The following is a 72089-nucleotide window of genomic DNA, read 5'->3' as shown; positions in this document are numbered from 1 at the left end:
GTTATAGAGGTAATTTCATAAGGCTTCATCACCTGAAAAATGGGCACCCGATTGAAATAAACTCAAATTAGCAACACAAAAAGCAATCAGGTAAGAATCATCAAAAGTTCCTATACAAATGATTAATGTAAGAATAATATTTAATCACATCCACATATAAAAACATGTAAAGAATTAAAAATCATACAATTCTGCGGGTTGCCACAGAACATAAAGAATGTTCATAGAAATTAAATCTCTATCCAGTGCATTAATCATTTATATATGAGCACATTTGAAGACTCTAACCTGTGGATATCCTGAAAACCTAACTGGCTTGGTTCTGAGGAGTGGTTTCAGAACCCCTGTGCTAAACTAATGTCATAAACCCTAGAAAGCCATAAGCACTGCCTGGACATACAAAATGTATGCAGTGTGTGTGGGAGTGGGGACTCAAAAACTGACAAATCTTTTTAATATCAGCCCTAACATTGACATTCGCACTTCAGTCAGTCCCTTTCACACATTCCTGCTAGTAAATCAAATAACACCATAACACTTTCTTTGGAATAAAATTTGGCTGCAGCTTTATTCACCAAACATCAGTAAATCTCAACCTCACTTAACATTGTCTTTGTAACATATAAATCTTTTTTAACCAGGTTAATTGCCCATAGCGGTTCAATACTGTTAAGCCATTCGGTAACGAAACTGGCTCACTTTCCCCCACATAATCCCTCTTCTCCCCATGTGACTTACGGTGCCATCAAGCCACATCTTACTCATGGCGGTGCCGCCCCCAAGTTCTTTTCATTCCATATATTTCACAATATTCCTTTAACCGCCTCTGGTGCTTTTTAACCCCTCAAACAGGCACCTTTTGTAAAAGCTGCTACCATTTCCGAACTACCCCCAACCCCCTCTAACCTCTCCCCGTTAAACTACCTTGCACCCCTTCCGTACCTCTCCAATGCATACATCGGGCGGGCTGGGAAAGGGCATCAAAAAACCCCTTCTATCCACCCTCACCCTCTCCAACCCTCCCACATAATGTCTTTTGCGCGCCAAACCCTTCTTACCCTATCTAATCCTCTCCCCCTTCCACCAATCCCCTTCCTTCTTCTTTAACCAATCCCTTTCCTTTCCCTCCTGTTGCTAACCTGCCTATCCTCCTCTGCCCTGCCCACCACCCTCACTTTCCCCTTATTTCAACCACCTATGCCCTTCCATACTTGACTGACTTTTGCCTTCAGTCAATGTTATTACCCCCACAGCTTAGGCTGTGAGGGTTCCCTTATAGGGAACTACGGAAAACACCTATTAACTGGTTTTTATACTTGTGTCACTCCTTTGAATATTTCTTCCTTGGAGAAAGTTTTTCTCCTACTCCAGACATCCAGGCAATGTAACTGTTCATCTTGCTTGCCTTTGCATAAGGTGGATCTGGATTTGAATGCCAAAAGCAGCAGGTTCTAAAATACAGATTGATGAAGTTCTGTTGAAAGCACTTATCTCAGATTTCAAAAGCAGGGCTGGTACACATCTGAGATGCTTCTTATCTCAAAAGAAGACAAATGAGATGACTCTTATCTAAAACAGTCTTGCAGAACCTTATTAACATTGATTGTAGGACAGTAAAATGCAGCTGAAATCTGTGAAATGGTTTTTATTTAGGCATTTATACAGTGCTCTGAATCATTTCAAAAAGGTACGAGACCCTTCCCTAAAGGAAATAGAATCTAAGTTCCAATCTGAGGCAATAGAAGATGTGGAGGACAGTTTTCCATGGAACTTGCTCAGGTGATTAACCCCCTCATTCTTTAACTTGACACCTACTGTTAGGCATCAAGGAGGAAATTCTATATATGGCGCCTAAAAAATTGGGGCTGAAAAAAAAACGCTCTTAGCGCTGTTCTATAAAACTCACCTAAAGTTAAGCATGGTTCATAGAATACATGTAGCACCCATTTGATCACATCCATTTACATTAACTAAAGCCTGGTGTAAGAACACGAAACTAATTTAGGTGTGGATCGGACATATTCTATAACACTTCACACAAATTTTAGGAATGCCCATGACCTTCCCATGCCCCTCCCATGGCCCCACCCCCTTTTGAGATCCACAGGGTCCATTTTACATGCATTGCTTTATAGAATATGCTTAGCTAGCAATGCATAAAAATCCTAATTAGCACAGATAATTGCTTGTTAGCATCCAATTATCGGCACTGATTGGCTTTATTACCCAATTAGCAATCTCATCCATCCCCGCCCACCCCCTGTGCTAAAGTAACCTGACTTGTGGTAAAATAACTCAAGTTAGCAGTAGCCCATCTCAGTGCTTATGGGGATTTCAATGCTATCAACCATATCCATTCATTTTTAATTGCCATGGCACAAGGAAAGGATAGGTAGGCTGGCCTGGCACTACACTTCCATGAGAACCCGACAGAACCTGCATCCATCCCGCAGGACCCCCACAGGACTTATGTCCATCCCGGAAGGAGTCCCGTGGACCTGGAGGTGATTCTGCAGGAGTCCCGCGGAAACTGCGGGATTCCCGCTAATCCTGCTCCCGTGCAGCTCTCTGCTTCCAACTTGTACTCAATTGGGGGGGGGGGGGGAAGGTTCTAATTTATAAAAGAGCTACAAGCATCTTCTGGGCCATTTTACAACTCATTTGTAAGCTGAAACAGCAGCTGCAGGGAAGGCAACATGTACCATCTGTGCGGAGCGGGGAGAGGTTGAAAAGACTTAAATCACTGCTAAAGTGAACAAAAGAAGCTTTTAAGCTTTCAGTGCAATTAAAAAAATAAAAAGTTCAATGGTAATGCAAGTCTAGCCGGGCTAAAAAGATACAAATAATGAAAGAGCCAGGAATGGGCTCATCCTGTTGGGCCTGTGAATGGAGATTGAGCACTCCCAGCTCCCAAGAGAGAGCTCAGTTCATCACACAGGGCACCTTTGAATGGAGCACCAAAGGCAGCTATAATCCTTGTCTTCCTTTGTGAGCACTGTGGTTGGAATTTGCAAGCTGGAGGAAGGGGAAGGACTAGCCGCCGACAGGGCAAATTAATTTCTCCCTCTCCAGCTTACACAGTTCCAAGAAGCATTATTTTACTACAGTGCCCGAACAGAGCACTAATGTATATTCTACCACTTCTGTTGAATTCCTTTTGCTGCTGTCTGCCTGGCAATTGTGTAATGCAGCATGATCTGTGCGATTATGTACATGGGGTAATTTGTGTTCTTGTGGGCACATCTAGGTATTACCAGCTGGTGCCTTGAATCAGATCAGCATTCTGGAGCCCTTGTGCTGTGCTGCTGGCAGGGAAAGTGTGCCTGGGTGAAAAAAGAACAGCCTGTCATTTAGTACACTAGTACAGTGCTCTGAACAGTGTTGTAAAACCAGAAAAGCACACAAAAAATCTCTTCAGAAGCAGAGTCTACCGAGCCACCGTACTGCATTAGTTAATGGGGGAGGGGTGCAATTTCCAGTAGTAGAAATACATATTGAGGGACATTTTCGAAAGAAACGTCTAAGTCAGAATTTGGACGTTTTACAAAGACGTCAAAATTCGGAGGCAGGGAGAAGGTCATTTTCGAAAAAAGATGGGTGTCCATCTTTCGTTTAGAAATACCAAGGACGTCCTTAGATTTGGACGTCTTTGAATTTCGGCGATTTTCGAAACCAAAGACGTCCAAGTCAAAAACGTCCAAATGCAAGCCATTTGGACATGGGAGGAGCCATCATTTGTAGTGCACTGGTCCCCCTGACATGCCAGGACAGCAGTTGGGCACCCTAGGGGGCACTGCAGTGGACTTCATAAAATGCTCCAAGGTACATAGCTCTCTTACCTTGTGTGCTGAGCCCCCTCAAATCCCCCCCAAAACCACTACCCACAACTGTACACCACTACCATAGCCCTTACGGGTGAAGGGGGCACCTAGATGTGGGTACAGAGAGTTTCTGATGCGTTTTGGAGGGCTCACTGTTTCCTCCACAAATGTAACAGGTAGGGGGGGTATGGGCCTAGGTCCACCTGTCTGAAATGCACTGCACCCACTAAAATTGCTCCAGGGACCTGCATGCACTGTCATAGACCTGAGTATGACATCTGAGGCTGGCATAGAGGCTGACAAGTAATATTTTTAATAATGTTTCTTGAGGGTGGGAGGGGGTTAGTGACCACTGGGGGAGTAAGGGGATGTCATCCACGATTCCCTTCAGTGGTTATCTGGTCATTCTGGGCACCTTTTTATGCCTTATTCGTAATAAAAACAGGTCTGGGTGAAAAAGAGATCTGGGTGAAAACGTCCAAGTTTTACTCATGGATGTCTCTGCTTTTTTCCATTATGGGTCAAAGACATCCAAGTTTGAGGAACGCCCAAGTCCTGCCTTCACCACGCCTCTGATACGCCCCCTTGAAATTTGGATGTCCTTGCAACGGACTTCAGTTAGAGACATCCAAAATCGGGTTTCGATTATACCGATTTGGATGTCTCTGAGAGATGGATGTCCAAGTACCGATTTATGTCACTTTTTGGACGTCCATCTCTTTCGAAAATGAGCCTGATAACTTAGATAGCCAGCTAAGAACATAAGAATGACCATACAGGGTCAGACTAATGGTCCATCTAGCCTAGTATCCTGCTTCCAGTAGTGGCCAATCCAGGTCACAAGTACCTGGAGGAAACCGAATTAATAGAACCATTCCATGCTACCTATCCCAGGGCGATCAGTGGCTTCCCCCATGTCCATCTCAATAACAGACTATGGACTTTTCCTCCAGGAACTTGTCCAACCCTTTTTTAAACCCAGATACGCTAACCACCGTCACCACATCCTCCAGCAATGAGCTTCAGAGCTTAACTATTCGTTGAGTGCAAAAAATATTTCCTCCTATTTGTTTTAAAAGTATTTCCATGTAATTTCATTGAGTGTCCCCTTGTCTTTGTATTTTTTGGAAGAGTAAAAAATCAATTCACTTTTACCTGTTCTACACCACTCAGGATTTTAAAGACCTCAATCATATTCCCCTTCAGCTGTCTCTTTTCCATGCTGAAGGGCCCTAACCTCTTTAGCCTTTCATCATATGAGAGGAGTTCTATCCGCTTTATCATTTTGGTTGCTCTTTGAACCTTTTCTAATTCCGCTACATCTTTTTTAAGATACAGCGATCAGAACTGAATGCAATGCTCAAGGTGAGGTTGCACCATGGAGTGATAAAGAGGCATTATAATATTCTTGGTCTTGTTTTGCATCTGTTTCCTAATAATTCCTAGCATCCTGTTTGATTTATTGGCTACCGCCATTGCACACTGGGCAGAAGGGTTCAGCATATTGTCAACAATCTTTTTCTTGAGTGCTGACTCCTAAGGTGGACCCTAGCGTTAGTAACTATGATTCAGAAACATGTCCTCAGAATGCTGTTTCTGAGCAGGGGCATCACTAAGTCACAGCATCATTTTTGGTCTCCACATCTCAAAAAAGATATAGTGGAATTAGAAAAGGTACACAGAAGAGTGACAAAAATGATAAAAGGGATGGGAGGACTTCTGTTTAAGGAAAGGCTAAAGAGTCTATGGCTCTTCAGCTTGGAGAAGACATAGCTGAGGGGAGAGATGATAGAGATCTATAAAATATTGAGTGAATCACTTGTTTACTCTTTCCAAAAATGCAAGGACTAGTGGGCATGCAATGAAACTTCTACAAGTAAATATAAAACAAATCATAGAAAATATTCAATGTGTAATTAAACTCTGGTATTCATTGCCTGAGAATGTGGTAAAAAAAAAGTTAGCATAGCAGGGCTTAAAAAAGGTTTGGGACAAATTCTTACAAGAAAATTTCATAAGCTATTATTAAAATGGACTTGGGAAAATCCACTGTTTATTCCTGGGATAAACAGCATAAAATCTGTTTTTACTCTTTTGGGATTTTGACAGGTACTTGTGACCTAGAATGGCCACTGTTGGAAATAGCTTACTGGGCTTGGTGGGCCTTCGGTCTGATCCAATATGGCAATGCATATGTTCTTAAAAGTCCCAGAACTCAGGCCCATAGGCACAGCCTGCCCTAAGTCAAATGAAGTGACTCTATAGGGTAGTTACTTGAGTAGAAAATGCAAGGAATTGTTCCTTCCAAATATATAGGCTTTCTTGACACTATCTGTTCATTGTGATCAAAGGATTCCTATTTCATTTAGGTATCCCTCTCTGATGCAATTCTGAGTGCAGAGTCAACCAAGCCATGGCATCCTGTCAGACAGGTCATAGGGCACTCGGACAGGGCAGGCACCCTTCAAGTCCTGCATGTAAGTCCCCCTTCCTACAAGGTCATTGAAATTCAAAAATTAAATTCCACACTACCCCTGCAGCCAGCTTCACCCCCATCTCCCAGTCAGATAACCACCTTCCAACTCCAAGCTGCTTCCAGTCTCTGTCGGTGTCCCCACCCCTTTTAACTAGTTCCGATTTGTGCTAACTAGCACCACATCTTCAAAACAGCCTAGCAGAGTATTTGAACTACTACTACTACTATTTAGAATTTTTATAGCGCTACAAAGCATACGCAGCGCTGCACAAACATAGAAGAAAGACAGTCCCTGCTCAAAGAGCTTACAATCTAATAGACAAAAATAAAGCAAGCAAATCAATTAATGTGTAGAGGAAAGAGGAGAGGAGGGTAGATGGAGGCGAGTGGTTACAAGTCAAAAGCAATGTTAAAGAGGTGGGCTTTCAGTTCTCCTCCTCTTTATCATTCACGTGTCCAGGTTTGATCCATGTATGCTTCCTGGAATAATACTTTATATTTCCCACTGTACTTGTACACTTGCATTCTCAAAATCTGATCACAACCGTCTGGGAACTCATATGCTTTGGCCATAAAATCCAAGAGAAATAGCATACTGAGGTTGGTGGTCTTTGTTGCATCAGGTGGCTGCATGTCTTGCAGTGTTGGAAGGCAACAGTAGCTCTGGGGATGGCACCAACAGAGACAGAAGAATGAAATTAGGGGTATAAGTCCTATATTCCCTCTCTCATGGTGCCCTTGAGCCAGCTGATAAAGGACTGCACTTGCCAACACATGTATTTTTTGGTAAAGAAGCTAGTTCATTTTGCATAGCTTGGTTATGTTGAAAATCGAGGCTGTCTGTGTCCCTAAGGACTGGAGTTGTGCCGCTCTGCTTTGCAGTGTAATGCTTCAAAAATGCAACTTATGGCCATTCTGTGCCGAGGACCTGACAACCCCTTTCTGACACACAGATTTGCTGAATGCTCCCACGGAACTGAGAGGAGGACGGCAGTGTTATTAAAATTACATTTGGATAAGCGATACACAAAAAATTGAGCAGCCTAAGATCCCAGAAAGAAAGAGAGAGAGAGAGAGGCAGAGGCACATGGAATAGGAAAGACAACTTTCTTTCAAAGTCATTTACATAGGTAAACAGACAGTCTGAAAACTGCCCTCTTTCAAAGCAATGAAATGCACTAGTGGCATTCTGTAGTGTGCATACTTTAAGACATTTGGAGGTAAAATTCCCAGGGGTGTGTTTAGGGCAGGATCAGAAAATAACCAAGGGAGATTGCCTTATATACATTCTGCCTCTACAAAAATCTGAAATAGAATTAGCAAGTGGGTAAAAGAGGGAGAATAGAAGGCTAGGGAGGTGATGAGAGTGGGAGTTGGAAAACTGATAGGTATAGGAAAGTGAGAGGACTGGGGGATGAGAAAGACAGGTGAAATCTAGCTAGGAAGAGGACAGAAATGGAGAGAAAAAAAGGAAAAGGTCATTGTCGGTCAAATATGGCAGAGGAAGTGAAGACAAGAGAAGAAAATGGAAAAGAGACCCTGGAAAAAGAGTTATGAGAAGACCAAAAGAGAAAAGTGGAAAAGAGACCAGGACCAATATCATAAGAAAAATAAAATTCCAAAAGAATTGACAAAAAAAAGCATTTTATTTTCAGCTTCCTGATGACATCGGGAAGATGCTGTGCTTCTCTTATGTCCTTGTAGTCTGTGTGAAGCAGGAGAATGTGTATTCTGCTTTTCTCAATGTTGCACTGCACACAGAGTCTAACATAGTAACATAGTAAATGACGACAGATAAAGACCTGAACGGTCCATCCAGTCTGCCCAACAAGATAAACTCATTTTACATGGCATGTGCTACTTTAAATGTAAACCCGAGTTTAATTTGTCCCTGCCTTTCTCAGGGCACAGACTGTAAAAGTCTGCCCAGCACTGTTCCTGTACTAAAAGTTCTGAAGCTAACATCAAAACCCCTTAAAAGTTACACTCCAGCTCATCCATAACTATTCAGCCCCGATCAGGGTGCAGACCGTAGAAGTCTGCCCAGCATTGGTTTTACTCTCCAATTACGGGAGTCACCACCCAATCTCTGCTAAAATTCCGTATATCCATTCCTTCTAAACAGGATTCCTTTGTATTTATCCCACACATGTTTGAATTCCATTACCGTTTTCATCTCCTCCACCTCCCGCGGGAGGGCATTCCACATATCTACTATCCTTTCCGTGAAAAAATACTTCCTGACATTACTCCTGAATCTGCCCCCCCCCCCCCTTCAACCTCAATTCATGTCCTCTAGTTCTACCACCTTCACAAGGTTTCCATTTCAATTTGTCTTCACAGATCTATTTCCAGTTTGCAACACTTTATTCTGTATTTGACTAGGATCTGTGGTCTGTGATCAAAGTATTACATTTTGCCAAGCATGGGGATCTGTAGCAGACTGGCATGTTCTGGCTTCTCCAGAGCAAATCTGTCCCCGTACTTTATATTAGTGTAGAAATATGGAGAAGGGAAATATTACAGGGGGGAAGAGGGGAATTGAAAAAAAAAAACGTAGAAGTGAGGAGGGGGGATGAAAGAAAAGATCATGCTGCTGGGGGAGGAAGAAGAGTATTGAGCACAATTTGGATAAGTTTGCATGAGGATCAAGTAGTGCGGACAAGAAAGCAGAGAAGCACTGATTCAGTCTTAGGCCCAGATGCACAAAACCTAACGAGCCCACAACTTGCGTTTTAAACTGGTTCCAGCCAGTTTAAAACACAAGTAGTTCACCCCGGGCATGCACTAAGGGCATTTTCCCTGCCACGGTAGCAGGCAACGAAAACGGAATGCAAATGTTTGAAAAGCTATTATAATGAGCTGCAGTACCGTTGCAGCCCATTATAATCAGATGCACTACCGTTTTTCCGATTCCCTTACCATAGGAACCGTAACGAGATATCTGACCTCTTGTTAGGGCTCCTGTGAGGGAATCGGAAAGGAAAAGGGCCCCCAAAAAAGGTAAAAAAGAAAAAAGCAGGGAGTGCATGTGAGGGGCGTCCTTTAAGGACGTACTCTCCCTGCGCTTCTGAGAGACGTTGTTTTTTTTTTTTTTTTTCAGTTTTTTGTTCTGCCGGCGCTCGTGTTTTTTTCCCCCTTCTTGAGAGTCTTCGCCGCGCCACTTACCCCTCCACAGCGAAATTTTTCTATTTTCCTGGTTGCCGGAGAATCGGGACGTCCCTTTAGATTAGGCTCCTCTTCCTGGTCTCTTCAGCCAATCAGAGCGCGTTTCGCTGACAACAGCCAGCTAAGCCCAGGTACCGAAGGACTAGAGAATGCAAGTAGCTCATTTGCATTCCCTATCGTTGATGCATTCCCGTTCCCTACCGATTCGCTATGGAATCGGTAGGGAACGGGAATTACCAATGTCTTTCATGCATCTGGGCCTTAGTTCACTGCCTACCTCTATATGAAACTGGTGTAACTCTGGCTTCTGATCTAGAAGGATCGTGGAGAATGCATGCAATCATCAGCTTCCTGGAGTTTCTGAATGTCAGGTGTGGGCTGCAATGGGGATAGTTTAAATGGAGTACTCAGGAGAGGGAGAATAGAGAGACAAAGGTAATTAAGCTGACAAATCAAGTTAAATCAAATTAGCTTGCCACAGCCTCTTTGGCTGCATGGCCCATTTACAAAGAAAGCAAAAGGTTATTCTTGAGTGTGGATGCCAGGCTTTGTCAGTTTACTTTAACTGTGTTTTTTTTCCTAGTACTGAGCTGGATGGAAACTGGATCTTCTCAACAGCTTTGTTTTCATGCTTTTTGTCTTAGCTTTGCTTAGTCTTCTGTGAAATTGTTTTCTCTGCAGTGGACGAGTTTCTCCATCTCCAATAATCTGACAGTGAAGGAGTCAGTGGACCAGAGTAGAGAAAGTGCCAGGGCCCCTAGCCAACCTCAGAGCATATTATCTTTCCACCAGGAAGTACTGTTTCTTGCAAAGACACAAAAAAAAGGGGGAGGGGGGGAGAGGATAGTGGGCGGTAACAAGGGTCACTGGTATGTATATAAGATGCAGGAAGGAGAGAAGACTGGGAACAGGCATGCTTACTTCAGGTCTCCCATTACTGCACTCACCTGGGGGTTGTAAGTAGTTGGTTCCTTCCCCCTCCTTATCTGTCTCATTAAGTACTTATAAGCCCACTGCTAAGAAACAAAAACACACAGTGTCCTGGTAAAAATAATAGCAGTCCTGTCCCTGGTTTGTGTAGACATCATAAGAAATGTCCAGCTTTCCCTGGGCAATTCACTGCCTTTTAGACACTATTGGGCTCATTTTCAAAGCAGAAAAATGTCTAAAAACGGGGATAAAGCAGCATTTGGATGTTTTTCTCACAAAAACGTCCAAATCAGTATTTTCGAAACCTATTTTTAGATGTATTTCCATCAGAAGTGCGTCCAAATCTCAAGGGGGCGTATCAGGGGCGTGTTCAGGGTGGGCCTTGGGCGTTCCTGAGTCTTAGACGTTTTTCAGCCATAATGGAAGAAAACAAAACCGTCCAAGACTAAAACTACGACGTTTTGAGCTAGACCTCTTTTTATAATAAATAAGGCACAAAAAGGTGCCCTAAAAAAAACAGATGACCACTGGCAGGAATCAGGGATGACCGCCCCTTATTCCCCCCGTGGTCACTAACCTCCTCCCACCCCCCAAAAAATGTGATGAAAAACATTACTTGCCAGCCTCAGATGTTATACTCAGGTCCATTAGAACAGCAATGCAGGTCCCTGGAGTAGTCTAGTGGTGGGTGCAGTACATTGCAGACAGGTGGACCCAGGCTTCTACCTCCTTGTGGAGGAAACTGTGAGCCCTCCAAAACTCACCAGAAACCCACTGTACCCCATATAGTTGCCCCTTCACCCATAAGGGCTATGGTAGTGGTACACAGTTGAGGGTAGTAGGTTCTGGGGGGCTCAGCAGACAAGGTAAGGGAGCAATGGTGAGATGTGTACCTGGGAGCATTTTATGAAGTCCAATGCTCCCTAGGGTGCCCTATTGCTTTCCTGGGATTTCAGGGGGACCAGTGTACTAAAAATGCTGGCTCCTCCTACATCCCAATGGCTTGATTTTGTACATTTTGCACTTGGATGTTTTTGGGGGGGTTTTTTCAAAAATGGACCAAAAAAATAAAACATTCAAATCACAAAACCTTCTATTTTTGAAAAACAAAAGATAGACGTTTTTCTTTTTTTGAAAATGACCTTCTTTGCTATTCAGATTTTGGACGTTTTTTGCAAAACATCCAAAGTCGGATTTAGACATCATATCAAAAATGCCCCTCCACATCACAGAGATTGAGAAGAGTTGTTGTTTTTTTAATTGAGAGTTGTACTCTGTCGTTTATTCACTGATTCAGCAGATTTCTTGCGCATGCCCTAGTTCTCTCTACACTAGGCTATTGCAATGCTCTCTTGTGTGGTGTGACCCACTGGCAGTTGCACCACTTGCATTTAATGCAGCTGTGCATTTACTTACAGGAACTGGACATACTGAGCATAGTACTCCCTCCTTATGAGATGAGACTTGGCTCCCTGTCTCATACCGAAGTTGTTACTGTTAATATCTAAGGCTTTCTCTTACAGAACTCCAATTTACTTGACTTCTTTTTTGCTGCCCTATCCTCCCCCATGGATGCTTCACTCCTCTCAGGACCAGCTGCTTCATATACCCCCCGCTTTCCTAAGACTAATAAACAAAATAAATAAATAAACTTAAAACTCACTTGTTTCGTCAAGGATTTGGGATCTAGGTGTTGGGTTGTTGTCTGATGGGGGGGGGGGGAGGATGGTCTGATGTGCAGCAGAACTGATTTCTGGCTTTTCTTTTTTCCTGTTTTAATTATTGTAGTTCTTTTCTTTGCTTTATTGATATTTGGAATTATAAACTGCTCTGATGGTTTCTCCCTTGAGCGGTATATTAAGAGAGTAATAAACTTGAAACTTGAGGTGATGAAGGCATGGTCAGGGACCACCTCTCTTCAGAGATGCTGCTGGTATAGTGAGGTACACTCATCTGTACTTGGAGGTGATGCAGATACAGCGAGGCATACCAGTTCCTCCACTACAATATTTCAGGTATGGTGACTATTAACACCCAACACAATATAGAAAGGATGCAGGTATAGTAAGGAACACCAGAAGAAATGCAGGATAATTGTCTCTCTCTTGGGGGGTGTTGCAGACACAGTAAGGAACACCCAGCGATCCTCTCAGGTGATGCAGGTACAGTGAAAAACATAAGTCTCTCCCCAGAGATAATGCAGGTGTTGTTAGGGATACCTGTCCTTTCCTGGATAGGTAAGGTGAGGGACCTCCATCCTTCACCAGAAGGAATGCAGGTATGGTGAGGGACACCCATCCCTCCCTAGTTGTGATGCAGTTATGATGAGATTCCCTCCTTCCTCAAAGGTTGTAGAGTCACAACAGATGATAGAGCACCATGGTTAATGTGGGAAAGAGCGGGGTACAAATGTAATAAATAAATAAACATATCAGGACACATGCTGATATGTCCTGGGTAAAGAACCTTAAGCATACAGCTGTGTATGCAGTGCTTCTCTCCTGAGTTTGGTGGTAGAGGTTTGCTAGGGGGGGGGGTTATTTCCAAATAATCTTTACAAATGTTTTCAAAGTTACATATAAGAAAACTCACAGGCACAAAAACACAAATATTTAGATTTAGATTAGATTTTATTATTTATAATCCGCCCTTATCCAGAGCGAAGTACAAAATACACTCATAAAACCCACATAAAAGAAATATATGAATTCCATTGTTGGTTAGAGGAACGAGGTAGCAACTTACATTAACAATGGCAGCATCAATCCCACTCCCATTTATTTATTTACTTATTTATGACAATTATATCCCACATTTTTCCGCACAATTTCGAGTTCAACGTGGCTAACAAACTAAAAAGGAGTCATTACAAAATATGAAATAAAATTCATGAACTCACACTTATCAATAAGGAAAGAACCACAAATACATAAAATTCAATAATAAAGCATACTGGAGAGAATGGAAGGGGAGGGGGAGACTAGGCACCAAGATCAATCGACAGAAAGTTTTTGAAAAGGAAAGATTTCAAAAACTTATGAGAAACCAAATAATCATGTTGGGATCTTATATTTTTTGGCAAAGAATTCCACCACTTAGTACCTTAGTAGGAAAAAGTAGCCGAATAGCTAGACTATAACTACTTTCTTGCAGGTAGAAAAATGAAGACGCAGGTAGTCTCTTACACCAAAGGTTGAATTGCGAGAAGGCAAAGTAACAAGGGGCAATACCATCTCCCCTCCCTCCTAACATAAGCAACACAGTGGCAATGAGTAACACAAATAGACATGTAAACTTCAGGGTTATTGCAAAATCACATGGACATGGAATTAGTGGGCGAGAGCTTGCATTGGCAAACTGTTGCAGGGGTTTCCAAATATGTAGAAGCCAAGCTTTGCTTCCCTTTCTTTCTATTATATTTGGCTCATATCTGGAGATTAGGCATAGAAAATTCCACCAAAATGAATATTAAGAGGGACAAGTTCTTCCATGCTGCAAAATTGCTTGCAAAGTGGTGGTGAAATTCTTGTTTAGGTGGTGCCCTGCCCTGAGGCAAAGCAGTGCAGTAGGAGCAATAGAACTCCTGGATCCTGTGAGATGAGGAATCATCACCCAGAGAGGACACTTTTATCCTTTATGTTGTTAGTTTATAGCTATTAGTCTGCATGGAGAGCCACAAGGTACAGCCTCTTGTCTCCTTCACAGTTGAAAAGGCAAATTGTTAATAATGCAACTGGAAACAGAAACAGCTGGATGGAGAGCTGCAGTAAGAGATGCTAGATCACAGGAGTACTAAATTATTACCTATCCATGATATTTCAGTGATTTCATAGCCAACAGCATTTTATATCAGGAGGCATTGTGTGTGTGACTTTAGGCCAATCTTTTGTCGTAACTTTAATAGTAGTGCTTTAAGCAGCATTCTGCGTTCTGCTTTCTTTCAAAGTGCTTCATTTTCCATGCTTCCTAGAAATGGAAGTTGTAAAATAAACAGTCCTGGTTCCAAAATCACACATGAGCCCTGAACAGGGTATCTGAAGGTCAGGAAGCTCCTTTTCCATGGAAAAGAAAAAAATTCATTCCTAAATGAGGGTAAGCAGTCCCTTTGGAAGCCAAACCACTCAGGTTTTCAGGATATCTCTAAGTATACATGAGGGATTTCTGTGCAAATCTGTTTCAATTGTATGGAAATCTATCTCATGCATACTTATTAAGGAAACTCTGAGTAGAGTGCTGATCAAGGGGACTGGTTCTAAATTTACTACTCTGTCCACTACTGCTCCTACACATTACCCTTCTCCCTCTACTCTCGTGTCTTTGATTCATACACTCAGAAGATGAAACCAGACAACCCCTCCAGGCTCCAGCCTGTTTGATCTGAATCTTTCTAGAGATACACAGAGTTCTGCATCAAAAAAGTAAACTGCGTGGCTAGTCTAATGTCCACCAGCCACATTGAAGTGCAGGAGATCTGGGTTCAATTCCAGACCTATCTTCTGCCCCCTGGGGTTAATGGGACTTGATATGTCTTGGAGACAATGCTTAGGCCCCCAAGGAGGGAGGAGATCCTTTCTGTGATATTTTATAAGTATCAACATCCTGAAGTCATTTTGGAGCCTGCTTGTACTGGGCTGTGAAAGCACCATAGTCCATGCTTCATGACTATGGACAATTCTCGGGACAGCTAGGCTAGGCAGGAAAGAGAAAAATGGGATGGGGAAGAGACCTGATACCAAGGATGACTCGGGCCCAACTTGAAATCTTAGTAGCAATAGGGGTAAAGTTTGAAAAATATGAAAATAAAATTTACCCAGTAAACCTTGGAATTTCTTTAAAGCACATTTCACTGCTGTTCAGCACCATATTCTGGACAGCTCCTACAACAGACAGGGGGCGGATTTTTATTTTATTTATTTATTTATTTGTTGCATTTGTATCCCACATTTTCCCACCTATTTGCAGGCTCAATGTGGCTTACATAGTACCGTGATGGCGATCGCCAATTCCGGTAAGAGAAATACATTGTGGTATTGCGTTAGAGTTCATGAGTGACAGAGTAGATAGGTAATCAAGGAGGAAGAGTTAAGTTTTGTCCATTTCTGGTATAAATTTTGTTGTGTTGCAGTGTTCAGGTGTTTATTAGGTCATGCATTGTTTTCGTGACTTTTGGTAGTGCATTCCATAGTTGTGTGCTTATGTAGGAGAAGCTGGATGCATAGGTTGATTTATATTTTAGACCTTTGCAGCTTGGGAAGTGAAGGTTTAGGTACGTGCATGTTGACCTTTTTGTGTTTCTGATTGGTAAGTCTATGAGGTCTGCCATGTATACCGGGGCCTCACCATGAATAATTTTATGAACCAGGGTACAGATTTGAACGCAATTCGTTCTTTGATTGGGATTCAATGTAGTTTTTCCTCATAAGTGTTTGGCACTTTTGAATTTCGTTTTCCATATATGAGTCTGGCTACGGTATTTTCGGCCGTTTGGAGTTTCCTTATGATTTGTTCTCTGCATCCGGCATAGATTGAACTTGGCCATTTCAGTATAGTTGAAATATTTTAGAAATATCCCACCACCACCACTATTTAAAATTCAGAGCTGGCACTGAAATTCCAGGTATAGAGAGATTCCCACTGTCCATTATCAGGGTATTGGTGATCATCAGCCCCAATACCCAGTTTTAATTATATGGTTAAGTTAGGACAGCCTTTTTCAAGTTCTAAGTTAATTGGATAGCTGTCCAGGTACTGGTGCTGATTATCGCTAATACTCAGATAAAATCCAGCTCTGTCCAGGTTCCATCCCTGAACCGACCTGGCACTAAGGGGTAGTTCTCAAAAGGTCACCTTCAAGCACTGGGATAATGTATTATAGAATTCTAGCATAAGTACTAAACTATGTGCCTTACTTTGGAAGTGACCATCTATTGTAGCTCAAAGGCCGGTGTAAATGTCTGGGCATAACTGCTGGAAGGTCCATGGCCCCTTGCAGTTGCACACTATAGATTTTGCACATAGAATCTCTACTAAGAGCGTTATGTATGTAACTGCAAATTAGTGCCTATTAACACCAAGCATAGCCAATAATTTGTTGTTAATACCGAATAGCAGCTAATTATTAAATTAAACTACACATGTAACTGGCACTTCTATAATTTGCACACACAACCTTGCATGCTAAGTATAGAATTTTGCAGGGCTGTCGAGTTACCCAGTTCCAGGAGAGAGATTTGTCCACATTAAATTTCATCTGCCATTTGGATGCCCAGTCTTCCAATTTCCTAAGGTCTTTCTGCAATATTTCATAGTCCACACGTGTTTTAACAACCTTAAATAGTTTTGTATCATCTGTAGATTTGATCACCTCACTTGTCATTCTGATTTCCATATCATTTATAAATATGTTAAATAGTACCGGTCCCCACTAGTGTAATCAGGTATATATGTGCTAGTAGGTGATGTCAAACCTTCATTTAGATAATTTAGGAGATGCAAGAACAAAAAGTCTTGGTGGCTTCCTCACTTCTTGGCAATTTATCAGGTTCTCTGCTCCTTTGTCACACTCAAGGGTCCTTCTTCTGGACCTCTTATCATAGTAACATAGTAGATGACGGCAGAAAAAGACCTGCATGGTCCATCTAGTCTGCCCAAGATAAACTTATATCTTGAATTTGTACCTGTCTTTTTCAGGGCACAGACCGTATAAGTCTGCCCAGCAGTATTTCCCGCCTCCCAACCACCAGTCCCTTCTCCCATCACCGGCTCTGGTACAGACCGTATAAGTCTGCCCTCCCCTATCCTCACCTCCCAACCACCACCCCCTCTTCCCCCCAACTGCTCCGCCACCCAATTTCAGCTAAGCTTCTGAGGATCCATTCCTGCTGCACAGGATTCCTTTATGCATATCCCACGCATGTTTGAATTCCGTTACTGTTTTCATCTCCACCACCTCCCACGGGAGGGCATTCCAAGCATCCACCACCCTCTCCGTGAAAAAATACTTTCTGACATCTTTTTTGAGTCTGCCCCCCTTCAATCTCATTTCATGTCCTCTCGTTCTACCGCCTTCCCATCTCCGGAAAAGATTTTTTTGCGGATTAATACCTTTCAAGTATTTGAACGTCTGTATCATATCACCCCTGTTCCTCCTTTCCTCCAGGGTATACATGTTCAGGTCAGCAAGTCTTTGGTCATACGTCTTGGAACGCAAATCGCATACCATTCTCGTAGCTTTTCTTTGCACCGCTTCCATTTTTTTAACATCCTTCGCAAGGTACGGCCTCCAAAACTGAACACAATACTCCAGGTGGGGCCTCACCAACGACTTGTACAGGGGCATCAACACTTCCTTTCTTCTGCTGATCACACCTCTCTCTATACAGCCTAGCAGCCTTCTCGCTACGGCCACCGCCTTGTCACACTACTAGCCTTCCGGTTCTCCAATTCAGGAACTTTTCTGTTAATAATGCACTCTGGGTCCCTATCCCTTGGGTCCCTGCTAGACCTGTACAGCGTTGTGAAGACCTTTGAGCCCTATTATACCAGGGATAAGATTGACATTGTGACGTCCTGGTCAGCTGTTTTGGATAGACATCAGCTCTCCCTGGCTGATTTGAAGGATTTCATATCCAAGTGAGATGATCTAAGCAGGTCTATCCTTGATGAGACAGCCCCATTAAAGATCAAATTTAGACCAACACGCAGGTTGTCACCTTCATTTAATCAAGATACTCTTCAATTGAAGCAGAAGTGCAGGAGACTTGAAGGGAAATGGTCTAAAGTTTGCTCAGATGAGAATAGCTTACTGTGGAGAAGAGCACTCAGGGACTATAAAAATGCTATAAAGGATGCTAAAACTAACTACTATAGCAAATTCATTGTTCTGTATTTTTTTTTTACTTTCTCTTTCTATTGTAATGTACTATCCACCTTATAATTGAAAGAGAAAAAAGCCTAGATTTCGACCCAAATCGGGAGATAGACGTTTATCTCACAAAAACGAATAAATCGGTATAATGGAAAGCCGATTTTGGACGTTTCAACTGCACTCCATCGCGGAAGCGTACAAAGTTGATGGGGGCGTGTCGGAGGCGTGGCGAAGGTGGAACTGGGGCGTGGTTATCGGCCGAGGAGAGGTGGGCGCCTTTCGCCAATAATGGAAAAAAAGTATGCGTTTGTAGCTAGAATTTAGGGCACTTTTCCTGGACCCTGTTTTTTCACAAATAAGGCCCCAAAAAGTGCCCTAAATGACCAGATTACCACCAGAGGGAATCGGGGATGACCTCCCCTGACTCCCCCAGTGGTCACTAACCCCCTCCCACCACAAAAAATGATGTTTCACAACTTTTTATTTTCACCCTCAAATGTCATACCCACCTCCTTGGCAGCAGTATGCAGGTCCCTAGAGCAGTTGTTAGGGGGTGCAGTGGACTTCAGGCAGGTGGACCCAGGCCCATCCCCCCCATCTGTTATAATTGTGCTGCTTAATGCTTAGTCGTCCAACCCCCCCAAACCCACTGTACCCACATGTAGGTGCCCCCCTTCACCCCTTAGGGCTATAGTAATGGTGTAGACTTGTGGGCAGTGGGTTTGGGGGGGATTTGGGGGGCTCAACACACAAGGGAAGGGTGCTATGCACCTGGGAGCTCTTTTACCTTTTTTTTTTTGTTTTTGTAAAAGTGCCCCCTAGGGTGCCCGGTTGGTGTCCTGGCATGTGAGGGGGACCAGTGCACTACGACTCCTGGCCCCTCCCACAAACAAATGCCTTGGATTTATTCGTTTTTGAGCTGGGCGCTTTCATTTTCCATTATCACTGAAAAACAAAAACGCCCAGCTCACAAATTGTCGAATAAAACATGGACATCTATTTTTTTCGAAAATACGGTTCGGTCCGCCCCTTCACGGACCCGTTCTCGGAGATAAACGCCCATGGAGATAGACGTTTTCGTTCAATTATGCCCCTCTATGTGTTATAGTCTAGTAGTATGTTCACTCTATGATCTATATGATATGATTTCACTGTGCAGTTAGGCATCAGTATTAGGTCAGTCATCATAGAGCTGGTTTAAATGCTCATGGTTAAATTCTGGAGATATTTGCATAACTTACAACATTATGTAAGTTATGCATATAAGTGTGAGTCACCCATATGTATGCCCTACAGTCAAATATACGCTCTGTAAGATATGCACATATTTAGAACAGTATGTGAATGGATTTTCAGCATTTGTGTGTGTTACACCCTTCCCCTGGAAAGTGGATATCTCTGAGGGCACGCTTCTTTAAAAAAACACATTTTGTAGCATTTATCCTGGGTTGTTTTTTTTTTTTAGAGCAGTATTTGAATAATAACCAGTGATTTGGGGATTTTTTTTTGCTTTTGTTATTTAACTACAGAGGCATTTTTCTTTCTGTTCCTGGTCCTGTGAAGTAGCAGGCCTCAGGATTCAATTAAATAAACACTTGTTTTCATTTACATCCCTTTGACTGGCTGTGTTATTTCACTGATCCACCTTAACCCTAGCTCAGGGTGTCACAAATGTGTAATCACCAGGTAAATGTTATCATCTTTTTTTTATAGATTTGCACTCTTGGTGCCTTAGGGAGCTACTACCTCTGGTGTTGATGCCAGTCTGCAAGTTTCATAAATTCCTGGGTGGAAACCCCAGTATTAGAATCAAAAAATAGAAAGAATTGTTTTCCCCATAGATTTCAGTGGAAACAAACTAATTGGCCAAACAAAAGAGTAGCATTCAGTTCAGGAGCGCTCCTGCAAACAGCAGAGAAAGAGGAAATTGTGAATCTGTGTATGTTATTAGGTTTACTTATTCTATTATTCAGCTCTCTGAACATGCAGAATGCACACACACCAGCACAGCAAGCATCTGCCATATAGGTAGGTGCATAGCTCTGGAATAAGGCTTCCCAAACCTGATCATGGTGACCCCTATAGTCAGGTTCTGAGGCTACCCACCATGAATATGCATGAAATAAATTTGCATACATTGGTGACCCAGAATATGCACATTTATCTCATGCATATTCGTTGTGGATAATTTGAACACCTGACTAGCTGTGGGATCACCAGAACAGATGTGGGAAGCTTGTCCCTAGGGCAATGATTTTAAAACCTATTCTGGAGGTACACCAAACAGAACTGGTTTTTAATATGCCCGTAATTAATGTGCCTAAGAAATATTGGCTTGCATCGAGGGCCCAGTATATGGAAAGCTACTACATACATATTTACTGTGGTCAATCTGAATACATTACCTATAAGGCACTGTTCTCTCTAAGCTGAGCAGGTGTCTTACATAAATACATAAGCATCGCCATGCCAGGACAGACCAAGAGTCCATTGAGCCCAGCACCCTGTCTCCAACAGCGACCAAAAGAACAAACAATTTGTCCCGCCCATCCCAGAAATAGTGGATTATTCCCACGTCCATTCAATAACATTCTATGGCCTTTTCCTCCAGAAAGCCGTTCAAACCTTTTTTAAAGTCCGCTAAGTCAACCGCCTTAACCACTTTTTCCGGCAATGAATTCCAGAGTCTAACTGCGCGTTGAGTGACGAAACATTTCCTCTGATTCATTTTAAATTTACTACACTGCAGCTTCATCGAATGCCCCCTTGTCCTAGTATTTTTGGAAAGCGTAAACAGACACTTCACATCGACCCGTTCCATTCCACTCATTATTTTATAGATCTCTATCATATCTCCCCTCAGTCGCCTTTTCTCCAAGCTGAAGAGCCCCAGCCTCTTCAGCCTTTCCTCATAGGGAAGTTGTCCCAACCCCTGTATCACTTTTGTCGCCCTTCTCTGCAACCTTTCTAATTCCACTATATCTTTTTTGAGGTGTGGCGACCAGAATTGAACACAATACTCAAGGTGCAATCGCACTATGGAGCGATACAACGGCAGAATAATATCCTCATTTTTGTTTTCCATGCCTTTCCTAATAATACCCAACATTCTATTTGTTTTCCTAGCCACAGCAGCACGTTGAGCAGAAGGTTTCAACATATCATCAATGATGACACCTACATCCCTTTCTTGGACCGTGACTCCTAACGCTGAACCCTGCATGACGTAGTTATAGTTTGGGTTCCTCTTTCCCACATGCATCACTTTGCACTTGTTCACATTAAATGTCATCTGCCATTTAGACGCCCAGTGTGTGTGTGGGGGGGGGGGGGGTGCTTCAATATTGTGTTTTCAATCTCTAGGGACAGGCAAGTTCCCTGAAGTCCTGCAGAACTTGCCTATCCCTCACTGTTGAAAATGTGAAAGTAAAACAGCACCCTCTACTGGCAGGACTGTAGATGGAGGACTCCCGCTCAGCTTAGAGGGAACAGTGCTATAAGGTGTACCTCAAGGACTGGGTTGAGAACCATTGCCCTAGCCTAGGGTGGCCTACTAAATTCACTTTTCCCCAGTCCAGTCCTGGTTTCCCCCCACCGCAGACATGGAGTTGTTGCCCTGCTTTTCTATCTGAACTACAAGTCCACAGGTGCATTGTGTAACACTAGGACTGCTTCATCATGTTGGGATGGGAGAAAGTAAGTCGGATGGTAATCCTAACATTGAGTGCAGAAGGGCATCCTCTGGTCCAATGAGATTATATCAGCCTCACTGTATGTGTGGTGCTCTGTGCCAGGGGCATAGCTACAGGGGGCCATGGGGGCCTGGGCCCCCGCAAATTTTGTCCAGGCCCCTGGTTTGGCTGGCAGAGGTCCCCAACCCCCATCAGCTGAAGCCTTCTTCAGCGTCAGTCTCCGGCGTAGCAGCATTCACTGCCCTGCTCTTCTTGCTCCTCCTGTGCACGCTGACGCTCCTTTACATGAAACTGAGGAGTGTCAGCGTGTACAGGAGGAGCAAGAAGAAAGAAGATCAGGGCAGCGAACGCTGCTGCGCCAGAGAAAGGCACTGAAGAAGGCTTCGGCTGGTGGGGGTTGGGGACCCCCGCCAGCAAAGGAATTTGTTTTTGCGGGGGAAGGACAAGGAGGTGAGGGAAAGCAGCAAGGAGGTGAGGTGTGGTGGTAGGGGGGCAGCACTCAAAATGTGCCCCCAACCTCAGGCTCTGGCCCCCTCCCACTGTGAGGTGTGGCTATGCCCCTGCTGTGCATCTGGTCCCTGTTGATCTCCTGGTACAAGGTGCCATTAAGCTCTCTCTCCTTGCGGTGTTTGAATGGTGGTTTGCCTTGTGTGGGGCTGGGAGAAGGTTCCTAATCTCCTGCCATCTTTATATACTATCTCTGAATAAAACATCACTCACAGATAAAATGAGCAGCTTTAAGTGAACAACAATTTACATCTGTTTTAAATTTTCATGGGCTCTTCTCCTGGGAGCATGCACATAGTTAATGACTGAAGGGGGTGAGCAACAGGGAAATACAGATGTTAAACTGCTTTGTATTTTATTAAAATCCTTTGGCACCTGGGTCATTTATTTTTAAGAACCGATTGAAAATAGGTGAAACATTAGCAATAATATAGTTGTGTGAATTCTGCTTAGTGGATGTTACCAGGGCCAGAGCCATGGATTAATAAAATAAGCTGGGATGGGGCCTCAGAGGGAGGGTTTGGGGTGGGGTGGGGAAGGTGGGAAGTGGAAGGGAAGATCAGGACAGGGAAGGATTGCGAAGGTCCGGGAGGTTGGAGGGTTCCATCCCTGAACCGACCTGGCACTAAGGGGTAGTTCTCAAAAGGTCACCTTCAAGCACTGGGATAATGTATTATAGAATTCTAGCATAAGTACTAAACTATGTGCCTTACTTTGGAAGTGACCATCTATTGTAGCTCAAAGGCCGGTGTAAATGTCTGGGCATAACTGCTGGAAGGTCCATGGCCCCTTGCAGTTGCACACTATAGATTTTGCACATAGAATCTCTACTAAGAGCGTTATGTATGTAACTGCAAATTAGTGCCTATTAACACCAAGCATAGCCAATAATTTGTTGTTAATACCGAATAGCAGCTAATTATTAAATTAAACTACACATGTAACTGGCACTTCTATAATTTGCACACACAACCTTGCATGCTAAGTATAGAATTTTGCAGGGCTGTCGAGTTACCCAGTTCCAGGAGAGAGATTTGTCCACATTAAATTTCATCTGCCATTTGGATGCCCAGTCTTCCAATTTCCTAAGGTCTTTCTGCAATATTTCATAGTCCACACGTGTTTTAACAACCTTAAATAGTTTTGTATCATCTGTAGATTTGATCACCTCACTTGTCATTCTGATTTCCATATCATTTATAAATATGTTAAATAGTACCGGTCCCCACTAGTGTAATCAGGTATATATGTGCTAGTAGGTGATGTCAAACCTTCATTTAGATAATTTAGGAGATGCAAGAACAAAAAGTCTTGGTGGCTTCCTCACTTCAAGGCATTTGGCCGTGGGAGGAGCCAGCATTTTTAGTGCACTGGCCCCCCTGACATGCCAGGACACCAACCAGCCACCCTAGGGGTCACTGCGCTGGACTTCAGAAAAGCTCCCACATGCACAGCTCCCTTACTTTGGGAGCTGAGCCCCCCAACTCCCCACAAACCCACTACCCACAAATGTACTGCACCCACTAAAATTGTTCCAGGGACCTGCATACAGCCTCTAGGACTTATTGCTGCTGTATAACTTTGGCATACCAGTTCACACCTGAAGACTAATCTCTCTGAAAAAGTCCTTTCTTGAAATAGGCACGTTTACTCACAGTTAACTGCAGATCAGAGGTTGTGCCCCACTGGCAAAGAGTCCCCTGGTACTAAGATTAGCAGTAGGTCAGAGCTGGCACAATGGTGTACAATGCCCTCTTTCAGCACCTTGCAAGGTAAGAACTACGTTCTCTAACGTGGGTAACACAGGAAAGGGAACTAAAACTGGCTTACAAAAATGGCCACTACCGCATGGACTACAACAGGAAACAAAACAGGGCACACTCTGATCCAGTTAGCAGGGGGGAAAGCACCAGGGGAATAAAGCCCAGTACCCTACACCCACCACAATGCATTGCTAATGTGACTCTGCAGGGCACCTAACAGAAAAGGTGTCACACTCACCCAAGAGCCACATCACAACCAGGGAAAGGCTGTCGGAAGATACAACACATTCTGCTGTCATGGAGGTGGGTATGCATTTGAGGCTGGCATACAGACTGGCAAAAAAGGTTTTTAGTTTTATTTTTTTTAGTTTGGAAGGGGATTGGTGACCACTGGGGGAGTATGGGGAGGTCATCCCCCATTCTCTCCAGTGGTCATCTGGTCAGTTGGGGCACCTTTTTGAGGCTTGGTCGTGAAAATAAAAGGACCAAGTAAAGCCGGCGAAATACTGCTTAACGCCACTTTTTTTTTTCCATTATCGGCAAAAGCCGGCCATCTGGTAGCCACGCCCATGCCCGCCCATGTCCCACCTTCACTTATCTACCGATACGCCCCCTTGAACTTTCACCGGCGAAGCGACGGGAAAGCGGCGATGCAGTCAAAAATGCCACTTTCGATTATACCGATTTCACCGCTTTTAAAAAATCGCCAGCCATCTCCCAATTTGTGTCAGAAGATGGCCGGCGATCACTTTCGATTATAAGCTGGATAGTAACATAGTAGATGACGACAGAAAAAGACCCGCACAGGATCTTTTCAATAATTTGCATGTTCATTGATTACTGCATTGCCATAGTATATTTTTTGTTTCATTTTGTGGTATACACCATACACTCAGCCAGGGGCATGTGACTTTCTGCATTGGCTCCAGAATCCATTTGGTTATTATGGGCTGCTTTAATGTTTATTTGGAATTCAATCATAAACTTGTCAGGCATCTTTTTTTTCCTTTCTTCTTTGAATAAATTGTTTAAACTCTGCCAGGTAATGAAAGGAATGATTTCAGGCTGCAGAAAAAAAAATCAATGGAGTGGTGTTTGGCTTGTGTTGGGGGGAAGCAGAGGTGTGGGGAGAAGGAAGAGATGGATTGGATTAACCAGCACAGCTTGGGCTTGGGTCGAGAGTCATTCAAGTGAATGATTTCATGCAACAAGCTGTTAAATCCTGCTGTGAAAGGAGCTTTAAACAGCTCAATATTAAAGTCTTACTCCTCTAGAGGAAAAAAAACTGAACTCTTCATTTTTATAAAGATGAGCATCCCTAAGCTCCTTTCCCATCATGCACCTGGGCAATTTACTTGGTTCTCTAGAAAGCAGGCAAGACAAACATTTTTCACAGCAGACTTTGACTGGAGCTCTGTGTATGACAAATTAGTGGTGATCCAGGGGTAAGGAGACGAATGGCACCTTGTTAAAGGGTCCGTCTACAAAGCTGCAGTAAGAATTGGCCTTAACGCGCCTTTACGCTAAGGCCATTTTTACCATGGCCATAAAACCCCCTTATTGTCCATTAATTTCATTTAAGGCTGTGTGCTAACGTTACCAAAATGACAAGAGTAAAGAAGAAAATTTAACTCTATGAAAATCCATAAAAGGAATATTTTGTTCTGAGCATTGAAAGAAAAGACTGCCCTCTGAGTGTCAATTTTAAACAAATGAAATCTCAACTGCCATAGAAGATCTACCTAGATGACCTTTCACAATGGTTCTAATCGCTGGTTTCTGATTAAAGAATCAAAAAACCAACAGTGAAAACAACTCCCTAAGCGGAGAAAAAAAACACTGCTGCAAAAAAAAAAAAAAGATGCTATTCAATTCTCAAAATATTGCAGTCATTTCACTATCAATGTTCATTTATAGCTGAAAAATATAAATCTATAGAACCCCACTGTGCACAGCAAAAAAAAAAAAAAAAAGAAAGAATCACTTAGCTTAGAGTGAAGTACTTCGCATAAACATCCCAGAAATGTGGCTCAATCAGTCCCATTCTGTTCAATATCCCAACGCTGCAACACAGGGTCTATAATACTACTACTACTTACCATTTCTAAAGCGCTCTACCAGGGTTACGCAGCACTGTACAATTTTAACACAGAAGGACAATCCCTGCTCAAAGAGCTTACAATCTAATGGACAAGTGTAGAGTCAGTCAAGTAGGGGTAGTCAATTTGGGGCATTCTCGATTACATGAAAGGTATAAAGGTTAGGTGCCGAAAGCAATATTGAAGAGGTGGGCTTTGAGCAATGATTTGAAGATGGGTAAGGAGGGGGCTTGGCGTAGGGGTTCAGGAAGTTTATTCCATGCGTAGGGTGATGCGAGGCAGAATGGGCGGAGCCTGGAATTGGCGGTGGTGGTGAAGGGTGTTGAGAGGAGGGATTTGTCCTGTGAGTGGAGGTTTCGGGCGGGAACATAAGGGGAGATGAGGGTAGAGAGGTAATGAGGTGCTGCAGACTGAGTGCATTTGTAGGTAAGAAGGAGAAGCTTGAACTGTATGCGGTATCTGATCGGAAGCCAGTGAAGTGACTTGAGGAGAGGGGTGATATGAGTATATCGGTTCAAGCGGAATATAAGGCGTGCAGCGGAGTTCTGAACTGATTGAAGCGGGGATAGATGGTTAAGTGGGAGGCCAGTGAGGAGTAGGTTGCAGTAGTCAAGGCGAGAGGTGATGAGAGTGTGGATGAGAGTTCGGGTGGTGTGCTCAGAGAGGAAAGGGCGAATCTTGCTGATGTTAAAGAGGAAGAAGCGACAGGTCTTTACCTCTATAATCAATGCTGTTCTGTTGTTTTTCCCTTTTACCATTATATCCAGCTTTTTATCAGTCAGAATGGGGATGTCCCAGTGATCTTAACCTCTGCTCTACACGGTGTTTGGTATTGCATCAGGAATAGAACTTTGCAGTTTATAGATCATCTCTGCCATAGCGTTATTGATTTGCATTAAGGGCTTGTATATTGCCTGTGGTTATAATTAAGTGTTCTTTGCCAAGATTGGGAATGCCGCTCTTCCACAGCAGCAGTGTTCTCATCCCTACCCCCACTCCACTGTCCTCTCACTCAGGAATCCACTGCTTTACTCCTAATAAAAAATTGACCTCCTCATCCACTCTGACTGCTCCTCAGGAGAGCTTTCCCCTTGTTTTATTGCTTTCTTCTCCGAGCACTAACCAGGTTTATTTCTCAAGTTCATCTTAACAACTACTCAGGGAGCCATGTCAAGCAGCTGAGCCCAGGATTGCATGCAAGTTCATTTCTGCATGAGTGCAAGGCTACATAGTTTGTCTCAGACTTGGATGTATGTTAAGTTGCATTTTTATTGAATGTGTACTTGAAATAATATTAATTGGACTTAATACTGTTCTTCTAAACTTTATATATTTCAGTAGTGCACAACCAGCCTCTTTGGGGGGTCAGTAGTCTAGGAGAAGGGGGATACCACCTTTCTGTGGTTACATTCAAAGTGGTTTACATATTAAATACAAGAACTTATTTTGTACTTGGGGCAACGGAGGGTTAAGTGACTTGTGCAGTCACAAGGTGCTGCAGTGGGAATTGAACCCGGTTCCAAAGGTTTTTAGACCACTGTTACTAAACACTAGACTACTTCTCCACTCCTAATCTAGTTGCTTCTTTCCAGTATCTGCCTCATGCATGAAAATGTGATGTCAGAGGAGTGGGGGGAAGACCAGGAGCTAAAATTATTTTCCTGAACTCAGATACAAAGTGAATGGCAGAAAGGGAAATTGAACTTGGATTGTAGGCCATGCTAATTTTTAAAGTAATTTAAGTGAAGCAGACACCTAGGTATAAATAACAAAGCCACACATATTTTTTGAATGCCCTTTATTGGTCATTAGAAACAGTGACAATCAAAAACAACAATAATAATAACAGATACAAAAACAAATGACAGAAAGTAGGTCACAGGTATACAACCTGACCCAATCGTTTTAAGTACCACATAAATCAACAGAGAAGATACTATTTACTGTACCCCCTAAGGATCAACCACATAGTGACAATTGTATGTATTTTTTTTGTCTTCCTTGGGATTGGGATGGTAGGGTAAAGTAAGTGAGTTAGGACCTGATGATGTAATAGATACAGCACCTATTTTTATAAAGGCAAGAAACATTGATGTGCCTTTAAGAAATAGGCATGACTCCCAAAACCAGCCTCAACAGTGTCAAAACTTTTTCCTCATGCATGTACTCTATGCATCTACATGCAGGGGTCATAGAAACATAGAATCATGACAGCAGATAAGGGCCAAATGGCCCATCCAGTCTGCCCTTCCTTAGTAACCACTAACTCCTCCTTTTCTTAAGGGATGCCATGTGCCTGTCCCACGCTTTCTTAAATTCCGACACAGTCCTCACTCCACGACCTCTACCAGAAGGCTGTTCCATTCATCTACCACTCTTTCTGTGAATAGTATTTTCTTAGATTCTTCCTAAACCTATTTCCTCTTAACTTCATCCTATTCCCTCTCATCCCAGAGGTTTCCTTCATTCGGAAAGGTTTCACCTCTTGTGCATTAACGCCACTGAGGTATTTAAACATCTCTATCATATCTCCTCTCTCCCACCTCTCTTCCAGCGTATACATATTGAGGTCCATGACTCTGTCCCCATATGTTTTATGACAGAGACCATTTACCAATTTGGTAGCTGCCCTCTGGACCAACTCCATCCTGTTAATATCTTTCCATAGGTGCAGTCTCCAGAATTGCACACAGTACTCCAAATGGGGCCTCACCAGAGACTTATACAAGGGCACTATCACCTCTTTTTTCCTGTCAGTCATCTCTCTCCTTATGCACCCGAGCATCCTTCTGGCTTTGACCATCGCCTTTTCTACCAGCTTGGCCACCTTAAGGTCTTCGGACACAATCACCTCCAAGTCCCGCTCTTCTTCCATACACAGAAGCATTTCACCCCCTATACTGTACCGTTCCCTTGGATTATTGTAACCCAAGTGCATGACCCTACATTTCTTAGCATTAAAACTTAGTTGCCAGAAATGTTTAAAGTTTCTGTACCACAGATTGGCGCATAAAAGAAACTGGCAGATACTTATTTTTGTATGGAAACAGCTTAAGTAACTGTGGGGGGAAAAGTATTCGTACGCTACCCGTAAGTAGTTAACGGGTACAGGTGCACAGTGCACAAGTAATGATGGTTCGCACAGAGGAAGAGTGTATAGGCAGGGGGCTATCAGACACAAGGCCCTTTTGCCCTTTGCGATGTATTCTCTTGACTGTATTGGATATGGTGTCACAGGTCTTATTATGTAATAGCCATTTCCTTTTGTGTACAATGTTATATAAACCTCAATAAACAAATTTGAACATAAAAACTTAGTTGCCAATTATTGATATTCCTTGGGGCTTATTCAACGAGAAATGGCTCCTACCGGCTAAGTCGTGGACTTCCGGCAGCATGATTTGGATAGTGTCACTGAACATCTGGTCAGACTGCCTCAGCACTCTCCAGGTAGTGCCATGGTGGTCAAGGGATTGAGCAAAGGAGCAGCCAGAAGTTACCCAGTATCAGTGATAAATCTGTTTTAACTTTATCCAAGTATTGGTTTGAAAAATCACTGGCACCCAGAAAAGTCCCAGCGGTAGCTTTATTCCCAGTTATTCAATGCAAGTATCCAGGCATGAATATGTGGGTATAAAAAGCCCCAAAATAAATCTTAGTCTAGGTTTGTACTATATGTTATACAACTTATTAAACTCTAACTAAATACACTTTGTGCAAATAAAATATAATATTAAAGACTGATATGTGCTCAGAACCAGGTGCCCTGTTTAAAAAGGGCATCCACTCCACCCATCATTGCACATATGAGTCTTTGAAAATCCGATGATGAAGCTGCCGGCTGCAAGCCTCAAAGACTACAGTCCATAACATATATGTCTCTTCTTAACATATCACTACTTAATATTATATTCTATTTTCATGTGAAAAGTGTATTTAGAGTTTAATAATTTATATAGCATATAGCATAGACCTAGACTATGATGTATTTTGGGGTTAGCTAATAGTGAGTCGGGTGCCCTATTATGTAATTGTTTTTGAGGTATAAAAATCCTGCAACAGCCAGCATTGAAAAGACATTAACCACCAGGTGTGGAGGAGTAGCCTAATGGTTAGTGCTGTGGCCTGAGAACCAAGGAAACTGATTTTTAAAGATCTTCATGACGATGCTCTGTTGTGTATTTCTGTCACCCTCAAGATTTATATAGCAACATGGCCATTAAGATCCACAGACAAACGCCTGCTTGCTGTTCCATCATTTAAGCACATTTGAGTAGAAGAATCTCTTTTTTATGGTTGTGGGCTTTAAGTTGTGGAATTCGTTGCCTCAGAGTGTTTGTCTGTGTCACTTATTGCTCACTTTTCAAAAGCAGTTAAAAGCAGGGTTTTTCCCCAGCAAGCCTTTTCTTGAAGATGAATATTCGGATAATTTTGTTATTTGGTTAACACGGCTATGATGTTGTTTTATGTTTTATGATATTTTAATTGTGTGTATTATTCTAATTATGTATATTTTATGTATGCCACCTAGATTAGGAGAGAGTGCGAAATAAAAGATTTTTTAAACAAATAAAGGTAACAATAGAAATAAAAGAAAAATATATATATATTTTATTGGACTATCTTAAAACATTTTAAAAATAAATAGATGCTATTCAGCGACACTATCTGGTTAAGTACCGCTGAATAGCAAAGAGGGAGTCGGTCAAAGGGAGTTAACCAGGAAAGAGTAACACCTTCCCCAATTAACTCTCACTGAGGGGGTCCTTTTACCAAGCTGCAGGAAAAAGGGTCCTGCACTAACAGCGGGGGCCATTTTTCCCCACGAGTCAGGGCCTTTTTTTTACTGCAGTGGGTAAAAAGACCCCAGACACACATGGCCATGCAGCGGGGAGCCCATACCGCCACCCATTGAAGTGGCGATAAGGGCTCTCGCGCTAACCCAGTGGTAACCAGGCAATTACTGCCAGGTTACTGCCACGCAAGCCATTTCTAGGGGGGTTTCTTTTTCACCCAGAAATGGCATGTGCAGGGATGGAACTACTGTTGGCGGCCACGTTGGGCCAGCAGTAGTCCCGGTAGAGCGAGCAGTAAGCCCATGTTGGGCTTACCACCGTTCTGTAAAAGGGCCCCTGAATATCAACCCATGTGTACGTAAGTGGATCAATCTGTGTCCATTACAATGAGGGCCACTCCTGATTTCATCTGCTGACTCCTCTCCTGGCATCAGGTATTCTGATCAATGCACCAGATTTTCTTCCAGGACACCTGCAGCATCTTTGGCTTCTTTTTCCGTCTTCTCACACTGTGACTGTTTCCTACCCTACTGGCCAGTCTGTGACCACTACAATCAAGTAGACATGTTAAGTGCCCCTGGATCAAAATACTCCAATTGCTTTGCTATCTGGAACCTAGCCATGCCTCTTTCCTCTACCCAGGTGGCTGGTTATCTCGCCTAGATATAGACTTTAGCTTGAAAGAAAACTAGACTGTCAAAGATCATACTAGGAATTGATTTATATGCACTTCATTTATGCCACCTCAGCAAACCTTCCTTGTATATTTACCCATCCTAAAGATGCGTCAGGAATCTTAATCTCGCTGACTCAGTCTGATGAGTTAATGACTCTACACAGTTGACTGCTCAGAAAGATTCTACCTTTGTTGAAAACAAATAAATTGAAGATTTTCTTTTCCTTTCCCTCTCTCTTCATGGTTTCCTTTTCTTCTTTCCCCCATTTTTTTCTTCTTGTGGTCCTACATTCTCCTCCTGCCCTTTTTGGATTCCAATTCCAGTTGTAACTAGCCTCTTTTGGGTTATGGTATTATGAGCTGTCATTTGCAACCATTCAGAGAGGTTTTCCCCCTTCTACCTAATTTCAACTGCTCATTGCAGTGACATCCCCTGTTTCATGAATGGATAACTCTTCTGTATCTTGTGATCATGGGCCCTGAATCCAGCCACATGGTATCACCATTGTGCAATGATGGAGGTTCCTGCTTTCCAGGGGCTGTGATTACCACCTCTGCAGGATCCCTAGCCTCAGCCAGTCTGGGAAAAAAAAGACCAGATCTGAAAATTGAACCCCTGTCTTCTGCATGGCAATGCATGAGAGCCACCAGGCTGCACCTCTTTCTCTTTCCTGGTCTCTTATTTTGTTACTACCCCAACTTTAATCTTAGCATTGTCTCCTGTAAATTCTTCTTTATATTCCACCAATATATATACATATACATCCAGAAATGTTTAATAATGCCTTCTGTTATATTACTATCATGTATTCCATTACCATGCAACCCAAAATCCTTGTGTAATACCAAATGTCTATTCTCTTCTTATTTCCACTATCCATGATGTATTGTAAGTCACATTGAGCCTGCAAAGAGGTGGGGAAATGAGGGATACAAATGCAATAAAATAAAAAATAAAAATTTGCTATATTGTGCCATATTCTCCAAAGGGAGATTACTACTACTACCACTACTTATCATTTCTATAGCGCTACAAGGCATACGCAGCGCTGTACACCATATACAAAAGACAGTCTTTCCAAAGCTCAGGTTCTAACTTCTTTCTGTCCTTGAACCCTTCTCTTTTTATTTGGCAGTACTGTATTCATTCTCTCTCTCTCTCTCTCTCTCTCTCTCTCTCTCTCTCTCTTTCTCTCTCTCCTATTGCTTTCTTTCTATAATCTATTCTGGTTTTTTTTTTTTTTGTTTGTTTGTTTCTCTGCTCCTCTCACACACTATCCCTCACTCTTGAGTCATAAAGAACTCTTCCTGTCATGATATCCATAGCTGATCTTTGATCTGAACACAAGATGTATTTTAATAACTGCTATGTTGATTTGTTTGCAGGACTTATTTATAAGTGAGTTCACCACCAGCTGTATCGCTGTCAAATGCAGCGCATATTGTAGTCAAAACACAATTAAGAAATTGATCAGTACTGGACTAGGAGCAGCTTCACCAATATAGATTCTGCACAGACTATTAATACAGTATGTTATGCAGATAGGGAGACATCATAACAAGTCCTTTGTTTTCAGGTTTTGAACAAAGAGGATCTGGGTAGAATTTCAGCTCTGCTCATGGCCATGTGGTCTCTAAACCTACGTCATCCTATAATAAAAAAGTGTGATGGGTGGGAAGCTGCGGGTACATGTGAGCAATTTTAAAAGCAGAGGTACGGTATATTAGACCTGAATAGAACTGTCTTCCTTAGAGGAGAGATGGGGGAATGTAAACACATTCTGATATTGAAAGGCATAAATAATTCACAAGACTCAAACTTGTTTCTCTGGAATTGAAGTTCTAATCATGTTTTGAGACTCAGAGAGACTGGTCCCAGGGAGTATGGTTTAGAAAATATTTTTTCACAGAAACGTTGGTGGATGCATGGAGCTTCCTCCAAGGGGATATGCAGTGGCTGAAATGGTCACAGAATTCAATAAAATCTGGGATAAGCATGAATAATCCTTATCTGCAAATGAGAAAGGGGATAGAAGAAATGAAGGCGAAAATTCTATAACTTGGTGCTCACATTTCAGCGTCACTTTCGCATACGAATGTACAGCTCAGCTGCATACTCATGGGTAAGTGTCAGCAAAACAGTGTAAGCACTATTCTGTGAGGGCACACGTGAGCGGCTTACCCCCTGATTCCTTAAAAGTCACCAAAAACCGTGTGTGCGAATTTAGGCATGTTCACAATTTACGCAAGCAATTTAATAGAATAATGAGAATAACTGGCTTTGTAACAAGCGATTGACACTAATTAGGTTTAATTGGGAGTAACGTGGGTAAAGTTAGGCACAGGATCTGCACCTAAAATTCACACACAGTCCAAAATGGGCATTTCAGGGTAGAACAGGGCATGGTTTTCAGTTACGTGCATAATTACAGAATAATGGCGCTCTGTGCATAAATTTAGGTGTGGACTCTTGCACCTCGTTTTCATTGGTACAAATGGTGGTGCCTACATTTATGTGCAACCAGCATTTATTTTGAACTTTAGGCATGGCTTATAGAATGCCACTTAAGCGGTTATTTTTTGGCACCAATTTTTTAGGCACCATATATAGAATCTCACCTATAGCATAAATACAAAGGAGGCATTCACATCAGTGGAGCATGGGAGCTGCTACCACTTATGTGCATCACTTACAAAATACAGTAAGTTATGCCCGCCCTTGCCTCATATGGGTACCGACAGTTATGCCAGGTTTGTGACTGGTATAACTGCAGGTACCTAGATTTTAGGTGCCCCAATACTAGACTATGTAACACTATTGAGGCATGCAGGTGCCAATATATGATAGGCTCTCACCACATAGCATTAGGGCACCTAAAAGAAAGTGCCCACTTATAGAACTGCATCCCAAATGTGGTTCATGGTATTTGTAAAAGAATGGGGTTTAAGTCCTTATCTGCCATCGTAGTCTCTTTCCCTTTACTTATTACTTTTCTCTATTAAACACAGCAGCCAGGCTGATATTTGGTAAAACACGATTCAAAAGTGCCAAACCCCTCCGGGAAAAACTGCATTGGCTCCCAATCAAAGAACGTATTACCTTCAAAATCTGCACCCTGGTCCACAAAATTATCTACGGTGAAGTCCCAGGCTTTTTTTTTAGATTGTAAGCTCTATTGAGCAGGGACTGTCTCTCTATGTCAGGTGTTCAGCGCTGCGTGCGTCTGGTAGTGCTATACAAATGCTAATAATAATAATACATGACAGACCGCATAGATCTACCAACCAGAAACACAACCAGATCATCACGAACATACCTAAACCTCCACTACCCAAACTACAAAGGACTCAAATACAAAGCAACCTACGCATCCAGCTTCTCCTATACAAGCACACAACTATGGAACTCACTGCCAAACTTCAGGAAATCACTAAAAGCCAACCTGTTCAAAAAGGCATACCCTATCGACCCAACATAAATGCCTATACTCTGCAACACAGCAAAACCAAAGCTCGTAATGGACACTATATAACCTCTCCTCTCTTCAATCCCCATTGTGCCTGAACCTTAATTGACCACAACATCACCATGTATTTGTTTCTCTACCGGACTTGTCGAACGCCTTTATGGTACTATCACGCTTATTTTCGAAAGAGAAGGACACCCATCTTTTGACACAAATTGGGAGATGGGCGTCCTTCTCGCAAGGTCGTCCAAATCAGCATAATCAAAAGCCGATTTTTTTTACACCCTCGACTGCTTTCCATCATGGGGACAACCAAATTTCATGGGGGGGTGTCGGCAGGGTAGTGAAGGCGGGACTGGGGCGTGATTAGGAGATGGTCATCCTTGGCCAATAATAGAAAAAAGAAGGGCGTCCCTGACGAGCACTTGGCCGACTTTACTTGGTCCATTTTTTTTCACGACCAAGCCTCAAAAAGGTGCCCCAACTGACCAGATGACCACCAGAGAGAATCGGGGATGACCTCCCCTTACTCCCCCAGTGGTCACTAACCTTCTCCCACCATAAAAAACAAGTTTAAAAATACTTTTTTGCCAGCCTGTATGCCAGCCTCAAATGCCATACTCAGGTCCATCGCAGCAGTATACATGTCCCTTGAGCAGTTGTAGTGGGTGCAGTGTACTTCAGGCAGGTGAACCTGGGGGGGGGGGGTTGGGGGGCTCAGCACACAAGGTAAGGTAGCTATGCACCTGGGAGCAATTTCTGAAGTCCACTGCAGTGCCCCCTAGGGTGCCCGGTTGGTGTCCTGGCATGTCAGGGAGACCACTGCACTACAAATGCTGGCTCCTCCCACGACCAAAGGGCTTGGATTTGGACGTTTTTGAGATAGACATCTTTGGTTTTCATTATCGCCGAAAACCGAGGACGACCATCTCTAAGGTCGACCTAAATGTCAAGATTTGGGCGTCCCCGACTGTATTATCGAAACGAAAGATGGACGTCCATCTTGTTTCGATAATACACATTGCCCCGCCCCTTCGTGGCACCATCCTTAGAGTTGGGCGCCCTTAGAGATGGTCGTCCCTGTTCGAAAATGCTCCTCTATGTAAGCCACATTGAGCCTGCAAATGGGTGGGAAAATGTGGGATACAAATGTAACAAATAAATAAAATATTAACAAAGAAATACTAGAACCAGGCTAGATCTATCAAACTAGGGTTTAAAGGTGTTAGACATCAATATTTACTATTTAAATGTATAAGGGGCAATTTCAAAACTATACTTTCAAGTGTAAAATATGTAGTACTTTTACCCATGGGATTTGTATCAGTTTTGAAAGGGAAAGCATGAATGCACTTTCTCCTTGAATTGTGTACTTTTGGGTCTCTTTAGAGTGAGCAAATTTTCTCAAGCCTTAATTCCTTGGCAAATCCATATATACCCATGTAGGTGACTTTTGAAAATGGTCCTCCCTTTGTCCAATTATATGTTTTTACAGGATTATTCTGAGAAGGGTCATCATTCATGAGATAGATTCGCATACCAAGGAGGCAGTGCATGCAAATCAATCTCCTGAATATTCATTATGGATATCTTGAAAACCTGATTAGTTAAGGAAATCCTCAAAGTCTGATTGATTCCCCAAGGACAGGTTTGGGAATCACTGACCTGGTGTTTCTTGCTATGACCTTCTATTCTAGAGAGGGGTGGGCAACCTCAGTCCCAGAGCGCCTCAACCCAGTCAGGTTTGCAGGATTTCCCCAATGAATATGTATGAGGTCTATTTGCATACTGGCCATAATGGACAATACTCTGCCAGAAAAAAATAGTGGGCTCAATCATGGCAATGACCACTGCTACCATCTCTACATCTACTAACTGAAAATTATTTGGTTCAAAAGTGCATCCTGATTTTGCCAAGCATCCTCTGATTTGGTTTGAACTGTACCATCCAGTGAATATATTTAGATCTTATCAGAAAACAATCTAGCCAAAGTGTCACTGTCAAATTCCATCTAACTCAGTTTCTGATGTTTGAAAAGAGCTTATTTATTTATTTTTGTTACATTTGTACCCCGCGCTTTCCCACTCATGGCAGGCTCAATGCGGCTTACATGGGGCAATGGAGGGTTAAGTGACTTGCCCAGAGTCACAAGGAGCTGCCTGTGCCTGAAGTGGGAATTGAACTCAGTTCCTCAGTTCCCCAGGACCAAAGCCCACCACCCTAACCACTAGGCCACTCCTCCACTCCACCAGAGTGGAACTTACACCAGCAAACTGCATTACAAGAATTAAAACAGTTGGGCATAAGTACAGCTTCGATATTTTCTCAATCATATCTCCATAGGGGGCAGAAAAGATGGCAGATAAGATCTTGAGATGTCTGCCTTCAGCCATGTGGGGTGAAGGATAGCATCTGACATTTCCAAATGCCATAAACTTCTGGAAAATAAACTAGCTTCATTAATTCTAGTAAAGGGCAACATACTTATCTAGCCATGTTTTCTATTTTTTTAACTCATTCTTTCTTCTCCTTTATTGTCTAAGGACCTCATTATCATTAATGACTTCACAAATTGCATTTGCAAGTAAAACACTGAAATATTTAATGAATAGTTAGATGGGAAATGTTCTCTGTATAAATGAGTGTATTTTTGTCTCACTTACACTCTACCATCATCTTCTCTTCCATTTTTCTCATTACCATTCTCTTTCACCAACTCTCTTTGCTCTTTTCCTTTCTCTTTTTTATGTACCACCTGGAAATTATTTGTCATGACAATTTGTACATGTTTTGCTACAGTATAAATGGGTAAATGCTGAAAAGCTTAGTCAAGACCTAGATATGCTAATAGGGAGTTATTATCCCCCGGATTCTATGTATAGAGCTTTGAGTTGTGCAAGCAAATTTGGATGTATGTCCAATTTGTGCGTGCAACTTAATTGAGTAACGAGTCAATCAGCATTGATAATTTTGCAATAACAAGCAGTTATTGGGACTAATTGGCAATAATTAGAATTTGTGTGGGCATCTTTTTAGGTGTATTCTATAAAGACGTGTGTGCCAATTCTAGTGCGCACATCCAAAAAGGGTGCATAGCCATGGGAGGGGCATGTCCAGGTCCTAAAATGTATGCACGTTGTTATGTAATTAGCTGGATCCATGCCTAATTTACATATGGGAATTTACACTTCCCTCTCTGGTCTACTAGAAACTCTGTCTGAGATTTGTATCTTTTTGTCACGGGTTCATCTTTTTTTGATATTCTCATTGTTGATGCTTTTAAATATGACAATGTTTGTTTTTTATATTGCAGCCTTATTGCTTGACTTGTGAGCATGACATATAAAGCTATTTGATTCCTGTATTAGTATTCTGCTCTACTGTTCATTTCTTTGTTATGCTTCTAAAAACAATTTTAAAAAATTATTTAAAATTTAAGATTTTATATAAAAACTATTAACATTTAAATTAAAATTAAAAGTGTTTTCATATGTGTCTACCCGTGGAGGAAGGAAGTTTATCTACCAATGAGGTAAATAACCTTTCTAATCTTTGAACTAGGAAAATTAAAGCTCCTGACAGGGTTCTGAGACTTTTCCTCCTCCTTTTTTGATGGTAGGACACATGGTGTAAATGTGGAGTTAATGCTCTACAGTGTTTGGAAATACATTTGACATTCACTGTTTAGAATCTTAAATTTGTCCTCAGAAGTAGAGTCTGGAACTTATTTTAGACTGCCCTTACCATAGAGAATCACACTGAGGCACGTAGAAAGAATATTCCCCCCCCCCCCCCCCCCCACCTCCACGATATTTAAACACCACAGTCAGTGTAGACTTCAAACCCTGACTGCAGCATTTAAATTTATAACCAGATGTTCAGTGCTGGGCAATATCTGAATGCCAGCAAAGAATATCCCAGGATAAGGTTGCTGGCACTGAATACCTAGGAACAATTCAGCTAGGGTGGCCAATGTTTAAAAAAAAAAAAAAAAGAGTCACCAGCTGAATATTTCTCCCTTCATATTTAGGGCAATGCGGCTGCTAGAGTGCTTACAAAACAATAATGGAGAACAAGAGCCACTTGTGGAAACAAAGGGACTTTATTACCAGCGTCAACAGCATATACACAGCTACCCCGACATGGCCGTGTTTCAGCACAAATGTTGCCTGTATCAGGGTTCTACACATTCAGCTTGAAGCACAATTAAGCACAGGCTGTTTCCTTTACACCTTCAGCAGTATACATACCAGTTTCTGCTTTACCACTGCTCACACAGTTCCAGCATGAAGTACAACCAAGCTGTGTATATGCTGTTGATGCTGGCAATATGGTCATGGGGATTTTTTCCTTTTTTGGTATTTCTGCAGAGTGCTTACTGGTAGCAGGAGATTAGAGAAAGACAGCCTGTTTGATAACAAACCTCACCGAATTTAGTGCATGCAAAATTGATTTAGCATTCTTAGACCTATGAAGTAATGCATGATGTACCATCCAACTTTATGCAGATTAAAATGTTCTAACATGTTAAGAAGTTGCTATTAAAATGATTAGGTGAAACGACCCAAACCACCCTGAAAATCAAGAAAAAAATACAATAAAGCAAAAAGGTGCAATTCTATAAATTGGTACCCAATTTGGGTGCTAAAATGCAGTACGGTTTGCATCAATTCTGTAATGATATTTGCCCAGATTCTATTATGGAATAGTAGCACAAACTGGCATTGGAATGCCAAAATGTGTGCATACTCACTTATGGCGGGACAATGGCTGACATAAATGGGTGCATACAAATGAAGCAAGCTACCCCAATGGCGGCCCTACGATTAGGCCAACTGAGATGGGGGCCTCAGGTGACACTCTTCATGGAGTGGCATCTTGCCACCTCTGCCAGCCTAAGTGCTTGCATCTCTCCTTCCTCCTGGGCTGACATCACTCCTTTCTACCCCCTACCCCCACACTGGCCATGGTCTGGCTTCTCCCCCCTTCCTTCTTCTACTCCTTCCCTGAGTCTACCTTCTTTTTTTGTTTTCCAAATGTTGGGAGCAGCAGCAATTCCCATACACTGCCCTGCTGCCATGACATAACTTTGTGTTTCCTCAGAGGCAGGCCGCAGTACAGAGAAGCCGGTGCCGGCAGTAGGATAGCATATGAGAATCACTGCCGACGATGACTTTTGGAAAACAAAAAAGGAAGTTAGACTCAGGGAGGGGAGTTGAAGAAGGAAGGAGGAGATTTCAGACCGTAACCATGGGGGAGGGCGTTGGGAAAAAGATACAGAGTGAAGGGAGATGTTGGACTTGGGGGGGCGGGATGCCGGGGATCCCTCACCTCAGGCAGCAGACTGCCTTGGGCTGCCCCTGAGCTACTCACACATTTTATAGTATTCTGTAAGGTGTGTGAGTCAGTGGGAGACACGCCCATGTCCCACCCAGTCTCCAACCACGTCTACTTCCCCCTTGTACATGTGCCCGATGTCACTTAAACATGCCCTTATATTTATTTATTTATTTATTTATTTATTGCATTTGTACCCCACATTATCCCACCTTTTTGCAGGCTCAATGTGGCTTACAGAGTGAGGTTATGTTAAAATCAATACATGTTTTAAATACAGTTGATCATAAGCTGATGTAAAAGGTTATGATAAAATCAATACATGATTTAAAAACAGTTGATAGATTAGCGCTCAGGGTAAGTGCACCATAAAAGGAAATTAAGGTGCCAATTATGCGCTCATGTGGCACCTAACCACTAATTCACAGTTATAGAATTACCCTTAAAATGTTTGGGGCCCTGTTTACTAAGGTGCACTAGCGTTTTTAGCTCACGCTAAAATTTAGCATGTGCTAACGCTTGAGACACCCATATAAATGTCTCTAGCATTAGTGCATGCTAATTTTTGGTGCACGCTAAAAATGATAGCACGCCTACAGCACAGCTTAGTAAACAGGGTCTTTGGTTTGTGCACATCCAGTATCTCTTTGTCCTGACTGCCAATAGCTTTGCTTGTTAAGTTGAGCGGTAAAGGATTAGTCCCAAGGTATCTTACTATCAGCCACCAAGCCTGGTGCCAAGACAAGAGTTTGTTGGTACCATCTGATAAAGCCATTAGCAGATCAAAAACCAGACAGAGAACTTTCACTGGCTTTCTTAGGGAGTTCATTGCCATCAAAGACCAGGGAATTAATCAATTGCTTACTATTTCATCAATGCCTGAAAACCTATTTGCATTCAAGAACACCTAATAAAGATATAGGGTTAAGGAAATATCTTAGATTGAAAATTAGTTATCCCTGCTTATTTTAACAACATATGTTGTGATTCTTCTGTTAGGTAGAGCAGACACTTGAATGTGTGTTTATAAGTCAGAGTGAGGTGGGAATTTAGAAATTCAGGAATGACATTTATTCTGGGTATTTGGCTTGAACTGAATGATGGCTTAATGGAATTCAGTGCTACTGGGCAGGGGAGATAGTCGGCTTTTGTCTGAGGATAAATTGTAATTTTTGTGCTTTATCAACATGCTGTTTAAATGTAATGAATTGGGCGAGTTAAGTCAGGTGAGGAAAATAGCAGGTATACACGGAAGCAAATGCACATACTTTAAATTGTCTGTGTGTGAATGCCAGAAGTCTCAAAAATGATTAACTGTAACTTACCTTGAGCTACTACTGAAAAGGCATGAGATAAGCCAAATAAATCGTTGAAGAGACAGAATGTATGGCACTAAATGAAGATGTAGATATTAGGTATCTCATAGATCTGCTGGGAGAGGATCCACAAATGGGACACTGATGCAAGGGTTATAAATAATATCAAAATGATATGGAGGATCAAATTGATGAAGTGGCATTATATGAAAAGGTGGCAGAGAGTCCCACCCAGGGCTGCCGAGAGGGGGGGGGCAGGGGGGACAAAATTCCCCGGGCCCGGGCCTCTAAGGGGGGCCCCCCGTCGAGGTCAGGCCGCCGGTGCTGCAATTTCCGGTCTCACCTGCCTGCCTCCTCGGCTCCAGGCCCCCTGCATTCGAAGCGGCGGTCACAGATTGCCTCTCTTCTACTACTACTATTTACTACTATTTAACATTTCTAAAGCGCTACCAGGGTTGTACAGTGCTGTACAATTAACAAAGAAGGGCAGTCCCTGCTCAAAGGAGCTTACAATCTAAAGGACAAAAAGTGCAGTCAATCAAGATTGAGGCAGTCTAGATTTCCTGGATAGAGGTACAATGGTTAGGTGCCGAAAGCAACATCGAAGAGGTGGGCTTTGAGCAAGGATTTGAAGATGGGTAGGGAGGGGGCTTGGCGTATGGGCTCAGGGAGTTTATTCCAAGCATAGGGTGAGGCGAGGCAGAAAGGGCGGAGTCTGGAGTTGGCGGTGGTGGAGAAGGGTACCGAAAGGAGGGATTTGTCCTGTGAGCGGAGGTTATGGGTAGGATCATAAGGGGAGATGAGGGTAGAGAGGTAGTGAGGGGCTGCAGATTGAGTGCATTTGTAGGTTAGTAGGAGAAGCTTGAACTGTATGCGGTACCTGATCGGAAGCCAGTGAAGTGACTTGAGGAGAGGGGTGATATGAGCATATCGGTCTAGGCGGAAGATAAGACATGCAGCAGAGTTCTGAACGGATTGAAGGGGATATAGATGGTATAGTGGGAGGCCAGTGAGGAGTAGGTTGCAGTAGTCAAGGCGAGAGGTAATGAGAGAGTGGATGAGAGTTTGGGTGGTGTGCTCAGAGAGGAAAGGGCGAATTTTGCTGATGTTATAGAGAAAGAAGTAACAGGTCTTGGCTGTCTGCTGGATATGGGCAGAGAAGGAGAGGGAGGAGTCGAAGATGACTCCGAGGTTGCGGGCAGATGAGACGGGGAGGATAAGGGTGTTATCGACTGAAATAGAGAGTGGAGGGAGAGGAGAAGTGGGTTTGGGTGGAAAGACAATGAGCTCGGTCTTGGCCATGTTCAGTTTCAGGTGGCGGTTGGACATCCAGGCAGCAATGTATGCGGTACCTGATCGGAAGCCAGTGAAGTGACTTGAGGAGAGGGGTGATATGAGCATATCGGTCTAGGCGAAAGATAAGACGCGTAGCAGAGTTCTGAACGGATTGAAGGGGGGATAGATGGTTAAGTGGAAGGCCAGTGAGAAGTAGGTTGCAGTAGTCAAGACGAGAGGTAATGAGAGAGTGGATGAGAGTTCGGGTGGTGTGCTCAGAGAGGAAAGGGCGAATTTTGCTGATGTTATAGAGAAAGAAGCGACAGGTCTTGGCTGTCTGCTGGATATGGGCAGAGAAGGAGAGGGAGGAGTCGAAGATGACTCCGAGGTTGCGGGCAGATGAGACAGGGAGGATAAGGGTGTTATTGACTGAAATAGAGAGTGGAGGGAGAGGAGAAGTGGGTTTGGGTGGAAAGACAATGGGCTTGGTCTTGGCCATGTTCAGTTTCAGGTGGCAGTTGGACATCCAGGCAGCAATGTCGGATAAGCAGGCCGATACTTTGGCCTGGGTTTCCGCAGTGATGTCTGGTGTGGAGAGATAAAGTGTCGTCAGCATAAAGATGATATTGGAAACCATGAGATGAGATCAGCGAGCCCAGGGAAGAGGTGTAGATTGAAAAAAGAAGGGGTCCAAGGGCAGATCCCTGAGGAACTCCAACAGAGAGCGGGGTGGGGGTGGAGGAAGATCCATGAGAATGTACTCTGAAGGTACGGTGGGGGAGATAAGAGGAGAACCAGGAGAGGACAGAGCCCTGGAACACAAATGAGGATAGTGTAGCAAGAAGTAAATTATGATTGACAGTGTAAAAAGCGGCGGATAGGTCGAGGAGGATGAATGTCTCCTCGCATTTTGCAGTTCGCCTCTCTTCTGGCTTTCCCTCCCTGTGTTCCGCCCTCGTGGAAACCGAAAGTTACATCAGACGAAGGCGGGATACAGGGAGGGAAGGCCAGAAGAGAGGCGAACTGCAACTGCTGCCTTGAATGCAGGGGGCCCGGAGCCATGGAGGCAGGCAGATGAGACCACGGACTGTAGCGGCGGGGGGAGCGATGGGGGCAGCAGCGGCGGGGGGACGGAGGCGGGGTGGCCTTGCCCTGGGCCCGGCCTAGTCTCTCGGTGACCCTGGTCCCACCATTTAAAATTTCCACAGGAAACAAAGGGGTCCTTTTACTAAGGTGTGCCAAAAAATGGCCTGCGCTGTTGTAGGCACATGTGTTGGATGCATGCAGGTCCATTTTTCAGCACACACAAAAAAAGGCCTTTTTTTTGGCTGAAAATGGACATGCAGCGAAATAAAAATTGGCGCCTGTCCATTTTGGACCTGAGACTTTACTGCCACCCATTGCTTTAGCAGTAAGGTCTCAAGCGTTAACCAGGTGGTAGTGGTCAGCACGCGTACACTGCCAATTACTGCCCGGTTAATGCCAAGTGGTAGAAAATAAAAAAATATTTTCTGCTGCCCGTATTGGACACACATAAAATATGGAATCACCGCACGAGGCCCATGGTAGCCAGGTGGTAGTTCCAAATTGATGTGCATTGGATGCGTGTAGGCGCCTTAGTAAAAGGGCCCCAAAAGGCAATGTGGCATCTGCATGGAGAAAAATTCCATATATGATGGGGAACAGTATAGTGGACAGAATAAAGAGTGAAATGTTAACTGAAATTAGGGAGGGTATAAAATTTGTTAACACATTAATAGTGGATGTGGACATCAGTACACGATAGGTAGCTAAAGGTTAGAAAGGGTATAAATGAGTACTTCATGGACCGGCTGGTCCTTGAGCCAAGTACTTAGTGGAACACAAGACTCGGAGGAGGTTGTAAAAGTGTTGAGTCTGCTTGGCAATAGTGACCACAAAGTGATCAAATTTGTCATAATCTATTACAGTAGTAAATAGAAATAAAACAAAGCAAAGAAACAAAATAAGATACATATAGTAACATAGTAGATGATGGCAGAAAAAGACCTGCAAGGTCCATCCAGTCTGCCCAACAAGACAACTCATATGTGCTACTTTTTGTGTATACCCTACTTTGATTTGTACCTGTGCTCTTCAGGGCATAGACCATATAAGTCTGCCCAGCACTATCCCCACCTCCCACCACCAGCTCTGGCACAGACCGTGTAAGTCTGCCCAGCAACACCTTCTTCAGACCAGAAATCTATGGGTCTATGGAAGGAGGACACTAAAAAAAACAAATATGTGCGACATGAGGGGAAAAGCAATCACAGGACGGGCAATGCATCAGAGAACAGCGCTGGAGTAAGGCTTCTTCTGGTGGGGCTTGGGGACCCCTGCCAGCCAAACCAGAGGCCCCAAAGTCCTGAGTCTGCTCCTCCCCAGCCTCTAAAGAGGCCTGACGCCAGAGTTTTCTCTCCTGCTCCTGTCAGGAAGCGATCACCCGGGTCCCATCAAGAATATGAGAGACAGACCCCGGTGCCGGACCCCCCTTGGAGGCCACACCCAGGGGAATCTTGTCCCCTGCCCCCTCTCTCGGCAGCCCTGCAGCACTTGGCCAGTTAATGACGATTTTCAGCACTTAACCAGCTAAGGTAACTGCATGGTGAACCGCATAAAGATAAATGCTGAATATTACACTTAACCAGCTATGTTTTCGCCAGCTTTGTAAACCCAGAAATTCAGTGCTAGAACCTGGACGTTGTCTGGCCTTGAATTTCCAGGCATAATGCTGGTGACAATCAGAAAAAAAGTGAGCGCTACTAGCCGAATATCGACCCCATTGCAGAAATCAAAGGATAACAACAATGGTAAGCAAAGGACATCATGTTATGTAGAAATGCTAAAACCCATTAGGGCTCTTCAGCTTGGAGAACTTATGGCTGAAATAGGGAATCTGAGAGAGATTTATAAAATTATGAGCCGTGTAGAACAAGATACATGCCATAAAACCAGTAGTAAATTTAAGACAAATTTGAGAAAGTTCTTTTTTAGTCCAGTCACCGTCAACCATTAAAGTGTGGAATTTATTGTAGGAGAAAGTGGTCCATGTAAGCAGGGCAGCTGTGTCTTGAAAAAGGTTGGACAAATTCATGGATCCACTAACCAAGTAAACCTGGAGTTCGCTACATCTTACTTTTGGGACTTAGCAACAGGAAAAGACGCTCCCCTTTGGGATCTGCCTGGTATTTCTAGTGGCCCGAATTGGTCAGAGACAGGATGCTGGACTGAATGGACCATTGGTCTGACTCACATGGCATTTCTCATGTCCTAGTAACTTAGTAACTGTACAACCATTGGGCTTTTTTCTGCTTTGCTAGCAAATCACTATGGAGACTGCTAATGTCAGAATGTGCCCGGTCCTCCTTCTGGCTTGGCATTAATCCTTCACAGTGTACCATAAAGTCAGCTTTAGCTCAGAGAAGTGATTAGCAAACGTGCAAGGTGCCCTCCCCCTCTGAGAGTAGTTATTTGCCAGGCCAGCACAAAGAATAGCTATAATATTCCATGTAACTGCTGGCTTTTATTACCTCTTTTTATAGGGTTTTTCCCCTATGTAATTTATGAATGCATTGCTATTTCAACCTTGATCTGGAGGCTGTTATCCCAATATCACTAGTTCCATTAAAGTTTCTGTTGCATTAGTTTAAAAGGATAAATTCAGTATACCTCTCTACCTCATTTCCCCAACCATCAAGATTTGGCTGTATTGTGTGCCTCATGAATCAATATCCTCTCTCTCTCTCTCTCTCTCTCTCACCTCATATCTTATTCTGCTGTCCACTTGACTATCAGTTCTTCGGATGCCCTCTTTTTCTGTTCTGCATTACCTTTCCTTCTCCTTATTTCCTTCTTCCTTAGCCTCACATCTTTTTTCTCATTTTCCCCATCTGCTTCTCTCTCTCATTCTTTTCACTTTACCTGTTATAATCTCTTTCCCCTCCCTCCCTCTGCTCATCGTTTCCCCCCCCCCCCCCCCCCCATACATTCTAACTCCAGCTTAGGGTTACCTCTTGCATTAGTCTATCATTTGGACAATTCTGTATGGGCCAGCTTCATGGTTCAGTGAAAGAAATGTACACTGCCATAGGGTTATATCCCAGTTCAGCTCTCAAGTTGGATCTTAAGCTTCCCAGGTCAGCTGGGGCTGAGGATGCTGGGGGTGGGGGAGAAGGAGAGGAAATCAATGTCATCATTAAGGATGACACATGAAGAGCAATTCTACAACACAGTGCCTGGTAGAAGACTACTTTATAAAGCACCATAGGAACCACTGTTCCCTCAAAGTTGAGCAGAAATCCTCCACCTACAGTCCTGCCAGTGGGGGGTGCTGTTTCACCATCCCATTTTCAAAAGTGAGGGATTGGCAAGTTCTGGAGGACTCCAGAGAACGTGCCTGTCCCTTGCTATTGAAAACACAATATTGAAGCACCATCCCACACTGGTAGCAGTGCAGTTGGAGGACTCCTGCTCAACTTAGAGGGAACAGCGATAGGCATCTGCTTTCCTTTATAGAATACTAGCCTAACAGATTAGATACTCACCTATAATTTAGGTGTGAGCACTTACATCAGCTATAGTAACATAGTAGGTGACGGCAGAAAAAGACCTGTACGGTCCATCCAGTCTGCCCAACAAGATATGCGCTACTTTATATGTAGTATGCCTGACCTTGATTTGTATCTACCATTTTCAGGGCACAGACCGTAGAAGTCTGCCCAGTACTAGCCCCGCCTCCCAACCACCGGTGCTGCCACCCATTCTCCGCTAAGCTTACATAAGTACATAAGTACATAAGTAATGCCATACTGGGAAAAGACCAAGGGTCCATCGAGCCCAGCATCTTGTCCACGACAGCGGCCAATCCAGGCCAAGGGCACCTGGCAAGCTTCCCAAACGTACAAACATTCTATACATGTTATTCCTGGGATTTTGGATTTTTCCAAGTCCGTTTAGTAGCGGTTTATGGACTTGTCCTTTAGGAAACCGTCCAACCCCTTTTTAAACTCTGCTAAGCTAATCGCCTTCACCACATTTTCCGGCAATGAATTCCAGAGTTTAATTACACGTTGGGTGAAGAAAAATTTTCTCCGATTTGTTTTAAATTTACTACACTGTAGTTTAATCGCATGCCCCCTAGTCCTAGTATTTTTGGAAAGCATGAACAGACGCTTCACATCCACCTGTTCCACTCCACTCATTATTTTATATACCTCTATCATGTCTCCCCTCAGCCGTCTCTTCTCCAAGCTGAATAGCCCTAGCCTCCTTAGTCTTTCTTCATAGGGAAGTCGTCCCATCCCCGCTATCATTTTAGTCGCCCTTCGCTGCACCTTTTCCAATTGTACTATATCTTTCTTGAGGTGCGGCGACCAGAATTGAACACAATACTCAAGGTGCGGTCGCACCATGGAGCAATACAACTGCATTATAACATCCTCAAACCTGTTTTCCATACCTTTCCTAATAATACCCAACATTCTATTCGCTTTCCTAGCCGCAGCAGCACACTGAGCAGAAGGTTTCAGTGTGTTATCGACGACAACACCCAGATCCCTTTCTTGGTCCGTAACTCCTAACATGGAACCTTGCATGACGTAGCTATAATTCTGAGGATCCATTCCTTCTGAACAGGATTCCTTTATGTTTATCCCACGCATTTTTGAATTCCGTTACCGTTTTCATCTCCACCACCTCAGGAGGGCATTCCAAGTATTCACCACTCTCTCTCTGTGAAAAAATACTTCCTGACATTTTTCTGGAGTCTGCCCCCTTTCAACCTCATTTCATGTCCTCTAGTTCTACCGCCTTCCCGTCTCCAGAACAGGTTCATTTGCGGATTAATACCTATAGAACTGGTATAAGTATTGGTACCTAAATGTCAGAGATATGCATATAATTTACAGTATTCTATGTTATACATCTAAGTGGGAGTTCCGTCCAGGTTACACCCATGCATGCACCCCCTTGCAAATACATGCTATGTCATATTTTCAAACTAGCGCCTAGGCTGAATTTTAGTATTTAATGCATGTATGTGCACACATATAGATGAAAATGTCATGATTCTAAAAATGTATAAGTGTAGTAGGTGTAATAATTTGCCTCCATAGAGGCCAGAGTGGGACCCCATGATGGCAGGGTTCTGGAGTTGGCCCTGCTGCACAGCTCCAGCCCGTAGCCATTATTATAATGACCAGATTGGGAGCATTGATGGGTGCCCATCATGCAAGCTCTCAAATGATAATTATTAATAATGAAGTGCCATTTCTTGTCCTGCGGCTGGTAACACATTAATCCTGTATATTTATGTGGCAGAAGTTTGCATTATCTCATGTGCAGCACATGGCTTACTCTCCAAATGGAGAGCTCAACCCTCCGGCACAACATTTCTGGAAGGGGTGAAAAGGGAGGACGCTGAACCTATGAGCAATCACTTCAAAATACACACTGCTAGTTATACTGTATACTAAAAAAGAAACATACACGCAGCGCACACACACACACACACACATACACATTTTAATAGGATGAGCGGCTGAAAAACGTTTGTTTCATGTCATTTATGGGAGTTTTCATTTAATTTTGGTTTCCTTGGCCATTTCTCATTTTGGGAGCAATGTTGTTAAGAGTGTACCCTCTTTGCAAATAGTGTGTGCTATTATGTGTTTTTTCTGCTCATTTTTATTTGTTAATGGCATGCAATGACAGCCCACCCCTACATTTTAATTACTGCAGGGAGGCTCTGTCATAAGGAGCAGCGTAATCCCATCCTGATTTTACTCCAGTGCATGCATAGATTTCTCATTGTTATTTTTTTTCAGCCATTTCCTCCTGCTCTTTTACGCATCCATCTCAACCAGAACCAGCCTCTGTTGGGCTATGTGACAAACCTTCATTCCCTACTATGTGAAAATGTTTTCTTTATTTTTAGTCTAGTATTTTCACTTCCAGTCCTCAAGGGTTGCCAATGGATCAGGTTGTCAGAATATCCCTAATGAATAAGGATGGGAGAGATTTATATGCCTGCTACGTCCATTGTAGGCAAATTTCTCTCATGCGTATTTATGACAGGATACCCTGGAAACTTGCACGTTGATAGCCCTTGAGGACTTGGAGTGAATACCATTGTTATAGCTCCTCCCAACTCATTTATCCCAATCACTGAAGCAACAGTCCTCAACTGGGGACCATAAACCAAGGCTCTATCCAAGACCATGCAATAATGAGTCCTAAATCTACTACTACTACTTCTACTACTACTATTTAGCATTTCTATAGCACTACAAGGCGTACGCAGCGCTGCACAAACATAGAAGAAAGACAGTCCCTGCTCAAAGAGCTTACAATCTAATAGACAAAAAATAAATAAAGTAAGCAAATCAAATCAATTAATGTGAACGGGAAGGAAGAGAGGAGGGTAGGTGGAGGCGAGTGGTTACAAGTGGTTACGAGTCAAAAGCAATGTTAAAGAGGTGGGCTTTCAGTCTAGATTTAAAGGTGGCCAAGGATGGGGCAAGACGTAGGGGCTTCCTGCTAATGATCCTTCCAACTCTTATATTTCCAAGTTACTCGCTTTAACGTCCTCCTTTAATCTCCAACTATGCTCCACCTCCCCCACTCATCAAAATGGTCACTGTCTTGATCTCATCTTCTCCTCCAAGTGTTCACCCTCTAGTTTCCTTGCCTCTGATCTTCCCTCCTCTGATCACCATCTTATAACTTTCACACTTAAATCTCCTCCCTCCCAGTCCCGTCCTATCTTATCTAATTTATCTAGGAATCTTCACGATATTGACCCTTCATCTCTATCCTCCCATGTTTCAACCCTCCTCTCTACTGTGGCACCATCCACGTCTGTCAACGAAGCTGTTTCTTCTTACAACAATACTCTATCCTCTGCCTTAGACACTCTTGCACCTTTGATGACCCACCCTGTAAGGCGTACAAAACCCCAACCTTGGCTGACTTCTAATATCCACTACCTACGTTCCTGTACCCGCTCCGCCGAACGCCTCTGGCGGAAATCTCGGGCCTTTGCTGATTTCTTACACTTTAAGTTCATGCTGACCTCCTTCCAATCTGCTCTTTTATGTGCCAAACAGGATTATTATATCCAACTGACCCCCAGTAGGGGTCGATTTTTTTAAAAAAAGATATCCAGGTAGGCAAAGCTTGTCCTTCTGCTTACTGGTCCAACCTGGATATTCATTGGCACTTAACCAAGTAGTACCACTGAATAATCAGGCAGACCTCTGTGGCATTATTCAGTTAGTGCTGGGGCAGTTCAGAGGCCACGTCTGGACAGAGCTGGGAGTTATCTGGGCACCACAGATATTCAGCAGTTGTACCTGGATAGTTACTCGATTAAATTAGGACAGCATAAAGACCATGTCTATGGTTGGCGTAAATGGTGACACCTAAATGCGGCAGCTGGGCGTAAATACAACTATTTTATAAAGTGGATGCAAGAATAGTCGGAATGCCCCTGACATGTCTATGACCCTCTCATTTTAATGGGGTAGGCGTACTGTTTATAGAATAGGGGAATGTCTGTTTCGCACGTGACTGCAAATTAGTGCCAATTATTGGTAATCACCAATTATTTGACAAATTAATGTCAATTAGTTAATTATGTCATGTATGTAATTGGCCCTATTCTATACCCCTAATTGCACACCTATGTTTGGAGGCCGTTTATAGAATTTGGGGGTATAAGGGTACTGCCACTAAATATCAGTGGTTCCCAGGCAACTCCCAGCAGCCACCCCTAGACCTGGATATTCAGTGCCAGTACCCAAGTAGGCTCCAGTTCTGACTATCTGAGTCTAAATCAGCAGCCAGTGTTTAAAAGCACGCTGACCGCCATGGCTTAATATTGACTACTAGAAGCTTCTGTTAAGAAATGACTGATATTTCCTCTCTGCAGGGCAATACTTGCGGTTGCTGCAGTATTCCCAGTCAAGAACAGAAGATACAACCCAGGAATGGAACCCATGTCCCAGTGGCGTAGCTAAGGGTGGGCCTGGGTGGGCACATGCCCACCCATTCTTGCCTCAGGCCCACCCAGTCAGCAGCCCATGAGGCCCCCAAAACTCTTCATTGGCAGCACCTCACTACTCTCTCTCCCTCTTCATTTGTGGCCTGGCATCTGCCCTTCTCTCTACCCCCCTCCCAGTCTACTCTGGGCCCACTCAAAATGGCAGGTCTGCCTACGCTCCTGCCATGTCCTCTGCATGGGCTGGCTTCATGGATGTGCACTTCTGATTTTCTTAAGGAACACCAAATTCAGAACTATAAGTCCAGGCATAAAATAAGGTAAACACCAGTATTGACGTTAATTGGCCCCAATCAAGATTTTCATACATATCTGGCTGTGCATATTTCTATTCCAAAAAAGTGCCGCAGCGTTATAGAATTCCGGAGATGCATGTTCAGCTTGCATGCCAGGATTTACACCAGGTTTCAGTTGGCATAGGTTCTCATGCCTAAAGTTGGTCACGGGAATTGGCACTACGTACTATTCCAAAAGGATTACAGAATTCCCCGGGCCTTTTCCTTCACAGGGCCCAAGACATAATGTGGATAAACCTCTGTGGTTTAGGAAACACAGTTATTAAGCATTTGTGACTCCTAGGGTTGCCATGCCACAAACACAGCCTATAGTTCTTGTTTTTCCTCAGAGGTCCAGGTCTGGCTCCAGTCAAACCTCAACAAAACTTATGAAGTTTACTTTAGCAAATCAAATGGCTTACCTCATCCAGGTAGTGAATATGGAACAGTATCTTCCATGTCATATGCTGAGGATTCAAATCCTCTCTCCCTGGGCCACCTCATCCTCAGTCTAGCTCTGTCTCATGCTCCCCGGTATGGGCCCCGCCCCTCCCAGCTCTGCTCCTCCCGGGGTGGGTCTCGTGCTCTTAAATGTGGTCCAGGCTATTGGAGGGATTGTTCTTAAAGGAGAGGGGCAGTGTTCTGTAGACTCCCTTACAAGCACCTAGCACTTAGGCATGCAAATGCTAATTATGGGCACATCTAAGGTGCATTCTGTAAACTACATGCACATCAAGTTACAGAATGAGGGGGTAGGTCTTTTTCCCAGCATTACTCTTTTTAAGTGCAATTTTCTAGCAATGCCATTTATGTTTTAGATCTGTCTGGGTGATAGATTAAAAATCTGCAGTGTACTAACTCAGTAGATAGATATGCATTTTTTTAATTTGCTTCATAGGCATGACAGATTACTAAAATCCTGTTCTGAATTTGCTTGATGGACGTTCTTTAACCTTCCAGAAACCCCCCCAAAATAATAGTCTGAACCTGCACAAAACCCCATTTAACTCCAAGAGGAAAATCTCAGCAAAACATTAACCAATACAGAGTGCTTGTTTTCATGCAGTCCCAGGTATGGTTGTTGGGAGTTTACAAGTTACCTAGCATGGGCAAGGTTACAGCTGGGTCAAGCACTAAGAGAAACAGCAGGGGCTTTGGGCCCAGGTCATTCATTTTCACTTATAACAGCTCTGTTTCCTTTCGTATTGAGCCCCTTTAGTACTCAGAGGCTACCAGAACTTGAGCCTAAGGTGTCCCCTGCAGAGGCAGTGTAGAAGGGCCCAGTTGCCAGATGTAAGAAGGTAGGAGATGGGCCAGGGCATAGGAACACTATGATCAGACCCAACGAGACAGTCTTGCTAAAAAGGAGCAGTCCCAAACCAACAAGGTCAAGAAGCAGGCTAAAGTCAGGGCTGGCAGAGCAGGTTCATATGCAGAAGGCAAGAAAAATTTGGGTACCAAGGATCAGTAAAAGGATAGCATTCAGGAACTCACAAGTGAGAGCTATTGAAAAACAAGGTAGAATGGGTGCTCAGGGGTTTATATAGGTGTAAGGAGCTAATCAGAGAGAATGAATTTCTAAGAACCAATCAAGCCAGAGTACATTCTCAGTGGGCCAATCAGGGTGACCCACATCATATGGCTGTTACCATGCACGGTATAAAAGACAGGAAGAGCCTGCATTTCACTTCCTATGCAAGGGGAGCATCCTTGGAGGTATGGGGCAAATACATGGCAATCAGCAAACAGTTTGGCTACACTCCCAAGCTTGCAGTAAAAGGTATAAGGATGGCAGGGAGATTTCCTTTACCATGGTTTGTAGATAAATGCACTCTTTTTCTAGCAAAATGAAAATATAAAACAAAAACATGTGAATGGTAAAAATTAATAAAAACAAATCCTGAGGGAAGGAGTATACCCTCATCTGCAGCCCTCTGAGCATACGGATTTTCAAAGTGCAGGCTATAATCCTGCTAAGGCACAGCTCCAGCCCACCTGGATCCCATCTTTAATCACTCCACGAGCTTTTTCTCTGCTCAAATGGATGGTTCCAGCCCTTGAATACAACCTGTTGTATTATTAGACTGCCAGCAGCTCTCAGACAGGATAGAGAGTTTGCCTCCTTTATATCTGTAGAATAAGATTGCGCACAGCTAAAGCAAATGTTCCAGGCCATCTGTCAGCGTGCAGGCTCTTTCCCTGCTCTCCATCACCACAGGAGGCTTTCTTCTCCCTCGCCACCTGGATGTGCTTCGTATTATGCTTGGCCTCCCCAAGTTGAAGTCCCAGCTGACAGACAAAGCATCCCACATCTTAAATCATCTCATGACATTTGCTGTATTGTCAAAGCTGACAGAAATTTTCAAAAAAAAAAATTGCTGGGATAAACAGACTTTTTATTTATCATATAAGACATTAACAAGTGCAAAGCAACATGTCCTTTATCAAGATGGCTACCAACCTAGAAATACTAGGGATGTGCTTTCATTTGAAATTAAATGGGGATTTTAAGAAAATGACTTGTTGTATTTCACGTTAGAAATTTTGGGGTCCTTTTACTAAGGCACGCTAACAAATACCATGCACTAAATAAGACATCAATTGGAATATAATGGATGTCTTATCTGTTAGCACGCTTTAGTAAAATGACCCCTTAGGCTGATCCCTCACACAAGCAATCCTCCCCAAGGCTGTCCTACCCTATTTATGGCTCTTAACTGGGACTGCTTCCAGAGGACTGCATCTGCCCCATGGTTAAGAAGGTATGAGAGGGGGATGGGGAGGTTAGGGGAAGGATTTTTCTTTTTTCTTTTTTTGGTTTAGGGGACCAAGGGAGTAAACTTTGTTTTAGTTTTTTTCTTTTTATCCAAATTTTATTTTTTATTTGTTGCTTTAAGGGTCCCTTTTACAAAGCGGAGGTAAGCCCAATGCGGGTTTACCACTCGCTAAAAGGGAAGTGCCACTGGGCTACTGCAGCAGCCCAGTGGTAGTTCCCACCCCAGTGTGCGTCATATCAGGCGCTAGAAAAATATTTTTATTTTTGCAGCGCCGGTGTGTACCCGGCAGTAATAGTGTGGGAGCCCTTACCACCACATCAGTGGGTGGAGGTATGTGCTCCCCCATGAAATGGCCATGCGTCAAGTGCTTCACTTGCAGCATGGACATTTCTGGAAAAAGAAAGACCTGCCTTTTACTCACTGCGGTAAAAGGAGGCCTCGGCATGCATCGAAAACGCTAGTCGATGCCAGCACAGGCCCCTTTTTGCTGCAGCTTCGTAAAAGGGGCCCTGAATGATCAAAGCAAATCAAAAATCAAAAGAAATGGAGAAAAATAGACACATACTACCTATGAAATACTGCATTCATAAATGGCCTCATAAAAGCAAAGAGGGTACGAAGACAAACCCATGAATCAGCTGTTTGTGATGCCAAAACATTGGCCATTGTCAGGCTTCATATATTTTTTTCTATTTTTTGTTCTACAAGTGATTGGAAGCCATTTATTTTCTTAATTTTTTTTTTACTGCTGTAGTTGTCTATTGCTTATGTTTTAGTTTCAAAAAGGTGTTAAATAAATCCTAATAAATAAATTTATGTGGGAAAGTTGCAGTTTCTGCATGTAAATTGTTGTTTGAAAACCATGTCCTTCAGTCTGGCTAAAAGTACATACGAGGTTTCACATGTGTAACCTGAACCACATTTTGAAGTGCTCTTGGGAATATGTTTTGCATAGGATTGAAAAATATCACACATACATTGAGTTTTCATCTCTATAAGCATTCTCTGTAGAATATCTACCCATACAAAAAGTGGGCAAGTTTCAAAATTAAAGTGCACGTACATTCTCACTGAAAATTGGTGCAATGTGCCCACAACGTTTGTCATCCAGAGTACTGTGGATGAGGTAGGCCACGGTGCATGGCAGCTGGAGATAACAGGGTGCCATGCCACCTTGCTTTGCCCTCCACACTCGCGCTGTTCCCATATATCGCAGGAGCTGTAAGGATCACCAATACGTCATCACTGAACACCAGGAGCGAGAGGAACGACAGGAGCTGGCTGCAGCCTTTACAACCAGTCAGGTGAGGAACAGAACCCTTTTTCAACATGCATTTAGCGTGCGCAGCAGCTTCCCCCTTTCCTCCTTTCAGCCAAACCGCAGAGCTGGGAAAGAGAAGAATGCCGCAAACGCCAGCAGCCCGAAACTCCCAGGAAAACAGCAGAAGGTGGATCCTGATCACCTCTCAGGACCCAGGGCTGGTAAGGGTGTCCATTACAGTGCATGTTCCAGCAATTAGTCGGTGATTAAAATTGAAAAAAGAGGGAGTCTGAGCTGTGCAGGGACATAGTATTGTGTATTAGTTGACTGCCCTGCAACTTTCCCTAGTTCACCTTTTGTCTAGCTGGAATATTCTGCCTTAAAGGTGTCCATCTTCCCTGAGACCAAGTCTTCAGCCTCTCCAGGCCAACATGACCCACAGCACCACCCACCCGAAGCAGGCAAGCCAGCATGGAATATGAACCTCTGAGAACAGCCAAGAAAATATGAGTAGGTGGCCCTGTTATAATTGTCTGTGCCCACAACAGGAAAGACCTACCAATTGGTGACTGTCATCTGTGTGATGTGTGACTGTTGCCATTTTGTGCCTGGAAGCCTGCTGCTCAGCCTTGAAGTTGAGTGAACCCACCTCAGATGATTCCAACAGAATTTTGGGGGCTACTGACTAACGGACATGGCCAGCTCTGGAGACAGTGACCATCCAGCCCAGCCACTAACCCAGCAGACCCAACCACCGGGACCCATGGAAGAGAGTGAAGTGGCACTTGTACTGCAGAATTAGAGCAAATCAGCAGAACCACAGAAAGCAGATCGAGGCAACAGGGGCTACTCAAAGCCAACAGGAGGACAGCAGTAGCCACAAACAGATCTCTTTACAAGGAAAGAAGAAGCCAAACATGAAGCCTACGACCAACCCCAAGAAAGCAAAAGGCATGCAAGCAAGGCTAACAAAAAGAATCAGAGTGCAGGCAAACCTGTGACAGTATTGGACACAGTGAAGCCATGCCCAGGTTGTGAATGCCGGGTCAGAGACCAATGTAGAAAAGGGCCAGCAACAGGAGACCCCCTTCAGACAAGCAGCTCGTTCATCCATCAGGAAGAACCTCCAGCAGCCAGCTCAGGTTGGCAGGAGACAGCAATCGGATGAGGTAGATACGCAGGCCAGTCTGATTATTCTGGACCCCGCTGAGAGAAACTCCACAGGGCAACACAGCCTTCGGCACTCCGGGACAGCGACAGGGGTTTCTCAAGGCAGCAAGGATCCTATCTGTCCACAGCGTGGAACTACAATACACACCACTCACCTCGTCCTGCAGACGTGCCAAGACTCCTGGTTTAGAAGGTCATCTCCTACACTCCCACCCAGGAGTCAAGGATCTTCCACTGAGCAGCCCCCCTTCTAGCTGTAGCACGAGAGACCTTCCTAAAACGTTATCTCTTGATGCCACAGGACCAGCAGCAGCAGGAAATGATATTTTGCATAGGCCTCACCTGCTGCCGCTGGAAGGGGAGGATACCGCTGGTGCTGCTGTGGGCGGGGCAGGGCAGAGTTGTGGGCAGGCAGGGCTGAGTTATGGACAGACAGGGTTGAGTTATGAGTAGTTCCTGGAGGCGGAGCCAGTGGAGCAATGGCTACCAAGACACACGGACAGTGTAATAAGGCAGAAGTGCAGATGCAAAAAAGTACAACTGCTAAAGTGTACAGCACAGGTGACAGCAGATGGCAGTAATGCACAAGAGTCTGACAAGGCAGCGGCAGCAAAGAGGGAATAAAAGAAGTGCAGTTCGTGAAAAAGAAAGCGCAGGGCTCATCTAGCTCTAGCAGTAGTAGATATAGTTCATCTAGCACGCCCTCCTCAGACTCATCCACTGACAACGAAGCTCATTCTACAGCAAAGGGGATACTGGGTGGAGACACTCACCTCCTTATCGAGCTTATGGAAAATGGTGCCAAGGAAGCTGAGAAAGAAAATGTATAGACATTTTCTAGCTCTTAGAGGGGAAACAGCAAAAAAAGGGGAGGCTCAGGATTTGTATAAGAAAGCCCCAAGAACCATACTAAATTGGATGATGGCCTTCCTAAGAATGACTGATGTTATTAGGCCATCCAGTGCTAATCAAGTCGGCCCACGTTAGCCTATATGCACAATATCTTTGGTAGCTTACAGGGATTTTGAAAGCACCGCGTGCCTCAAATATGACATGGCTTTAAGAAGGCCATGGAGAAGGACAAATTCATATCCTGGGGCACCACACATGCCAGTTTATGACTACAGCATATGGCCAACAAGATGCACATGATTGCAGGGTAGTACAGACCCTTTCGACAGTACTGCACATCCATCGGACCGGACCGGCACACAGGAACTGGGCAGGTCTGCTGGAAATATAACAGGTTTGCATGCAGCATTTACAAGTGTAAATACAGACACACCTGCTCAACCTGTGGAGCCACCCACCCCGCTTTTAAATGCCCCAAGCGGGCAACTAACAAAGCACCTGCCCAGTCCTCATGAAGGGTCCCTCACCTATAAGACTCCATCCCCAACATCTTTGGAACGCATGAGACTCTGGCTACTTAAATGCCCCCATAAGGCAAGTGGCTAACGCCATTCTAGAGGGATTCACCCAAGGTTTTCAGATCCCTTACATGGGCCCAGTAAGGTTTCAAGAGGCTAGGAATGCCCCCTTGGTCATGTCAATGATAGAGCTCCAGTAACCAAATCCTGGAAACAACAAAACACATTCCAGACTGCATAGAAAAACTTGTCATAATACCAACTTGACTCAAAAATACCAATCCTACCTATAAAAAGGCAGCACCCTAGAATACCAATATACTTCCAGTCCGAGTCAACTGCTGCAGATCCCTACAAAGCAAAAACCCTCACATAAACTACATGCTAGCAGATTCTGAGCCCTCTAGGGGCAGGGAAAGTACCTGCACATACTAGTACAGCACTGCATACATCTAGTAGCACTATAGCAATGAATAGTAGTAGTAGTGCACACACGTGCAAAACACTGACAGACCCTGAACAAACATGAAACAAGGGGCCACACATCAATAATAGAGATATGAATGCAAAAGAATGAACTGGAAGCCTCAAGAAGTCATACTCTATGTATACAGCAGTACTAGAGATATAGAAACTGATATGCAAGATATCAGAGATACACATTTGCCAAAGCTAACATATTCCAATTAATAAAAGAATAACTTATTTTTGTACCTTTGTTGTCTGGGGATTTTTTTCTTCATTTGCTCCATGGTACGACCGCATAGAGAATATTATGTGCAATTTTGCTCATCTCATCTCAAAAAAGATACAGCGGATTTAGAAAAGGTACAGAGAAGGGTGAGAAAAATGATGAAGGGGATAGGATGATTTCTTTATGAGGAAAGGCTAAAGAGGCTAGGGCTCTTCAGCTTGGAGAAGAGAAGGCCAAAGAATGTGGTAAAAGCAGTTAACTTAGAAGGGTTTAAAAACAGTTTGGACAAATTCCTACAAGAAAATTCTATAAGCCATTATTAAAATGGACTTGGGGAAAATTCACTGCTTATTCCTGGGATAAGCAGCACAAAATCTGTCCTGCTCTTTTGGGATCTTGCCAGGTACTTGTGAGCTGGATTGGCCACTGTTGGAAACAGGATACTGGGCTTGATAGACCTTCGGTCCGCCCCAGTATGGCAGTGCTTTTGTACTTATATATTTATAATGCCGGAGGTAGGCAGTACTGAAAAGGCCTGAGCTACATCCAAATCTCATTTCACTCCCCCTTGATTATTACTGTCCAATCACTCAAAAACAATCTGTTCATCTTGCCTCTTCCTACTCACCTCCCTCCCCTATCCTTGCTTCCCATTTCTTCTCCAACCATCCCATGCCTTGGATATATCTGTGCTAAAAAATCGAGAAGAAAAACTGTGAGCAGGTGTCTGGAATTCATTTCTCTTCCTCATTACCATCCAGGATTAGAGATTTTTCACCATTAAGTGAAGCCAGGAGTCATAATAAACGGCCTACGCTTAGCAAGAAAAAATATCTTGTGAATTCTGTTAAACAGCAGAACGGCATCAGGGAGACTGAAGCCCACTCGTCTTCTCTCCAGTCTCCGCAGAAACCACTTGCCACTTGGTTCTGCACAAAAAAAAAAAAACAGAAAAGAAATCTGGTTTTGAACAGCCTGATTGGCATAGTTGAATCCTAATATGAAAGCTTCCAATAGACTCAGATTGTGGTAACATTCTCACTGGGGGGGGGAAGTGATAGTCTATGACAGACACATTTGTTTTTCTAATTTTGATGTACAGAGACAGAACTGCATTAGTGTGCTGGAAAGGTGAATTCTACCAGCCCTTACGTATCCTGCTGAGGGGAAGAAAACTTCACTGATGTATCTTTCCTGCTGGAAATTGCACTCGAACTTGGGAAAAGGTAAACTTGGGGTTGAATAGGTAATGTCATTGTTTTTTTTTTTTTTGGGGGGGGGGGTTGTTAAATTACTCTACTTATTTAGCAAAGTCAGTTTAGACAATAGTGTAGACTTTTAAGTCTCTGTTAAGGTTTTATATAAATAGAGGGTCTTTTACTAAAGCTTAGCTCGCGTTATTTGCAGCAGGGCTCACTTTATTCCTATGGGCCCTGCTGCTGATAACTCGAGTTAAGCTTTAGTAAAAGACCCCCTTAGTGTTTTAGATTCTAGTTTAGTAATTTAAGGTTGTATTTTAGAGCTTGGCATGACATCAGTTTAGAGCACAGACACCAGTTGCAACAGTATGCTGGAGACTTTTCTGTTCCTGGCCCCAGCTTGCCCTTTGGGCAGTGACACAGCTATGGGTGGGCCTGGGTGGGCATAGGCCCACCCATTCTTGGCTGAGGCCCCCCTAAGACAATTCAGCAGTGGCCACCTTGCTCCTCTCTCTCCCTCATCTGAATCCAGCGTTTGTCCCTGCTCGTTTGTCCCTGCTCGCTTGCTCACCCATGTCCTGGCAACTCCCCTCCCCCTTTGAAAGAGGCAGCCAGAGGCCAGATGGGCTGCAGACATTGTATGAACGTTGCTGTGTGTAGTTTGGGAAAATGAGCCTGGCTATCCCTTCTAGTCAGGTCTGTACATTTTCCTTGGAACCCAACTAAATGTGTAGTCTATAATATCAAGAGGTCTTTTTCCATGGTATTTTGTTTTCTTGGTTTATTTTTTTATGTTGTTTAATGGGTCATTACCCATGTTTAAGATGACAAATAATGAAAATACTTGTGGGACCTGCTGCTTGGAATATACTAAAGTGAACATAGCTCAAGGAATCAGACCTTACTGAAGCAGGAGAAGTGATTCTGCCAGAATATGTAAATATACATAGAAAGAGGGTGAATCAGGTAAATAAGTTGTATTAAATCTCCTACATTTTTCCCAGACAGAGGGGGGAAGACACAGTTCTTGATAAATTAAACCCATATACACAAGAGACAGATCTAATAAAACAGAACTCGGAAGAGGTCATTTCAGTACCAGATGGGTTTTTCACTGCCTTACAGATAAAAGGTTCTGTCTCTCTCTGACTCAGATTTTTGATTGACGGTTGAAACATTATTCCTCATCCTGCTCTTAAGGATGCCAAGCGTGATGCCTGTGAGGACCTGCTGCAGTCTCCTACCTCACACCAATGCAGGTTTATATACAATTGATCAACTCAGTCAAGAATGAATCTGCTTTCGGAGAGCTCTCAGGAAGAGGTGGCCTTTTGGGTCACCCTCCTGGTATCTTTCGTTTTTCTTCAAGACAAGGAAGCTTTACTTAGACTGTATTTATGTCAAGTCGCCTCAGTTATGTTTTTTGGGAGAGAGAATTCGTATATATCTCCTGATGTTTCAAGCATCCCCATGCTAAACAGACTAAACTAGATTCTGCAGTGCCTGCTAGATTCTATCTGTTAATGCTGTGGTACAAAGTTTTTAAAACTAAGTGGAAATGACTAGGTGTTTGGCATGGAAATCAGCACTAAACATGATTCTATATAGGGCATTTGCTCTTTATAAAGTCACACTTAGCACCTATCTTTTCAGCACCCATTTTTGAGTGACATTTATAAATTTCCCCTAAATGCAGCACGCTGCATGGATAATGCTTCCACACCCATTCATCACCCATGTCACCCCTGTGAGGGGGTTTATAGAACACTGCCCCTCACCCCTAAGAAAAGTCCCTCTCTATCTAGCCTGGGCCACCTTAAAAGCACTGATCCCACCCCAGGAGGAAGTGAGCTAGGAGGGGCGGAGTCAATACCTGGGAGTTTAAAAGACAAGGCTAGACTAAGGTTAAGGAGGCCCAGGGAAGGAAGAACTGAAGCCCAAGTTTAGGCCTATACTGGAAGCATTTGAGCGCACACTAAACACTAGAGGTGCCCATAGAAATATATGTTTAGCACATGCTTATTTTTAGCCACATTAAAAATGCTGGTGCACCTTTGTAAAAGGACCTCTCAATATTTAAGTCCACACTGTTATTTTGAAGTTATTCTAAGGTTCTGTGGAAATTTTTTCTTTAATTGAAAGTAAATCCTAAAATCTTAGTACCTACACATGTAAGAATCAATCTTTACATAAATTAATGGCAGATTCATAAAACTGGACATCCAGGAAAAGTCAATTGAGAACTTTGACATTTTGAGCTGGATTTTAGCAAGAGAGGTAAGCATATTTAACCCCTCAAGCACTGATCTACATTCCAGGTCTAAATGAGAAAGTGTAAATACCGACTTTAATATTTTTAAAGCACACTTGTATTAATATTATAAAATTAGAAATATGCACTTACTTTTCCAGCTCACTCACAACACACCCCTTTCAAACCATGCATGCTGCAAATCTAAACATGCAAAAAGCAGTTTTCTGAAATTGCTATTTTCATGCGTAAGCCCCTGGATTCTATATATGGTACGCTGAGTAGCACGTGTTAAATAATGCACGTGACCAATTTACACATGCTACTCAATTAGTTAACAAGCCTATTAGTGTTGTATTATTATTGATAATTGGCCAATAATGACCAATTATCAACACTAACTGGCAATAATTGGAATTTATGTGTGCATCTTTTTAGGCATATTCTAAAAAGAAGTGCAAGTAAATTCCAGCGCACATAGCCAAAAAAGGGGGTGGCAATGGGAGCAGTGTGGGCGTGTTGGGGCAATCAATCTAATCTATGCACATGGTTATACTAATTGGGGCAGTGCACCTGAATATAGACACAGCTTATAGAATACTGCTAGGCACATAAATCGGACATGCCTAGAATTTACTCACCATATATTGAATCTAGCCCAAGGTGTCTACACCAGTAAATGCCACACAAATCTTTTGAAATTATTTCCATTATATTTTAAAGATAGGTCAACCCAAATTCATACTATTGTGTGTGCCAGGATGCGTGGGGAATATAAAATTTTCCCTACTGGGTCACAGGAAAGGTCCATCAAGCCCAGTATCCTGTTTCCAAAAGTGGTCAATCCAGGTTATATGTACCTGTTAGAATCCCAAAAATTCTATGCTATCTACCCCCACCCCTACCCCCTTCCTGTACAAGCAGTGGCTTTCCTGAAGTCTACCTTACTAAATATGTTTGTTTTCCTCCAGGAATTTGTCCTAACCTTTTTAAACCCTGCTACACTAACTTTTAGCACATCAGCCAGCAATAAATTCCAGAGCTTAATTGTGTGTTACCATAAGTGAAAAAAATATTTTTACAATTTGTTTTAAATGTATTACTTAGTAACTTCATAGAATGTCCCCTAGGTTTTGTACTTTTTGAAAGAATACTCAAGTGATTGTATGTATGTATGTATTTTTTTATTGCATTTGTATCCCACATTTTCCCACCTATTGGTAGGTTCAATGTGGCTTACATGGAACAGTGGGGGTGGTTACAAAGTATCAAGCGGTTTGATAGAGACAGTGAGAGTCTATACAGCTTTTTCACAGAGAGTACTGAGCCAGGTTAAGTACAAAAGAGATTCTATAGGGAATACTTGACTATAATTAGAAAGTTATAGGAAAAGAGTTGAAAAAGAACACTACATAGTCGAATAGGGATTGTATCATTAATCATTTTGGTCACCTTTCTCTACCTTTTTCTAATTCTACTATATCTTTTCTAATATGTGAAGTCCAGAATTGCACACAGTACTCAAGATGTGGTCCAGGGTCAGACTGACAGTGATCTGAGTCCCCAGGCAATAAGGGTTATGGGCCCCTAACCACAAACTAGATGGAACCTAGGGGAGAGTGGGCCTCCCTTACTGCTGTGGGCCCTCGGGCACTGCCCTGTTTTCCCAGTGGTCACTCTGCCCCTGGTGTGGTCACACCATAGAGCAATACAGAGGCATTATGATATTCCTTGTTTTAGTCTGCATTTCTTTCCTCATAATACACGCTACCTATCTCAGACAGCCTGAAAATTCTCAGAGTAATAATCGACCATAACCTATCTCTAGAGACCCAAGCAAAATCCACCATAAAGAAAATGTTCGCTGCAATGTGGAAACTCAAACACCTGAAACCATTCTTTCCGAGGGAAATATTCCAGAGCCTGATACAGTCAATGGTAATAAGCCACGTAGGCTACTGTAATGGAATATATGCGGGATGTAAGGCCCAGATCATAAAGAAACTTCAGTCCGCCCAAAACACTGCAGCCAGGCTACTATTTGGAAAACCACGTTTTGACAGTGCCAAACCACTCTGAGAAAAACTACATTGGCTACTAATCAAAGAACATATCACTTTCAAAATCTGCACGACCGTTCATAAAATACTTTACGGTGAAGCACCGGAATACATGACAGACCTCATCGACCTGCCAACCAGAAACACTACAAAATCCACACAATCATACCTAAACCTCCACTACCCAAGCAGCAAGGGACCCAAGTACAAATCCACCTATGCATCCAGCTTTTCCTACCTAAGCGCACAAATATGGAACGCATTGCCAAAAGAAGTAAAAACTACACTCGACCATCTAAACTTCCGGAAAGCACTAAAGACGGAACTGTTCAGTAGAGCATACCCCACCAACCCAACATAAAAAACCTAGACAACAGCGACACATCAGAATCTAAGACTGCAATGAACACTACTTGTACCTCATTCCACCACATTATCAATTTGTATTCATTCATACCATTGTTTGTTTAGACCGGAATTGGCTAACGCCGCTAACGGTAAAGTGTAAGCCACATTGAGCCTGCAAATGGGTGGGAAAATGTGGGATACAAATGCAACAAATAAATAAATAAATAATAATAAATAATAATTCCTGTCATAAAAAACATGAATGCAGAAGCATATCATGTGGAGTAGCTACTCCTTTACTACCAGCAGAGCATAGGATAGAGATGCAACCAGGGCTACTGCAAGGGTATTTCCTCACTCTTTAGAGTCAGTCTGTGAGTTTGCAAACATAACTAACTAACAAACATTTCTAAAGCGCTACTAGGGTTGTGCAGCGCTGTACAATTTAAACACAGAAGGACAGTCCCTGCTCAAAGAGCTTACAATCTAAAAGACAAGAGAACAATCTAAAGACAAGTGAACAATCTAGAGGACGAGTGAACAGTTAATCTGATAGGGTGGATGGATTGGGGCATTTTATATTTCTCGAGCGGTTAGGCACCGAAGGCAGCATTGAAGAGGTGAGTTTTAAGCAGAGATTTGAAGATGGGTAGGGAGGGGGCATGGCGTATGGGTAAAGGAAGATTGTTCCAGGCATAGGGTGAGGCAAGGCAGAATGAGCGGAGCCTGGATTTGGCAGTGGTGGAGAAGGGTACTGAGAGAAGGGCTTTGTCCTGTGAGCGGAGGTTGCGGGCGGGGACATAGGGGGAGATGAGGGTGGAGAGGTAGTGAGGAGCCGCAGACTGAGTGCATTTGTAGGTAAAGAGGAGGAGCTTGAATTGTATGCGATATCTGATCGGAAGCCAATGAAGTGATTTAAGGAGAGGGGTGATATGAGTATATCGGTTTTGGCGGAATATAAGACGTGCAGCAGCGTTCTGAACGGATTGAAGGGGGGATAGATGGCCGAGTGGGAAGCCGGTGAGGAGTAAGTTGCAGTAATCAAGGCGAGAGGTAATGAGAGCATGCAAGGCCAAAAGAGATGGGGGCACCTAAAGTAACCCTTACCCTGCTGACAGCTATTTGTTCTCCATATACCATTAAAAGATCCAAAATCTCACTCACTGCAAAACATTGCGCATATATGTAGGATTAATATATGAGCATATCTAACTAAGGGGCCCTTTTACTAAGCTATGGTAAACACATGTTAGTGCTTACCACAGCAAAAAAGTACTTACCGGGGGTGCACTTAGGCATCCCAAGGTAATATTTGTATGTGCATACGCAACCCATATGCAAAAAAAAAAATTTTTTTGCGCTGGGGGTGGGGAAGGGTTAGAGAGTAAGCATGTGCTGCGGTAATCAGTTAGTGCAGCTACATCACCGCACGCTAACTGATTAGCACATGGTTAGCACATGAGCTCTTACTGCCTACAAAAATAGGTGTAGGTAAGTGTCATGTACTAATAGGCACACACTAATAGGAAAATTAGTGCATGGTCATTAATGCTGGAAATAGAAAAATTGGTAATTTTACAGTGGCCTTAGTACGTAAGAATGGAATGCATAAGCACAAGCTAAGGCCACTTTTACCATATCATTCCTGCAGCTTACTCAGGGGCACCTAAGACAAACTGATCTGATGCTTGTTTTGCCCCATTGCATGCCCAGAAGTGTAATTCTGAAGTTCCTAAGAAAGCAGGTCTCCCTCTCCCAGTCCATTAATTATCAGATTTCATCAATGCTCGGGTGCCACCTTCAACGAAATCATTCTACACCCTTCTGCAGAAGGATTTACTAAATGCTAATTCGCATTTTATCTTAATGAAACAAAACAGTGAGAAAGTTTGTTGTGCGATTATTCTAGCCTAGATTTGGTCTGATCGCATTTTCAGTGCTAGATTATGATTCTGATCATGCCTTGTTAGTTATTCCACTGGGTGGATTCTAATTACCTGTCAGAGCTGCATTGTTGAGGGAATGACAGATTATGCAAGGAGGCTATTAATAAAATCTCACTATGGCTTGCCTGTGTGTAGACCAGAGTGGCAGAACATAGCCTGCCAAAGGAGTTCATCTGGAATACATTCCCCATGCCACACATGGGAAGACCTTCCATGGCCTACCAGTTTCACACAATTAGAACTGCATTAAGCACCTGGAGGAGAGCAAAGGACATCCTCGCAAACTGTGAGTATGCCCACTACTTAAAGATGGTGGCAGATGGCAGATGGCTGCCTCCAGCAAATGCTGCTAAGCAATGAAAAGGTGTTTCCCTTTGTCAGCTTTCTCTTTCCCACCTTATTCTGTTGAGCCTTCTGTGAAGGAAGGCAACCTGGAGCACTTGTTATATACTGGAATCCTTTGAGCTGCATCTGATATCAGTCTGTGAACAATTAAGATGATGCTGACTTATGAAAATATCTCAACTAGGGCCATTGCAAATGGTTGACGCTTGACCACTGAATGATGGTGTTTGGGAATCCAGCTGGAGCCTCATGAATATTAATTATGGATAACCTAGGTACCTGACTCATTTGCAGCCTCGAGGACTGGAAGTGAATACCACTAGAAAATGTGAATTTGGGGGACCACAGTGGTCTACTTTTCTTTAGGTGTGTTCTTCAGGAAGAAGGCACAACTCTTCCAGATGTTTCAGGAAACTTTGGAACTGTCTGTTATGGATTGCTAATATTACCTGAGGACTTATATTCATCCATCAGCCAGGTGCACTAATTGTGTAGTTAGCAAGAATCACCACAACCTGTCATCTGAGCCATCCGTCAGGTAAAGTGTGGTAGATAAGATATTTTTTATTTTATTTTATTTTTCTGAGGGAGGGAAGGAGGAAAGAGGTAAGAGGAGGCAGAGTGACCACCCATATTAACCCCAACACAAAAAACTGCCCTCCTCCCAACCCCTCAAAAAAAATGGTTCTGATTATGTTACTGGTCTCCTGAATAGTTAAGAGTGGGAGGGGTACGTCTTAATCTGCCACTTTAGTGAAGAATAGAGCCAAAAGCAGACCATTTTATTTTGTCCATAAAAAGAGATTTCTCTTGATGCTCAGTCAGTTATCAGGGCCCTCTAAGACAGTACTGAAGGGCACTGCTACGTATACTGACAGCTGTCAGAAACCTGCATTCTCATGGGCATAGTGTGCCTTGCTGTGCTTTGGAATGAGATATTAACAGCCGAAGAGCAGTCTGAAGACAATTTTTAAACAAATTGAGGCATGGTCCTCAGAAAAGGCATGAAACAAGGTTGCTGATTCAAAACATCAGTACTACAGCAGCTTAAGCAAGATGTCGTTGACAATAAAAAATCTTTTCTCCTTAGTTAAAAAGCCTAGCTTCCGCTAATGCTGACAGCAATATGCACCAAGCAAGTTCATCCACCCAAGAACTAATGGATCATTTTGCCAATAAGATCTTTCAAATTAGGTCTGAACTATCTAAAACCAACAGAGGAAAATATTCCGAGCTGTGGTTCAGCCTCATAACTGACCAGAACTAGGGATTTTTTTTTCCGACTGCTGACAGTTGAGGATGTAAGATCGCTGTTGTTGAAATGTTCAAGAGCCCATTGCACCCTGGATCATTGCCCGATATGCTTGCTCCAATCCATCCCTACTGAGGCAGTTCATTGGTTACTAGATGGTCTCAATGAGCTGTTAAAATCTGTCTCTCTTCCTTTAGATATGGGCATAATTGTTCTCACCCCTCTGTTAAAGGGCTCTGGGCTAGATATAACACCATCTGCAAGCTACTGTTCAGTGGCTAGCATACCATTTTTTTTACTAAAATATTAGTAACCTACATCAGTAAACAATTCACCTTATATCTGGAAAGATTCTCTATTTTATATTGGTCACAATTTGGCTTCAGACCAGCACATAGAACGGAAACCTTGCTGCTAGTTCTAATTACATATATGAAACAACTCCTATGTAAAGGAGGCCAAGTAATACTTCTCCAATTTGATATGTCAGCAGCATTCTATGCAGTTGATCACACATTGAACGTCTGGATCAGATAGGAATAATAGGTTCTGTGCTCAAATGGTTCAGTGAATTCCTTTCAAACAGAAGCTATTCTGTTAAACAAAACAATCAACTTTCCAACTACTGGTCTCCTAACCGTGGGGTCCCTCAGGGATCCCCCCCTCTCCTATCCTGTTCTATTTCTTTATGTCATCCCTTGGCTCAATAAAGCTGGGTTTTAGTGAACTACTACTGTCCTACGTCAATGACATCCTGCTTCTTCTACCAGTGACCACTACAAGTAAAGACCCAATTCAGTCTGTAATGACTGGCATGAATGCTGTTAGTACCTGGGCCCTGACCAATAAACTGAAATTGAATGAGCAGAAAACCAAGATCTTGTGGTTCTGGAATCAGGGAGTTGTGGTCCCATCTTCAATACCTTTGTCTAATGGTCAAATCTTTGCAGTCGAGTCTGAAACCAGAGTGCTAAGGGTCCTGCTTGACTCCTCACATATTAACCAGCTATGGAAGAAAACTCTATTCAAAATGAGACAGCTATGTCTAGTCAGATCATACTTCGACCAAAAAGCCTTTGCATTGTTAGTTCAAATGTTAGTCCTACCACACCTAGATTATTGTAATATTCTATTTCTTGGTACTAAGTGTCAATATTATAAAAATTTAAATCATACAGAACACAGCTGCCAGACTAATATTCAAGTTGAATAGGTATACTAGTGTTTAATTTTATCTCATCAAATTTCAGTGTCTTCCCATATCAAAAAGAATCAGGTTCAAAGCTGCTTGTTTGGTCTTTCAAATCTTGCGGAATGTCACATCTGAACTGTTGACTAAGGTTGCCTCACTATGCTTGGCCAAGTCCAACAGACTGAAAAAACGACTGAAGATAGCAATACCATTCCGAAAGACAACTCAGTATCAGAAGATCTTTGGCTCCTTGTTCCCTGTATTTGGACTTACAACATGGAGCTCTTTACCTATTGCCATCAGAACACCTTAGCTTCCAGAAGAGGCTAAAAACCTTTCTCTTCCCAAAGACTGCTTCATAACAATCCATTACGACTTATGCCGCCTCGTATCATCTATTAGACTTTCCTATAAAGTTCTTTGACCTCATGCATTACTCTAACAGTCTTTGATTTTGACACATGCATTACTACTACTACTACTATTTAGCATTTCTATAGCGCTACAAGGCATACGCAGCGCTGCATCACTGTAACATAGTAACATAGTAGATGACGGCAGAAAAAGACCTGCACGGTCCATCCAGTCTGCCCAACAAGATAAACTCATATGTGCTACTTTATGTGTATACCTGACCTTGATTTGTTTCTGCCATTTTCAGGGCACAGACCGTAGAAGCCTGCCCGGAACAAAGATAGACAGTTTCTCCCTTTATCACATCTAGAATGTGAACCACACTGAACCCTAGAAAGGGGATATTAGCGGTATACAAGAATTGATTTGATTTGAAAGAGAACAGATAGGAGCCAAACAAACTTTGAAATTGTTCAGGGAATATACATCTTCAAAGCAACTTACAAACACAGAAACATAGAGCATGATGGCAGATAAAGACCCAATATGGAATTCCATATGTGGGTGACTTCATTTAGGTGCCCCAGTGACATGTGGTGAGATCCAAAAGAGCAAACAGAATGCTAGAAATTATTAGGAAAAGGATAAAAAATAAGACAAAGGATATTATAATGCCTCTGTATCGCTCCATGGTACCTGAGTATTGTGTACAATTCTGGTCACTGTATCTTTAAAAAAATATATAGCCTAAGCCAGAACCAGCTATTTTGTGAGCATTCCCAGAATGGAGTCAGGACTTAACCAGCTAGGATAACCACATAAAACACAGTCCTATCTTTTTGCTATTCACCAAAGCCACTTAAGTGCTGAATATCGCACTTAACTGGCTATGTTTTCACCCCTGCATATACTCAGAAATTCAATGCCGTAGCCCAGACATGATCTGGCATTGAATTTCTGAAGATAACACCGGTGGTAGTCAAGAAAACGCTGAGCGCCGCCAACTGGATGTTTACCCCTTTATCTGCAAGGGGAGGGGTGCCCAGTCAAGAAGCAGAACCTGAGTCTTATTGTGACATTTGAACCCAGCAGCGAGCAATGTTGCCCTTAAGTGCCATTTCAGCTGCAAAGTGGAAAACGGGTAATTTAATTAAAGAAAGATGTTGGGATGCAGCACAGCAATACTATGAAAGGTAGATAGAGTCCCCACATATATTCAAAAGTATTTAACTGGCCAGGATCGGTACCAGTTAAATGCCCAATAACCGGCTATCTGGCGATATTCAGTGGGAGATAATGGCTATCTCCCATTGAATATTGCCAGT

Source organism: Microcaecilia unicolor, chromosome 12 (genome assembly GCF_901765095.1).
Source record: "Microcaecilia unicolor chromosome 12, aMicUni1.1, whole genome shotgun sequence".
NCBI classification, from domain to species: Eukaryota; Metazoa; Chordata; class Amphibia; order Gymnophiona; family Siphonopidae; genus Microcaecilia; species Microcaecilia unicolor.
The sequence above is the reverse complement of the archived record's forward strand: the minus strand, read 5'-3'. Positions refer to the sequence as shown.